We start from the raw sequence: 61,773 nt of genomic DNA on the forward strand, positions 1-61,773 counted from the left end.
ATTGATCAAAGCAAAATGCACCCAAGTATGTTTACAGCATAGGAAGTGTCCTTTCCATCTACAGGACAGCATCATATATAGTGAAAAAAAATCAATGATAATTATTGTATTGACTTAGAATATTTATACATTCTCTTTAAAAAGCTAGGATTGTATTATCTAAGCATAAAATTTGATTGTTCTTGATAGGAACATGTTATTTTTTTCAGCATTTTGTCATCTTGTGTGTGTGTGTGTGTGTGTGTGTGTGTGTGTGTGTGTGTGTGTGTGAAGTCCCTTCATAGTCTCTTTTTGAGAGTTTGCCTGTAGAAGACTCCCCCTAATGCCTACAGTGCCCCTGTCAGGACCAGCACAGAGGCTGGAAGCTGGAACTTAATCCCAGTCTCCAATATGGGTAGCAAGAATGCAGCCTTCATCACTGACTCTCACACTCAGCCCTGGCAGGTGGCCATCACTAGCCACCACTGGAAAGCAAAAGGTATGAGAGACAACATGTTAGCTCATATAGATGTTCCCTGCCATGTGGCAGCTAATCTAGAGCTCATAGAATGTGTAAGAATGAAATGGTCACCTTGGAAAAAGCGGGTTCTGTTTTTACCCTATTTTTATAGGCCCATGGATAAAAGGTTTGTCATTTTCTTGCATTCTTGCATTTCCCATGTTGAATATTATGATTAGTGGCAAATTAAGCCTGTGAATGTAGAGTGCATAAAAGTCAGGACTTCCTAAATGCTGTTGAAGGGAGGCAGGTGTTTTAAGGGAAGCAGGGTAGTGAGGAATGTGGGATTGTCTTGAACTATACCTATAGAATGAAAAAAAAATCCCTTTACTGAAAAATGTAGATAAGATTTAAAAATAGGGCCCGGTGGGATGGCACAGTGGTTAAGGTCCTTGCCTTGCATGCCCAGGATCCCATATGGGCGCCGGTTCTAATCCCAACAGCCCTGCTTCCCATTCAACTCCCTGCCTGTGGCCTGGGAAAGCAGTCCAGGACGGCCCAAAGCTTTGGGACCCTGCACCCACGTGGGAGACCCGGAAGAGGCTTCTCGCTCTGGATTGGCATAGCACCAACCATTGCGCTCACTTAGGGAGTGAATCATCGGACGGAAGATCTTCCTCTCTGTCTCTCCTCTCTGTATATCCGCCTTTCCAATAAAAATAAAATAAATCTTTAAAAAAAGAAGATTTAGAAATAAATCAATTTGCATATAATTTCTAACCTTCACAGCCCATCAAATCAAATAATATAAAACACACTTAAACAATTTCTTCATCTGTGAGTGAACAATAATTATGGACCTAAGAGAGGCTATTACAAGCAGTTTCTGTAAATTTTACATGATTTTAATCACTTTTCCATTTCTATTACAGAGGTAGAAAGAAATAGCCATTTTCTATCACTTAGTTCACTCCCTCAAATGCCCATAATACCTAACCATGGCAAGTCTAAATCTGAAGCCAGAAACTGCAGCCAAGTCTCCCATGTGATGACAGGAACTCATGTCTCGTATTAATATCTGGTATATGCCATGGTGCACAAGAATAGGAATGGATCAGGAGTGGAGTAATCATGCAGCCACAGGGACTGTGACATAGGATGCAGTCTTCCCAAGTGGCGCTCTAATCCACAGCAGCACAACACACACCACTTATGTCAGCACTGATTTCAGAGCACTGAAAGTTTTCTTTTTTTTTCACTGACAACACTATCATATATAGAGAAAACATTAGCAATTATACACACAGAATAAACAAATTCAGTATGTTTGTAGTAACATTTCTATAAACTAATATCAAGATGCTTTAAAAAGGAAATTAATAAAACAATTTTACTTACAGCACTATCAAAAATAAAATACTTAATAAATTATAATCAGTGACATGAATTATCTGTATACTGTAAGATACAAAACACAGAAGAATCAAAGAATACAAACAAATGTAAAGATATTCGGCATTCATGAAAATCTCCATAAAACACAAAGTAAATCCCTTTCAAAATTCCAATGGAATTTTCATAGAAACAGAAAAAAAAGTCCTTAGATTGATAATAAACCACAAAGCACAATAGCTAAAGTAATCTTGAGGGAAAAAAGCAGAGATATCATACATACTCATTTCAAAACATATCATAAACTGGTTGTAATCAGAATGGTTAGGTACTGCCAAAAAATAGAAATAGTATATCAAGCAATAAAACAATAAAAAAGCTCAAATACAAACACACAAGTAATCAACTGATTTTTCACATAATGTGAAAAGAATAGTTTCCTCAATTAAAAAAATAAAACTGTCTGGACACAGAATAATGGGTCGAGACTAAGGATAGTGATGGATAGAAAATTTTTAGGTAATGTATGCAATATCAGGGTCAGATCAACAAAAAGTTCTTGGTATTTCATGGCATAATTGAATGACTACAGTTCACAATATACCATTACATATTTTATGAAAAATTAGAGGAAGAGGAGTTCAGGCAGGGCTCCATTCATAACATAGGTCATAGCAGTACAGTTGCTGATTCCTATGATTCAACCAGTGACCATTGTGCACATGTATTAGAATATCCCCTGTAGCTTTAACCACACTCAATAATTATTAATTTAAAATTTTAATAAGTAAATGATGTTGGGAAAATAATATTAAAATATAGAATAATACAATTGGAATGTGATATGTAAAAAAGCAAGTCAAAGTCAATAAAGAGAAATATAAGATTTGAAACTATGAAACAACTGGAAGAAAATATAGCAGAAAAACTTCTTGATTTGGATCTGAACCATTTTTTAGAGGTAACTTCAAAAGAAAAAACAACAATACTACATCAGATTAGAAAGTTCTACACAGCAAAGGAAATATTAGACAATGCACAAAGTTACAAAAATAAATACAACATAAAGCTGATATGATGTTGATAACCAGAATATACAAGGAACTCAACTCAGTAGTATAAAAAGAGATGACCCAGCTGAAAAATGACCTAAGGACTATGGCAAGCATTCCTCAGAAGACTATGTACAACTGGCCAACAGGCAGCTGAAAAAATACCCAGCATCCCTAATCATTAGGAAAACACAAACTAAAATTATATTTACATCTGTTAGAATGGATTTTATCAAAATATGAAAGACAAAGTTTGAAGAGGATGTGGTAGATGTTATAGCCATATGTAAAATAATATTTCCAAAAACTAAAAATAGAACTATAAAATCATCCAGCAACTCTGTTTCTTGGTATATGCCCAAAATGAACAGACATCTGCACCCCCACATTCATTTCAGAATTGTTCAGAATAACCACAATACAAATCAGTCTAAGATCCTTTGATAAATGAATGGATAAATAAAGTTAATTGTACACATACAATGAAATATTACTTAGTCTTAAAAAAAACAAGGACATTTTGTCAGTGGCAACAACATTGATAAGTTAAGGGAACTTATTTGGCTAGGTGGTATTAGCTAAGCACAGAGAAACAAGTATTTCAAATTCTCACTTATGAAATGAATCTAAAATCAATCAGAAAAGTAGAAAATAGAATGTTGGCAGATTGGAAGGTACAGGCAACTGGGAGATGTTTGTCAACAAGTGAAAGGTTTTTTGTTCAGCAGAAGTAAGTTCTGAATAGCTGGTGTACAACGTGGTTATTGTACTAATGTATTACAGTCTTGAAATTTGCCATGAAAGTAAACCTTAAATGTTTCCACTACAAAGAAGTATGTCAGTTGATATATATTAATTAGCTTGATTACAGAATCATTTCACAACATATCATACACATGCACAAGTTTTTATCTGTTAATTTAGATACAATAAACTTAGAAATAAGTCATCTAAAATGGTAACTACATGAGGTTATGGAATTTTTAATTGGCTTGCCTGCATTAATCATTTCACAATATGTGCCTGCACCAAATTATCACATGAAACACCTTAGGTATATAATTTCTTAGTAAAATATGTAAAAATGGAGGAAAGGGTAATTAAAATCTAAGTTTAGAGGTCAACATCATGGCACAGTGAGTTAAGCCAACACTGGCATCCCACATTGGAGAGCCAGTTCAATCCAGCTCCTGTTAATGTGCCTGGAAGAGAGTGGAAGATGGCCCAAGTATTTGGGAGCCTGCCAACTATGTGGGAGACCAAGATGGAATCCCAGGCTCCTGCTTTGGCACAACTCAGTCCTGGCTGTTGTAGTTATCTGGGGTTTGAATCAGAAGATGCAAGATCTTTCTCGATTTCTCCTTCTCTAAATATAATTGTTCCTTTCAAATAAATAAATATTTGTACATATGCATATTTTTAGAAAGCTAAATCGTGATGCAAAGAGATTTTTGGATCAATGTATGAATTTTTCACAATATATATTTTCCATGAAATTTTGAGGACTTTTCATATCTCCAAGCTTAAGAATGAATTCTCAATTTTTTTTTTAATTTCTAAGAACAAAACATAAGAATGACTTTCTTTCTCCTGTAAAATGACTAAATTCTAATTTTTCAAAGTCAAATTATACTAACACTTTCAAAATTCAGTCAAATATATAAACACACACATATATGGAATTAAAGAAACGCTGAGAGCCACTGCCTTCAGAAATAACCTTTATTACTTGTATTGTGTGTTATCAACACACAAGCACTTAAGGCTCCACATGCACCAGGGTATTTCTGATGTGCAATGCTTCTAAGGACATGTTTCTCCAGTTTGCAAAGAAAAAGGGAAACTATGAGGAATCTTTGAAATTTTGAGGAATGTTATGAAAAAGCCACATAGACTTTGAAATCTTTCGCACCAAAACAAAAATCTCTTAAAATGAATTTCCCACAGCAATCTATTTGGAACTACAGTTCCAAAGAAGAGATGATTGGCAAACTTTTTTTTTAGAATACCATTTACAGATCATTTTCCCAATGCCATTTACCCATTAATAGACCCCTAAATCTTAGATTTTGAGTTGACAGGTTTATCAGTGACCTAGACTTTAGTGCCACTCAGTGTTCAGATGATAGACCTTCAGCAAATCAAACCAAATAAGTCATAGTTTGGTCTATCACAACCTCAAAATATTTCATGATTTTGAAGACATTAAACCAAGGTTTCTGATCCATTCTTATTTTAGTTTGCCTGATATGTATGAACAAGATGGGAAATTCACCATATACTAGATAGCTTATTGGGACTTTGCTCAGGGAAAAGTGAAGAGTTATTGCCAGAAATCTTTTTTTTGTTTTGTTCTTTCTCAGCTTGAATCATCTAGTACTGTGCCATGTCTCCAAATATAAACTGACTTACTGAAAGCAAGAGAGAGCTGGATTATTATACTCAGGACCAAAAAAAGTCCAACCTTTCAGAAATGAGACCTACCTAACATAATTTTCACATTGACAGAAAATTAAAATATTAGTAGACGTTTATAAATAAACACTAAAGTTAAAGCAATTATTCAGAATTTAGTTATATAATTTTGCTTCTGTTAAACAAAGATAAAACAGGAAAGCTGGCATCTTCCACTTCTCAGAACAAATTCATGCCAGTAGAATGCCAAAATTTTCACTGTGGGAAAAAAAGAAAAATTTGAAATATGAACACTGGACGGTTATAATATCCAAAAACTGAGTATAAAAGCAGAAGACATGTTTTTCCAAAGAAAAATAATTGTGAGATATATTTAGAAAGAACAAAAAATTGAAAGGTAAATATACATCTGGAAAAGTTAAAAGACCACAAATATTAAAATGTGGTCATCAAACGAGACAAAAAAATCCACTTGGAAATTATGTTTAAAACATTCCAAGGGGCCCGGCGCAGTGGCGCAAGTGGTTAAAGGTCCTCGCCTTGCACGCCCAGGATCCCATATGGGCGCCGGTTCTAATCCCGGCAGCCCCGCTTCCCTTCCAGCTCCCTGCCTGTGGCCCAGGAAAGCAGTGGAGGACAGCCCAAAGCTTTGGGACCCTGCACCCGCGTGGGAGATCTGGAGGAGGCTCCTGGCTTCGGATCGGCATGGTATCGGCCCGTTGCGCTCACTTGGGGAGTGAATCATCGGACGGAAGATCTTCCTCTCTGTCTCTCCTCTCTGTATATCCGCCTTTCCAATGAAAAAATAATAAAAATAAATCTTTAAAAAAAAAAAAAAACATTCCAAGGCAAATGTTTCATATAGTAGTGAGGACTCTGGGACACCCATATCTCATACCAGAGAGTCTTGATTCCAATCCTGGGTCCACTTCCCATTTCAACCTTTGGCGATAGCAAGTTATGGTTCAAATACTACGTGCTCCCTCGGAAACAACAGGTGATAATTCAAACATCTAGGAATCTGCCCCCAACATAGAAAAGCCGGATAGGGTATTGTGCCACTGGCCTCAGCCTCACCCAACCCAGTTATTGCAGATTTAGGGGGAGTGAACCAGCAAATCGAAGATCACTTTCTCTATCTTTGTCTCTCTCAAATAAACAAAACTACATAAACAACACCATTCAAATTTAGCTGGGAAAATATTACTGAAAACTATTTATTTAAAGAACTATTCATTCTTGGACTATTCCTTAGAAATTAAAGAGATACAGAGATAAAAATCTCTCTTTTGCAAATCTATGATAACAGTTCTTAAAATCTCACATGCAACAAAATAGAATTTAAAAAATTTTTATAATAAATTTTTTCTTCTTACAAAATATGAAATGTTGGCCTGACGCAGTAGCCTACTGGTTAAGTCTCTGCCTTGCTTGTGCAGGAATCTCAGATGATCGCCAGTTCATGTCCCAGCTGCTCCTCTTCCTGTCCAGCTCCCTGATTGTGGCCTGGGAAAGCAGCTGAGGACAGCCCAAAGCCTTAGGACCCTGCACCCATGTGGGAGATACAGAAGAAGCTCCTGGCTCCTGGTTTCTGATCAGCTCAACTCCAGTTGGAGTGACCACTTGGGAAGTGAACCAACGGATGGAATATCTTTCTGGCAATCTGATTTCCAAAAAAAAAAAAAATAAAATAAAAACAAATAAATATTTAAAGTGTGTATATGTATATGTTGTGTAGAATGTAGAATTTAAAAAATCAAAAATAAAGTATATGCAATTCTCAATAACTAGAGAACCTCACTGTTAACTTTTTAGTATAAACTTTCCAGTTTTTATAACTGCAAAACATTTCCATTCAATAAACAAAATATAAATGACTTAATGACCTAATTTGCTTTCTTTGTGCATCAAATGCCATTAAACTGTCCTTTCAAATGTTATTTAAAACTGACTAGGGCAGGCATTGCAGAAGACACCCATATCCAATGCCGGAGTGCTAGTTAGAATCCCAGCTACTGCACTTCCAATACAGCTCCTTGCTAATGTGCCTAGGATGATGGCTCAAGTATTTGAGTTCTTGCCATTCGCATGAGAGATGTTGATGACGTTTCTGCCTTACTATGGACTATTAGGGAAAGAACTTAATTTTTACTATGTTAAGCCTGTAGTTATGAATAATGTTTGATCTCTTTTTAAAGCCAATGACAACAATCCAACAAACCAGAGAACTTGACAGCGTTTGTTGAAAGTTTTATGTTTGGTGTCTTTGGAGTTGTGATTTATTTGCATTTCAATTTAAGGCTGAAGTTGTTTTAAAATGGTACATACTTAGTAGAGGTACACAAGAGGAATACTGCTTTTGATCTTATTCACAATACACATGCCAGATATATTTTGCTTTCCTGAAAAAGTTGTACTATCTTTACCTCTTCTTTAAATCTGTTACCCTTTCAAGCATGTTTCCAAAGGCAAATATCCTGATGAAAAGAGTGATGGATTTTACTATAACAAAGTTAAAGCTTCTTTCTGTCAAAATCCACTATAAACAAGACTGAAAGGCAATTGAGAACTGGGAACAGTGTGAAAGAGCACACAGTATGTGGTATGTCATCATTTCATCTGGAGATTAGATATTGTTTTTATCTTTAGTTCACAGATAAAAAAATTAAAATTTTGAAAGTTCTCACAGTTAGTGACAAAATAAAGTTTCCAACCCATAGTTTGTGCTCTGAACTAGTAAAATACAATGCCCTCCATTCCTATATATGATCAATTCACAAATGAAGCTATTCAAGTCAATAAAAAGGTAAAATTTATTTACTCTTTCTAAGAATTAAATAAGGAGCATTTCTCCTCATCAAATAAACAAGGATTTAAAAGATGTTTTGTTCATTAATGGCAAGATACAGAAAAACCAGAAAATTGGCAAATTCTTTCACTGGGAGCATTGTCTACAAAATCTTTTAGGACTCTGTATAGATTTAAACACTATAGTTTGATTTTTGGTCATTCATTATAAGAAAATAATTACATATATGTATTTACCTACAAGGATATTAAGATTTGTAATAGCTAAAAATCAAAGGCAGTAAAATTGCCCCAAATAGGGGACCTAATTAAATAAAAATCATCTATCTATAAAATTAAATTCTAGTAGTTTATTTAAAAATATTTATTTTTTTTAATTTATTTATTTAGTTAGTTAGCTAGTTAATTAGTTGAAAGGCAGAGTGACACATAGAGATACCTTCCCCTTACTAATGGTCTCAGCAGCTGGAGCTGAACCAGGCTAAAGTCTGAAAGTTTTCTTTACAAGCTGCAAGAAACCTGTTCATACTCCTTTTAAGAAGTGAGCTGCACATACTAATGCTAAATCCCAGAATGTGCACTGACATTTGATTTTCATTCTTTTTCTCGGGTACACACATCTCATTTAAGCAGTTGTTCTGTCCCATCACTGCCTGGGAGGACATCGTTTGCCTTCTCTATTACTATGATCACATTTGCATAATTTCTGCTCCTCTCTCCATTTCTCACATATGAAAATTTCTTAAAGATCATTCATGAAATTGCATTTCGTTGCAAAATGCAGTCTTGCTATACATCAGCTGTATTTGCTGTCCTGGGAAAAAATGATCACTGCCTTCTCTATCATTTAAGATGAACAATCATTATCTCGCAGTGGAATGTTTGGTAGCAGTCCTTTCATGAGAACTCACTTGAGAGGGGAATATTGATTTCATTCTGCCAAATGGTGGAACCAGTGTGGTGGGAAAGGTATAAGAATATCAGCATGCTACTCGGTTCAGTATGGAATACATAGTCCCTGGATGCCTTTTCTGTGTAAGCAACACCTGCAGGAGTGAGAGACAGACATTGTTCCCAAACACACAGAGTACACACTTGTGAGGGCATGCTCTGTGCTTTGGGAATGATGAAAGTGTGTTTCATTTAATAAAAAAAAAATTCTTGGTGTAACTATTTTTTGGTATAACTGTATGTGGAAAGTAAATATTACATAAAATTTGAATGCAGATTATTTTTAAAAATATTTTCCCAGAATTACCTAACAACTGCTCTTGTTTCCATGAACATTTGAACTTCTCTCAGACAGTGGCAGGAGTAACAAGTGCCAATACAGACATAGGAATGCATAGTGTTAACCAGGTTATATTTCAATTAATGTTATGAAGATTAACTTTAAAATCCTAATCATAATAGCTAAAGCATATTTTATCCATCTTTGAGTTATCTATTACAATGGGCAATCTTCCATGACCAGGTCATTCATTATTCAAAGTTGTGTTGCCACTGAGGCATCAGTTTTGCTAGCTGGCAGTGCCGACTCTCACAGATCCTGAGAACCCACCCCACAGAAGAAGAGAGGTCAGTTGAGTAGACCTGCTTCCAAATGATGTTGTCCCTGGGTCTGCTGTATTAGCAATCTCTGCTGGCCCCAATCATCAGAAAGTTTCTAGGAGAGTTCCAAATGGTCACAACAGGTACCTCTGAGCTCCTTTGTTAATCTCTCTATTTTCTGCAGTAGACTTGGATTCTAACACCTCAAATTTGTGTTACTTTATCACATGAAGTGGAGTGATTTCAGGAGGCGTGCAAACAGTTGAAGGCTGACGTGAAATCCTAGAGAGGGTAAAGAGAAGGCTGTCCCTGTATGACCCTGTGATTGCCATTTCTATAATGTTAGCTTTGAACTCGGTCATGATTTACTGGCTGCTGACCACCGCGGTCTAAAAGCAAACCACAAGAGAGGGCACAGTGAACAGCAGGTCTCTTCCCAGAGGAAAAAATCATTAAAAGTTTGCTTGGTATGTGAGAAGGGTAGGGTGGCCATGCTACAATTGCATCTGGAACCCAATTCCTGTTCAGAAGTGACTTTACCTGAACAGCTGATATGAGAAACCTACCCAAAAGTGCTGAAGTTCTTCTCTACACAAAGTAAAAGAATATGTGTTCTGTGCCCTGAGGCATTAAATGATAGAATGGGACAGTCTCATTCACAAACTGATTACTGGAAGCCTCATCATGACTATCACAATTATGTTTGGGAATTTGAAGGAAGTTTACACAGACTCAATTGCTACTGTCATGAAGGAGATGCCAGTGGGAAGGAAAGAAAAAAAAATCTCAGAGTGAGATCTTTGAGACACTGATGAGAACCAGGTTCATAAAATTTTACAACTTGAAAGCTAAAGCAATCCCTCAGGCCCTTTGTCCTTACAACTGGGATTTTTCTTCCTGTTGATGACAAAGCAATACTCTAGACATTCCACAGATCATCCAAATCCATCTGCTGTCTCCCTGAGAACTTACCAGCAAGCACATGGGGCGTAACCCTGTGAGGGCTCTGCTGCTCCTCTTCTTCCCTTCAAGCAGTGATGCCTCCCATCTTTGACTCTGGACTGAAGAAGAGACAGACTCACCACATGTCTTCCTCATACAGTTGCTCTCAGGGGTATTTATCAAAGAAAGAAGCTGCCAGATTTCCACCAGCAAAGTCAGGGTCTGAAAGCGCTAGCTCATTATTTACACTTGGAAGACCCTGGGAGCTTAGTGCCCAGAGCACCTAATTAGCCAGTAGGTCCAGAGTGTCCCAGTCTCTGAGGACTGGTGGATAATAGTGCTGGAAGAGGGAATGTGAAAAGCCATTGTCCCTGGGACATAGACACAAGGCATCTCACATGTGCTCCTTTGCTTGCAACTGCAGCATCTTGGTTTAAAGCTCAAACTTTGGATTTCAATTTCAACTCAATATGGGACGTGTCTCTCTCTCTCTCTTTCCGTGTGTATGTGTGTGTGAATGCATTGGATTAAACATGAAATCAAGAAAGAATTAGATGTTCTATTACAAGAACACAATACCATTTTCAATTTCACCAGACTCATCACACAGCTTTTTGTTTTGTTTTCAAAGTACTTCTTTGCATTAGAAATTTATGTCTGAGCCACATATGGCTTCTTAAAAATTTTAATGAATTTCCACTTCTAAGTTGTGTCTCTTAACAAACTGTTGACTTAAGTGTTTATCTTATACTTGACATCCATGCTATCATAGTAGTATGTGATTATTTGAGAAGTTTGTAGAAGGTGTAATAAAAGAAAATATTGTGATATGCATTTTCCATGATATATGAAAAACTCATGCACATAAAATCATTCAGTGTTCCTATTATAAAGTGTGTTGTAAATATTCTGACTTACTCTGCAATGAAGCAGAGTTAAAGGAATGAATTCTCTCCAGCACCTCTTGGTTTCCCCCATGAAACAAATGATCTCCACTATCCTGCTGACCTCTAATGCTTCCACTACCCTCCTTCAGTCTTGGGGTCCAACAAAACTCACTGGGATGGGTGCCCATAGGATGGGACCTCACTGGGAAAGGAGGATCCATTTTTGTGCATGATCTGTGATCAGTGAGAGCTGGAGCTTTCACACCAGGACTGTTGGGAAGACAGACAGGATGTCTGGGATGGCAAATTCCATGAGCTTGAGAATGAACACACAGTGGTGAAATTTTGCCAGAATGCAATAGCAAACTTCTCCTCTCCCTCCTCCTTCGTATTTTCTTCCAACAACTTGTTTACATAAAGAAACCAAATTTAGAAAATACATTTACAGGCATAGTGTTGGTTCCCACTGATCCTCCCTATGTCTATGTTCCCCATCCAATATCACCCTTCTTTTTTTTTTAAGATTTATTTTTATTATTTTTTTTATTGGAAAGGTGGATATACAGAGAGGAGAGACAGAGAGGAAGATCTTCCGTCCGATGAGTCACTCCCCAAGTGAGTGCAACGGGCCAATGCTATGCAGATCCGAAGCCAGGAGCCTCTTCCGGGTCTCCCACGTGGGTGCAGGGTCCCAAAGCTTTGGGCCGTCCTCAACTGCTTTCCTGGGCCACAGGCAGGGAGCTGGATGGGAAGCAGGGCTGTTGGGATAGAACCGGCACCCACATGGGATCCCGGGCGTGCAAGGCGACGACCTTAACCACTTGCGCCACCGTGCCGGGCCCCACCCTTCTTTTTAATTTAATTTTTATACTGCATATATTTGGTTTCCCTTCCCAATTGCAGGCTTAGCACTCCATTAAGCAAAGATTTTAACACACACCCTGCATTATTAGATTGCTTTATTTCACAAATCCAATTTGCTGGAGCACATACCAAAGTCACCAACAAGAGGTGATGGCGAGACCAGAACCAATGCTGAGAACAGAATCTGGGCCTTCAAACACAAATACTGCAGCCAACTTCAACTGCTTTCCAAGCTGGTTCTAATCCCGGTGGCCTCACTTCCCATCCAGCTCTCTGCTTGTATCCTTGGAAAGCAATGGAGAATGACCGAAAGCCTTGGGACCCCGCACCCAAGTGGGAGACCTGGAAGAAGCTCCTGGCTCCCGGGTCCATATGGAACAGCTCCAGAAATTATGGTTGCTTAGGGAGTGAATCACCAGGTGGAAAATCTTTTCCTCTGTCTCTCCTGCTCTCTGTATATCTGATTTTCCAATAAAAATAAAATAAATCTTTTAAAAAATTTGTAGAGAACAAGGCCATGACGGCTTCACATATGATGTGATCAGAGAGGTAAGGTTTTGAGACACAAATCATTTATCAATCTACAATCCAGGAGGAAGACAGAGATACTGAGGTTAGACTTCCTAGCTCAGCAGCCTCCCCATGGCCCTCTTGATGTTCCTGTTCCTCAGGCTATAGATAAAAGGGCTCAGCAGGGGGGTGACCACAGTGTACACCACTGAGGCTATGGCACACCTCCTGGGAGAAAGTGAAAACGCTGAACTGAGATACACACCAAGGCCTGCTCCATAAAATAATCAAACCACTGTCAGGTGAGAGCCACAGGTGGAGAAGGCTTTGTATTTTCCACCTGGAAATGGGACCCTCAGAATGGAGGAGACAATTTTATACTATGAAAAGAGGATTCCTGACATAGGGACAAAGCCATATATGATACTAACACTGTACATGACCATGTCATGGGTGAATACGTCAGAAGAAATTATGTTAGAAGTTGAGAAGGGTCATAGAAGAAATTGGAAACTTCCACTCCCTTGAAACATGCAACTGGTAATATTATCACATTGTGCAGCAAGGAATCAGAAAGGCTGACCACAAAGCACATGAAAATGAGGAAGCCACAGCGGTGGGAGATCATGATGACCTGGTAATGCAGTGGGTGACAGATGGCAAGAAATTGGTCATAGGCCATCACTGTCAGAAGGAAGTCATCCGTGCTGCCAAAAATGATGAAGAAAGACATCTGAGTCAGGCAGCCAGCATAGGAGATGAGTGTGCTATGGGTAAGGATGCCCACAATCATCTTGGGAATCGTGGTGGAGGTGAACCCCATGTCAGCCAAGGACAGGTTGCAGAGGAAGAAGTACATGGGTGTGTGCAGGTGGGAGTCTGAGGTGACAGCCAGGACAGTGCACAGGTTCCTGAGCATTGTAACCAGGTATATGGAGAGGAACAGTCTCAGGAGGTGGGGCTGCACATCTGGATCCTCTAACAAACTCAAGAGGTGGAATTCTGAGACAACACATGCGGGATTTTGGATTTCAGAACAACTTGGACTCTTTCTGGAACAGAAAATAAGGCTGTATACACTTTTAATTAAACAGTGGTGGCTATAATACAAGTATTCTTCAAAGGAATTATGGAATATGGAATTTAAAAATGAGTTTGTTTTAGTGCAATCTCATTTGAAGTCCATCCATTATGTTGTATGGGATATTCTGAAGACCCCTCTCGTGTTAACCATTTGGGGCCACAACTGTGTCTGCCATTTCCCTTAATGGTAATAACCTCAATCTTTTTAGAATTCTCATGAATGGTTTCTGTGTTTTTGCTTCAATCTGTCACACATGCTATGCAAACACTCCAATAAAACGTCTCCGAAGGCCAAGAACATTAGATCAAACAAATCCGTCCTTGGCAAATGCAAACAGCCTTTTGAAGAAGAAAGATAGCTCCTTTCTCTGTAAGAAATGCAGTGTTCTAATTAACAGATGGATCTACTTCGATTTTAAGAGGACACACATGGCTTTTACCTGGGCTATTTATAAAATCCCTGCTAAAATATTGTATTTTCTAAACACAGAATAAAAGCTGCAGGCTCACAATTAAGAAATATTTTGTCTGTTGTGATGAATAAAACGTACTCCTTCTTTGTTTCCTGATTTTCCTGCTACACAGATGCTCTCACTCAGATGCTCTCACTTACTGGTGCACTTCCCAAAAGCTGCCTTGTCTGAGGTTGGACTAAAACGGAACTGGGACTTGGCCTGCCATCCAGAAATGCCACAAATGTTGCAGAAATCCAAGAACCTGAGCCATCCCTGTGGCTTTACAGCATCTGCATTAGCAGGAACTTGGAGTCAGACCCAGACCTAGATATGAACCCAGGCACTTCTGTGTGGGGAAGGTGGGCATCTTAACCTATGCCTTTTAACAATCATTCAGTTTGTAACTAATATCCTTGTCTTTGAGGAACTTGCAATTTTCATTACAGTTGTTCAGTCAAACATGTATGAATCTCTCCACCCCTTTGTGTTCATGCTTGTATTCTCCACTGGCTATGAACAGACTAATGCTCATTTCAAAAACAGTACAACATCCAGGGAATGTTTAAAACCTAAATGTCTTGCCTCATTTTTGTATTGCATTTCATTCCATCCTGATGGAAATCACAAGGTTCGATTGAATAAATACCATGATCCAAAGACTGGAAGCTGCAGTGATGCCTAACTCTACACCATGTCTCATCACTGGCAAAACAATTCCCATCCCAGACTCTTTCTGTGTTTAGGCCATATCTAAAACAGTGCCTGTCTTTATAACCAAAACAAAAGTATTGTTGTAGATGTTAACTCTTACATGTTCTTCTTGAGACACAAGCTGATGTTATCCTATTGTCTCGAGTTGTTGTGCATTCCTGAGAAGGATGGAAGTAAAACTAGGAAACCATCAGGTGTACTGCAGCCACATACATCACAGTCAGTTATTATTCTGAGCCCGCAAAATGTTTGTTTAATATGGAACAGAGATTTGTAATGCCGCCTCTGTGCAAAACAACATCTGCACAATCAGAGAAAGAACGTCTTTGCTTGTCCTCCAATACAGAGTATATAGGTTTATAAGGGTATATTTATACTCTCCAAGGTTTTAGCATGAATAGATATTAAATTGTGAAGTCATTTCAACACAAAAAAAATAGTTGGGATCTATGATTTTGTAATTGTACAAAAGATATCTTATCAAAAGTTTGTGTGTGGATTGAAAACAAAAAGTTGGATCCAAAGCAATCTCACATTCTTTGGGTTGTGTCTCTGTCAGATTGGAAGCACCAAGTCCTGCTATAGAAATGGGAAAGTATAATATAGGGGCAGGGAATATTTTAGTTGAGTGATAAAAAAAAAAAGAATCAATTAATAATAACATTGCCCAAAATGTTTGTTGTCCACCTTGAATCCATTTGTTATTATTTATAGACCACATAAGCAGCTGCCATTTCCAATTCATTCCTCACTTGATGTGATTTCATCAATAAGTCAACATGGATGACAACAGCTAGTGTCAAGGATCCTAAGAAGACCTTCCACACCAACACAGCACAGAAATAAACAGTGCAGTGGGCAGAATGCAAAACAGTATATTTTCTCTGTGTCTGTTGCGTTAAGGATGTCCGTTCTTTCCCAGGCATCAGACAGCAGATCAAAATATCAGGTACATCTGAGATCCTTTGTCAAGATCTTTCCAGCTCCTGCAGTGAGAGTGGAGTCTGACACCTTCAACTAAGCTGTCAGATTTTGGGAGTGGCAGCAAGAGGAGATTCAGTGGGATGGTTACAGGAGTGTAGGAAATAGAAGGCTGAAGTGAAACCTTTCAGTAGGCATAAGAGAGAGAGATTGTCGCTGAAATGCCATATGCTTGTTCTGTGATCTTTGCCTTTCTGCCCCCACCGATGAGCACCATGAAGGACCAGGAAAGAGCATGGTGAACAGGGATACTCTTCCTTAAAAGAAGGAAGTCTGAAACAATTGCTTGGGTCCCTGGAGGGCAGGACTGGCTATGTGGACTGGAGTCTGATCCCCTGATCCACATGTGGCTTTGTTTCCTTCTGCCTAACACAAATGTTGAACTTGTCTTCTAGAAAATGATTATGTGTGCAAATACAACCTGACAGATGATGTAGTACAATGGAGCAAGCTATTGAAATCACAGAGTTCAGACACTGGCACTTAACAGAGCCTTATGTTTCATGATGCCTTGGTTCCTGGCATGCTCATCTTCATGATCATGCTTGTGTTTGCAAAGACAGTTTATACACACTCAGTTGCTACTGCCTTCCTCCCAATGGGAGGATTTGTGGATGAGAGAGGAAAGAAAGACTTTGAGATTATCCAGACCTGTTTGGAGAACCACGAACTGCCAAGATATTGTGTGTTGGTTGCTTTCCCTCTGGCTGTTCAACTACCATTTTCATCCTTACTATAGAGAAAACAATGCTGCTGACATTCCCAGATCTCTCTAACAGCCTCCCTCAGAGCCTACAGGCTGCAATTACTCTCAGCTGTGGCATGGCCCAGGGTGAGGACTCCATTACTCCTCTTCTTCCCCTCATGCAGTGGTGTCTCAACAATTCTTGGCTCAGGTCTTGAGATTAGACACACTCACTCCAGGTCCTTGTGCAGGTGCTCACTGTGGTATTTATCATAGAATGCAATGCCAGTCCAGGCAAAGGTGCTGGCTCATTATTTACATTTGGAGGATGTTTTGGGCTCAGTGCTCAGAGCTGCTCACTAGCCCAAAGGTCTAGAGTATCCCAGTCTCTAAGGACTGGCTGATAGTGGTGAAGGGGGAATGGAGGGAAAGTGTATCTGGAACCATTCCAGAGGAAAAACTCACCTGTGCTTCTTGCTATGAACTTTCATTCTCTTTGCTTCTGTGACCTTCCAAAAAGTTTTGCCTACTGCCTGTGTCTTGGCAGAAGCATACTTAATGTTTTCCTCTGGTTTGCCTTCTAGTATTTTTTTTTTCTTCTAGATGTTTCCTTCTAGTAATTTGATGGTATCGGACCCCAAATGATCAATTTTGAGTTCATTTTTGTATAAGATGTAGAGTAGGAATCTTGCTTCTTATTTTTTGTGTTGTTGAGAATTTTTGCATCTATGCTCCTCAAGGGTATTGATTTATGGTTCTCTTTGCTGTCCGTTTCTCTGGTTTTTGGTATTAAGATGATGATGGTCTCATAAACAGAATTTGGGGCAGGGGGATTTGCTACTTTTTCTTAAAAAAAAATTAAAAACTATTGGCATTAAGTTCTTCATTAAAAATCTGTTGGAATTTGTTAGCGAAGCCACACATTCCTGGGCTTTGGTTTTTAGCTGTGTTTGTCTTCCTGATTCAGTTTTCTCTTATGCATTGGTCTACTTAGGGTTCCTGTATCATCCTGACAGGTAAATCATGTATCCAGAAATCTACCTATTTTTTTCTTTGTTATTCATTTTGCAGTTATCTATTTGCTTGTAGTGAATGCCAATGAAACTTTGTTTATCTGTAGTGTCTGCTGCTGTATTTCCTTTCTTTATCTGATTTTACTGGTTTGGATTTTCTCCCCACCCCCCGCCTCTTTTTTACTTATTGGAGCCAATGATATATGTATTTTGTTTAGTTTTTACTACATCTCATCTTCAATGCACTGATTTTATGTATCATTTTTTAGATTTCAATTTTGATTTATCTACTTTTATTTCTTTCATGCTACTAACATTGGATTTGGTTTTCTAGGTCTTTGAGATACATTGATAGAATAGTGATTTGAAATTCACAAAACAAGAGAGCAAAAAAAGATGGCCGACCTCGAGGAGCTGGTATAAGGTGGAGAACAAAGAGAGAAGGACCGATCCAGCAGAGGAACAAACCAGGAGACACAGAATTGCAGGGAGAGGAGTGGGAAAGACACTAGACTGCACTGAAGTAACAATATCAACTCAGCCTGCAGGGACAGTCAGAAAAAGAAAGAAAGGAAAGACAGCACACCACGCAAGACTTGGTGAGTTGTGATCCCACACAGGGGGAAGGTTGGCTGCGCAGTCTTGGCCGACCCAGGGAAGACAAGGGCAACTGCAAAAACAAGCTCCCACACCAGCGGAAGCCACAGACTACTGGAGCACGGGAAACCCTAAGGGTGGCTACAGGTTTGAACATAGGGGCCATCAACCCCTGCAGAGGTTGAGGACAAGCAGGGGAGGGGGCCCCAGCAGAATGCCCACCAACAGCTCAGCACCATTGAGAGAGTGAAGAGGGGGCTGGAGCCACTCTCAGGGATTGGGTCATAGAAACTCAGCTCCAAACTGTGGATTAGCTGCCAGGTTTCCTGCTGTGCTAGGCCTGAGCCCCAGAAGGGGAGCAGTGCACCTCAGTCAGCCAATCCAGACGGAGGTGAGGACTAGAAGGGACACAGCTGCTCACCTTACAGCTAGGGAACACATCTGAGTGAGTTCAGCGGAAATCCTCACTAGGCCTTGACATTCCAAGCTTTTCTGAACCAGCTCCGTGCTGCAGATTCCAAGCTGCAGGCAAATGGAAACTCCAGCGGAGACCAGCTCTCCTAACCCAGCTTGGGGCTGCAAATTCCAAGCCTCAAGCTGGCAGCAGGAGGCTTGGGCGGACCCCCCTGCCAGGCTCAGGTCTTAGCCCAGAGGTGGGGGACTGATTCACGGGCTAGCAGGACCACAGCAGTGTGTTTCACAGTGCTACAGCACCTTTCAGAAAGCGCAATGGGGCCCTCAATAGACCAGGGGACGCCAAGTTGTCCCAAACCAGCTCAGGACTGCGAATTCCAAGCCACAGGCAGCTGGAAGCTCCCCTGTAACTCCCTGCCATGCTCAGCCCCAACTCCATAGGTGGGCAGCACTGCACCACACAGCTAGCTGAGCCAGGCAGGGTCGCAGGCTGGCAGGCTTGGAGGGAGATGACAGTTTGCCTCACAGTGAGACAGCGCCTTTGAGTGAGGATAACAGGTAGAGCAGCCTCGCACTAGGGCCAGGCCCAAAGTACCTTCGACACAACTCAGGGTCAGAAAGAGCAGCAGGTGGCTGGAGACTGGAGCAGAATACCCTGTTGTCCTGGACTCAGCTTCAACTCCAGAGGCGGGTCACTGCTGAATAGAGTCTGCGGACCTGGGCGAAGGCGCAGGCAAGTGTTAAACAGAATCGTGTCTCCCAACAGGGGAGTACATTTGTGAGAGTGTAGAGGGTGTGGAACCGCACACTCTATATCAACCCAGAGCAAAGACAAGAAACCCAAGGCTAAAAAGTCTCTCATACACACTCTATCCCTGTTGGCACACACAAGACAATACCTAACCGAGGAAATAGAAGGAGGCTGATCAAGAAGGGCAGACATAGAGGAGGACGAGGTAAAAGAGGGACGAAAGATAGCTGAGGGAAGAGCAGCAGACCAGAAACGTGCAGAGAAGAGTGCATGAAGCATCCCTGAACAAGGAACAACCAAGAAGAATCACGCAAATTAGGAATCCAGAGAAAGTAAGCAGGAAACACAACAACCCGCCCGGAGCGTGGAAGAAAATAGCACAATGAGAAAAAGCATCAGAGAAAGCAATGACTCAGTTGAGAGAGCCAGCACCCTACCAAACGAGGGCCAAAAGCCATTACCAACATCAGAGATGCGAGATGAAGACAAGGAAGATGTACCAGACAAGGAATTTAAACAAATAATGCTAAAATTCGTCCGAGACAATGAGAAGAAGTGGGAAGACTTCAAGAACAAAATAGTCACAAAAATACAACAAGACAAAACCAAAATGACTAACATGGAATTTATTTTTTTTAAAGATTTACTTTTATTATTTTTTCATTGGAAAGGTGGATATACAGAGAGGAGAGACAGAGAGGAAGATCTTCCGTCCGATGATTCACTCCCCAAGTGAGCACAACGGGTCGATACTATGCGGGTCCGAAGCCAGGAGCCTCTTCTGGGTCTCCCACGCGGGTGCAGGTTCCCAAAGCCTTGGGCCGTCCTCGACTGCTTTCCCAGGCCACAGGCAGGGAGCTGGATGGGAAGCGGGGCTGCCGGGATTAGAACCGGCGCCCATATGGGATCCCGGGCGTGCAAGGCGAGGACCTTTAACCACTTGCGCCACCGCGCCGGGCCACTAACATGGAATTTAAAATGGCAAGTTTGACCAACAGAATAAATACAGCAGAAGAGAGGATCTCCGAAACTGAAGACACACGTAATGAAAATACCCAGCTCGTTAAACAGCTGGAGACAAGCCTCAACAAAACTGATAAAATGATACAAGAAATGAAAGATCACCTCAGAAAATCGAATATTTGGATTATGGGTCTTCCTGAAGGAGTGGAAAGAGAGTCAGGAATGCAAGGGGTACTCAACGAAATTATACAGGAAAACTTCCAAAACATTGGGAACATGAATCCAACCCACATGCAAGATGGACAGAGAACTCCCAACAGACATGACCCAAAGAGATCTTCACCCAGACACATGGTACTCAAGTTGTACTCCAATGAAGTCAAAGAAAGAATCCTGAGACAAGTACGAAGCAGAGAAAAGATCACATACAGGGGAAAACCCATCAGAATCACTGCTGACCTCTCTGAAGTGACCCTACAAGCAAGGAGAGAATGGACAAAGATCTTCCAAATCCTGAAGCAAAACAACTGTCAACCAAGAATAATCTACCCAGCAAAGATCTCATTTATATATGAGAATGAAATCAGATACTTCCATAGCAAGGGAAAACTAGAAGAATATGTCAACACAAAACCTGTTCTACAAAACCTCCTTAGAAATGTGCTAAATCCAGAAAAAAGGGAGGCAAACCATAAACAAAGATGGCATTCAGGAAGATCCCCAAACTAAAGCCCACACAAGGAAGGGCAATTACACAGACAACAACACACACAAAACACAATCACATGGCAGGGCAAAATCACACCCTGTCAATCTTAACTCTCAACACAAATGGTCTAAACTCACCAATCAAAAGACAAAGATTAATGGAATGGAACATCAAACAAGACCCAACTATATGTTGCCTACAAGAAACACATCTAACGAAAAAAGATGAAAAGAAACTGAAAGTGAAGGAATGGAAAAAGATATTTCATTCCAATGGACAAGAAAAAAAAGCTGGGGTAGCTGTCCTAATTTCAGACGAGATAGATTTCAATCTAACTAACATCAAAAGAGACAGGGAAGGCCATTTTATACTGGTGAAAGGAATGATCCATCAAGAAGCAATCACCATCATTAATGTTTATGCACCAAACCTCAATGCGCCTAGTTACGTAAAGCAATTACTTACAGACTTAAGGGAAGACATAGATACTCACACAATTCTTGTAGGTGATCTCAACACACCTTTAACATCAATGGACCGGTCTACGAAACAAAAACTCAACAAAGAAACAACAGAGCTCACACAAACAATAGAACAACTGGACTTAGTAGACATATATAGAACTTTTTATCCTAAAGCCACAGACTACATTCTTCTCAGCAGTGCATGGCACCTTCTCCAGAATCGACCACATGATAGGACATAAAGCGAATCTAAATAACTTCCAAAACATTAGAATCATACCATGTACCCTCTCAGACCACCATGGGATGAAACTGGAAATCAACAACTCAAAACTCCCCAGGAAATATAGACACTCTTGGAAGTTGAACAATATGCTATTAAACGAGCAATGGGTAAGGGAAGAAATTGAAGATGAGATCAAAAAATTTATGGAAACCAATGAAAACTCTGATACAACATTTCAAAACTTGTGGGACACCGCCAAAGCGGTGCTATGGGGTAAACTCATCACAATCGAAGACCATGTCAAGACCCAAGAAAGATGCCAAATACAGGAACTAACCACACACCTCCAGGAGCTGGAAAAACAGCAACAGAAGAGCCCCACGCACAATAGAAAGCAAGAAATCATCAAAACAACGGAGGAGATAAACCAAATAGAAATAAAAAAAAAAAACTATACATAAAATCCACAAATCAAAAAGTTGGTTTTTTGAGAAAATAAACAAAATAGACACTCCACTGGCCCGATTGACCAAAAAACAACAAGAGAAAGTGAGAATGAATAGCATTAAAGATGAAAAAGGCAACATAACAACAGACACTGCATCCATTAAGAAAATAATTAGAAATTACTACAAAGAACGGTACTCCAATAAATTAGAGGACCACCAAGAAATGGAAATGTTCTTACACCCCCACCACTTACCAAAACTTAATCCAGAGGCAACAGAAGAATTAAATAAACCCATAACTGAGACAGAGATTGAAGCATTCATCAAGGATCTCCCAACAAAGAAAAGGCAAGGCCCAGACGGTTTCACTACAGAATTGTACAAAACATTCTGAACAGAACTAACCCCAATCCTCTACAAACTCTTCAAAACAATAGAAAACGAAACAACCCTTCCAAAATTATTCTATGAAGCCAACATTACCTTAATCTCAAAACCAGAGAGAGAACCATCAGAGAAGGAAAACTACAGACCTATCTCTCTGATGAACATTGCTGCTAAAATTCTCAACAAAATCCTAGCCAGTAAAATTCAAAAAATCATCAGACAGATAATTCATCCGCATCAAGTAGGATTCATCCCTGAAATGCAGGGATGGTTCAACATTCGGAAATCCATAGATGTGATACACCACATCCAAAAACTAAAAAACAAGAACCACATGATAGTATCAATAGATGCAGAAAAAGCTTTCGACAAAATCCAACACCTCTTCATGCTAAAAATTCTAACCAAGGTAGGCATAAATGGAAAAATCCACAACATAATCAAAGCAATCTATGAAAAACACAACGCCAGCATCATACTGAATGGAGAAAAGCTAGAACCCTTCCCACTGAGATCTGGAACAAGACAAGAATGCCCACTATCTCCACTGCTATTCAACATATTCGTAGAGGTACTTGCAGAGGCCATAAGACAAGAAAAAGAAATCAAAGGCATACGTATAAGAAACGAAGAAATCAAGCTTTCACTATATGCAGATGACATGATCCTGTACATAGAAAAGCCAGGAGACTCAATACCGAAACTGCTAGAACTTATACGAGAGTTTGGCAGAGTGGCACGGTACAAAATTAATGAACGAAAATCAACAGCCATAGTGTACGCAAATAATACCAAGATGGAAGAAGATCTAACCAGCAAGATACCATTCAAAACAGTGGAGAAAAGTAGGAAGTATCTGGGAATAAATCTAACCAAAAGTGTAGGAGATCTATTCGAAGAAAACTACAAAATACTCAAAAAAGAAATTGAACAAGACCTCAAAAACATTCCTCAAAATAGCATTCTATGCTCCTGGATAGGTAAAACCAACATCATTAAAATGTCTATACTACCAAAAGCAATTTACACATTCAATGCAATGCCAATCAAATTGCCCAAAACATTCTTCATGGAACTAGACATAATGATTAAAAAATTCATCTGGAAAAACAAAAAAACACGAATAGTTAGAACCATCCTTAAGAACAAGAATTTAGCAGGTGGAATCACAATTCTGGACCTCTGGACATACTATAGAGCAGTGGATATCAAAACAGCCTGGTACTGGCACAAAGATAGAGAGGAAGATCAATGGAATAGGATAGAAGCACCAAAAGGGAACCCACACTGATACAGCCAATTAATCTTTGACAAAAAGACCAACAACAGGCCAAGCAAATGGGAAGGCCTCTTCAGTAAATGTTGTTGGGACAACTGGCTGATAGCCTGCAGAAACAAAAGGATAGACCCGCCTCTATCACCATACACTAAGATCCAATCTACATGGATAAAAGACCTAAACCTACATCCAGAAACCTTCAAACTCTTGCAAGAAAATGTTGGAAATACCTTGCAAGACCTAGGAGTAGGTCCTGACTTTCTAAGATGGACGCCAAAAGCAATAGCAGTTAAAAACAGAATAAACAAATGGGACCTCGTCAAACTAAGAAGCTTCTGTACTGCAAGGGAAAAAATCAATAAAGTAAAAAAGCAACCCACAGAATGGGAGAAGATCTTCGTGCACTGTGTAGGAGATAGTGAGCTAATCTCCAGAATATACAAAGAACTCCAAAACAACCAAAAAACCAAAACAAACAAGCCACTCAAGAAATGGGCACGGGAAATGGGCAAACATTTCACAAAGGAACAAGTCCAAATGGCAAACAAACATATGAAAAAATGCTCCAGTTCCCTGGCAATAAGGGAAATCCAAATTAAGACATTGATGAGGTACCACCTAACACCAGTAAGATTGGCCCACATAAAAAAGAATACCAACGACATTTGTTGGTGAGGATGCGGGGAAAAGGGAACCCTACTCCACTGCTGGTGGAGCTGCAAGTTGGTACAGCCTTTATGGAAATAAATGTGGAGAACACTCAAACACCTGAAAATCTGCATACCATATGATCCAGCAATAGCACTCCTAGGAATATATCCAAAACACCTGTTTCACGACAAACCAACATGCACCCCTATGTTCATTGCAGCACAATCAGTAATCCTGGCTCTTGGCTTCTGGCTTCAGATGGGTACAGCTCTGGCCATTGAGGCTGCTTTGGGAGTAAACCATTGGACAGAAACTCTTCCTCTCTGTTTCTCTTCCTCTCTCTATGTCTGACTTTGAAATAAAAATGGATACATCTTTGAAAAAATATTCAAGAAATATAGAAAGAAGGAAAAAAAGGAAGAAATGAGAAGAAGGAAAGAATGAAAGGTAAAAAAAAAAAAAAATCATCCTAGTGGAAGTACAAATGAAACCAAAAGCAAACATGGAAATTGTGATGGTAAAATTGCAGGGCCATATTGTTAGCTTTAAATACTAACCCTGAATGAAATGCCATAAATTCTCTAATCAAAAACTACCGATTGGATGACTGGATTAAGTTAAGTATTTTAAAGCATTGAAAAAGAGATTCTATCTCAACCGAAAGGAAAAACAAGCAGGTGTAGCTATTCTTCTTTTTTTTTGTTTTTAGATTTATTTTCTTTTTGTTGGAAAGTCAGATATAGTGAGACGTGGAGAGCCACAGAGGAAGATCTTCCATCTGATGATTCATTCCCCAAGCAGCCTCAACAGCTGGAGCTATGCCAATCCAAAGCCATGTGCCAAGAGCCTCTTTCAGGTCTCCCATGCAGATGCAGGGTCCCAAGGCGTTGGGCTGTCCTCCACTTCTTTCCCAGGCCACAAGCAGGTTCTGGATGGGAAGTGGGGCTGCTGGGACTAGAACTGGTGCCCAAATGGGTTCCTGGTGCCTTCAAGGTGAGGACTTTGGCTGCTAGTCTACTCACCAGGCCCAAGTATAGCATTCTTATATCCCAAAAAGGTTGAGAGTCTCTCACAGTTTCCAATGAGTTTATTGGTGAGGGCTTTTCCCTTGGTGAGGGTCTTTCCCTGTGTGAAATCTACCTAGAAAACTGAAAGTTTTTTTTTTTTCTTGCCTAAGCAGAGGATACAAAGACTATATAGAAATTTGGGAATAAACCAAGTTGAAGGAATCAGTTGCATCACCAGAAATAAAGTACTTACCTCACTTTAAATATTTAGAGATACTTTATTTTCCAAAACCACCAGACTCAAAACAATCATCTTACATATGGTCAGTAAGTCTGGGCAGAGGTGCTGGTGTCTGAATCTCCCAGCCACTGCTGCTCCTAAGAACAAAAGTAGATGTAGGATTGGCTGGGCTAGGTCTCTGTCCCTGCTGAACCATGTGTGAGCTGTGTCTGGATGTAGACCAGGCTTGGTTGGGCTGTAGCACTCCATAGTAAAAACCAGAATGGGTAAAGGCCAGTCAGGATAGGCCAATGTTCCTGCTAGGACAGGAGGTAGACACTAAGTAGGTAGGACTGGCCTGTGGGCCCACAAATGGGCATGCGATCTGACATTGGGAGAGCTTCTGATGGAGGAACTTCAAGAACTCCTCCATTGGGACATAATCCCTGAGGGTGAGTACAAGAAACCCAATAGGGAGAAACCCTGACCAGACCAGGTAATGGTACCCACGGGCATATATTTGGTGCACATTGAGGGCAGAGCAGGCCCGAGCAGAGCTACAGCACCTGTTGGCCTCATGTGAGCTGGATCAGTGGAAAGTCAGGCTGTATTGACTTTTCCACTGGTGCATGCATAATTCAGAGTGGATGTGGATTTTCTGGGCTTTGTCGCAGCATCAACTGGCAGATACTGGCATGAGGGGCAAATTCTGTCAAGTCAAACTGCAGAACCACCTAGAAAGTGCAAGATACGGGAGTAGGGGAGGGCCCAGGAGGGATACAGTGGACACTTCACTCTTGGTTTGCCACTGCAACTGGTGAGCATGAGAACCAAGACTGGGGCAAGTATGGATAGACAGAGAGTGGTACCCAATGGCAGATGTGTATGTGCTGGATAGTGGGGCTAACTGGGTTGAACTAGACTTCAATGCCCATTGACATGTATGAGAGCTGAATGGGATGAGACCGACAGGACCAGTCTGCTATATGTAGTGGCAAGCATGGGATCCAGGACAGGGAGCCTGGTGGGGGTTAACGCAGGTTGCTCTGATTTATTTGCATGAGAGCCAAAATTGTGGTGGGCAGGATCTGGTTGGCCTTCAAAACCTATTGGTTTGTATGAAAGACAGGATAGAGATAGAACTGACCCAGCAATTGCAACCACCATTGCGTACATAAGCCAATTTTGGTGATGTACTGTGCCCGACCCTGTCTTGGCAAGCACACACAATAATCAGCTCTGGGATCAATTAAGGTGAATTTTCTATGCAGATTCCCCCAACCGAATTGATGGACTCAGAACCCCAACCATGGACGAAATAGTAGTTTTTATGATCTAGCCATGGAATGCATGTGTCAGAGCTGGGCCTGCTCAGTGGCTTAGATGGAGCACGGGACAGCATATCCAGGTGCACATGGAGGACATGGCAGTATATTGAAGACTGCAGAGAACACATTGTGCCACAGCAGAGGACAGAGCAAATTGATCAACTATCATAGTAAAATGTTGGCAGTGACTATCTGGGCCAATGGAAGCTCTAAGTTGAAATATGTCAACTGGTGGATTCTGAATAGATTTCATTGTGCTTGGAGTGGTGAGATCTACAGTAATTTAACTATCAAAACCTCTTGAGTAGGAACCTCAGAGAGTGCCCCACATTGGGGACCTTTGGGCAATATCTGGTGATGTCTGCCATTCCAGTTTACAGAGGCATTTGGGAGACTGGGTGTGTCTTCTCTCCTTGTCTCTCCCCATCCCCTACATAAAAAGAAAGAAATAAAAGAGAATGTGGAAAATGTCTCATCAACTTCTTGTAGCCCTTAACCCTTATCACCCTAATCAATTATGTAAAAACCATCAAAAACATTTTTTTAAAAAATGGTCAAGAAGCTTAAAGATGGCACAATCTAACTGTGCAATCAGGAAAAATGCAGGAACAAATAGAGAATAGAGAAAGATAGCATAAACTATACATAGAAACATTTTTGGCAAAAAAGAATATAACTAAATTAGAACTTTTCAGATAATTCAATAGCAAGCTATATAGGTAAAATAGAGAGTCAGCCAATTTTTGGCTTTTCAAATAACATTCACTAGCATTTATACATTTATTTTTAACACATTGTTTCAGGGTAGTTTTAAATTTGCAGCAAAAATGTGAAGCAATCGTTGCAGGGTAGAGGGGATTGGGGAGGGAGTGACCTTGGGTCTGGGGTTGAAACTTCCAGTGCCTCCTGGCTGCTGGTGGGTGCCAGGCTGGGCATAGAGCCATCTGGAAGTCACAAAGTGAAATTCAAAACCTTCAGAATTTGAATGAGGAAGCAGACATATACACTCAAAAATCCCAACAAACTTCAATTAAAGTAAGTGCAAATAAATGTTTATCACCAAAGCAAGTGATAATCAGATTGTTCTAAGTCAGAGGGAAAAAGAGTCCTGGCAGCAGTGAAGGAAAAGTGACTCATCACATGAGGTAAAACTCCTGAAAAACTGTCGTAGTTTCCAGCAAATCCTCGAAGTTCCTGAAAAAGTGCTCATCTCAGTCTTCAAAAAGTTTGAAGAAACCAAAATCTTTTGGGATGAGCCCCATGCCTGATATTTGTTAAATAACCAATGGTGATTCTCAGAAAGGCACACTGTTAATGGTTCCATCTTAAAGCATGTACAATTTAAGTTAAATAGATTCAATATGTGTGTAGAACATACCTATGAATTACAGAGAGGTAAAAGATCTAAAATATAAGTTGATCACGTGTCCAACAGGATGCCTGCTTGAGAAACAAAGCACAGAGACGTCTGTAGGTAAACAAGTCTCAGGAGATCAGTGGTAGAGACATATTAAAAAACAAAACATAATATTCTACATTAAGAAGTACCAAAAGAAGAAATATTCAGACACAAATATGGGGAAAACAAGGGCCTCACATATCAAGAGTTTAAGGAGATTGATTCGTGAAGAACTAATGATTAGGTCTGCTGCTTGTCCCCATCAAGTCCAAATGTTTAGGTAGGCTACAAGTCCTCATCAACTCCAAAAACGACTGAGTCAAGGCTGTTTTTTTTTTTTTAAGAGTGTGCACATGGCTCTCTTAATTTCCTTGTTCCTCAGGCTGTAGATAAAGGGATTGAGCATGGGGGTGACCACCGTGTACACCAATGAGGCTAAGGCACCCTTTCCAGCAGAAAGTGAGAGAGATGAACTGAGATACACACCAAGGCCTGCTCCATAAAATAAGCAAACCACTGTCAGGTGAGAGCCACAGGTGGAGAATGTTTTATACCTGCCACCTGGAGATGGGACCCTCAGAATGGAGGACACAATTTTATAGTAAGAGAAGAGGATGCCTGACATAGAGAGAAAACCATACACAATGCTTACAATATATGTGACTATGTCTTTGCTGAGGGTTTCAGAGCAAGTAAGGTTGAGAAGCTGAGATGGGTCACAGAAGAAATGAGCAATTTCCACTTCTTTGAAACAGGAGCTTTGTAAGACAATTAAATTATGGAGCAGGGAATTGGAAAGGCTGCCCACAATGGACAGCAAAAGTAGAAAGCCACAGCGACGGGAGTTCATGATGACCTGGTAATGTAGTGGGTGACAGATGGCAACAAATCGGTCATAGGCCATCACTGTCAGAAGAAAATCATCCATGCATCCAAAGAGGAGATATACAAACATCTGAGTCAGGCAGCCAGCATAGGAGATGACTGTGCTCTGGGTGAGGATGTCCACAATCATCTTGGGAACCGTGGTGGAGGTGAGACCCACATCAGCCAAGGACAGGTTGCAGAGGAAGAAGCACATGGGTGTATGCAGGTGGGAGTCAGAGGTGACAGCCAGGATGATGAGAATGTTCCCGAGCACCGTGACCAGGTACATGGAGAAGAACAGTCCACAGAGGAGGGACTGTCTGAGATCAGCGCTGTCTGTGAGGCCAATGAGATGGAATTCTGAGACACGTGTGACATTTTGGCTATCAGCATAACTTGGGCACCTTGTGTAAAAGAAAATATTGTTAGTTTCAGGAAAAGCAGGCACAGGGGAATACAGTGACAGATCACACTGGACAAAAGTGTAGGATGAGTCTTTATTATCCAAGCTTTTCAGTGGCAGCTGCTGCCACACTCCAGGAACTAAAGCACCCAATGACCTAAGCCAGGGGTTTCAGTTTCTCATTAACACGCGCCAGCCAAGGATTTCAAAACACTTCAGGTGTCACAATCACAATCTATCAATTTGCATCTTATCCCTGGAATTACCTTGGGATGCTGTTAGCCAGCTGACCCGCACTAACAGTTGTACGGAAATTGTACACAATTTCAGTTTGGGACATCATGGATCTAACACATGGATTGATAGAATAAATTTCATTAAAAAAACTTTTTGGTGTGTGTTATTTTGAAATTCTCAATTTCTGGAGATATGTGTTATTCCCACATTTTCAGGAACCCAACCTCAGTTCCAAGGTTGGTGACCATATAACTTCTGCCATCTGTCTCAACAATGCAAATCAATCATCTGCTTCTCTTACACAACTGGTTTCTACAACATCAACCTCTCTCGATACACCTTCTATATACCCCTGCTTTAGTGACACTCAGCTGAACAATATTAAATGTCCAAAAACATTAATTCAAACATGCCATCGAACACGCTCAAATGCACCCAACGCTGTCAATAAAACAGTAAAAAGTGACCTTTCTGTCTTTAAAGTTAGCAGCATTCTACTTCAAAACAATGGAGAGCAATACAATTTATTTTATTTTTTTCTAAGCAATGATAATGGTTTGCTTGATTCAGAATATTTGTTACTCTTACAAAAGCTAGGGTTGTATTATTGCAAAATTAATGTTGATTGTTTTGGACAGGAAAATACCGTGGTTTCGGTTTTTAGTTGTTTCTTTGTTTTGTTTGTTTGTTTTTGTTAGGATTTTGTCATTATTCATTTCCTTTGAGAGTCAGAGAAGAGGAGACCTCCCCTCCACCCCAAATGCCCATATTTTTGTTGTCATGACAAACACAGAGGCTGGTAGCTGCAACTTAATTGAGGTCTCCAACATGGGTAGCATGAAGCAAACTGTATGTGCCATCATCCCTGCATTACACAGTCTGCACTAGCAGTAGGTTGGTTCACAAACTAGAGCTAGAAAGCAAAACATGTAGGAGGAGGCGTTTTATTCTGTCATGTGGCAGTTAACGTAGAGCATGCAAAAAAGTGCAGGAAAGAAATGGTCACTTTAGGATAGAATGATCATTTTGAGCCTATGTTTGTACCCAGTGGAAATGTGATCTGGCCATCTTCTTGAGTCTTACTTGTTGAATATTATGATTAGTGTCCAATGCAGCTTTGAATACAGTGGATTAAGGTCATGCCTTGCAAATACTGTTGAAGGGAGGCAGGGTGTGTTAGGGGAAGCAGGTGAGTGAGGTAAGTCGGATTGTGTTCTTGAAATGTACCTATAGGATTCAGAAATCCTGTTCTGACACCAATAAAAAGATTTAAAAATAAATCATTTCATATATAATTCCTCTCCTTCAGAGCCTGTCAAATTGTGTTCTATATGGTTTTGTTAGCTGCAGATAACCACATGAAAACACAGACCACAAATGTTACCTTAGTACATTCTGTACCTCAATTATTTAGAAATAGTGGCCTGATAAGAAGTGTCTGGATTTTTAGTTGTGAATGAACATTTTTAAGCACTCTGCATGATCTTCACATATTATCTGTGATGTAAGAGCCATATTTTCCAATTTTCTTAGCTATTTCATCTTTTCATCTCTTTTATGGAGAAGCAGTTTTTATGATTAACCCCCTTATATATACATAAATTAGCGAAGGTACAAAGCCAGCCTGGAGCTCCAAATGCTCTGTGCACTATTAAAATAGATTCATGTCATCCCTCCTGATTCATGGATTGCAGTTCTCTAACTTTGGCAGCCCAAAGGCAACTCTAGTTTGTCATATTAATAGTTCAGATTATGATGGAGTAAAAGAAAAATTGCAAAACAAAGAATCTCAGAAAATAATATGAACACAGCAAGCAGTTTCTTCAACTGTAAGGAAACAGTAATTATATACCTTAGGGAGTTACTGTAGGATGGAGCTGCAAATTTTTATTATTTTCATAGCTTTCTCATTTTTTCTTCACAGCTAACGAGAAAGAGCCATCCTCTTTGCGTTGGTTAACTCCCTACACTGTTCACACACCTAGGGGCTGTGGCAGGCTGGAAGCAAAAGCCAAAACATGGTGTCTTCCCCGGTGTGTGTGAAGAGGAATTGGATCAAAAACGGAGCAGTTGAAACTTGAATCAGACAGTGGGACATGTGATGCTGCCTTCTGAAACTAAGGGTGAACCCATGGCAGCAAAATACACACCACTTATGTCAGTATTGATCTAAGAGCACTGAGATAGTTTTTTTTACAAGTTGCATGAAATGTGTTCCTAGTGCTTTTAAAAGGTGCACTACCCTCACTGCTGCTCACCCCATGAGTGTGCGTTGACCTTTGAAGTCTTTCTGTCAGTGCACACTCTGCCTTTAAGTGCTTAATCAGTTCCATCATTAACTGAGAGACCCTAATTGGACTAATCTGTTACTGTGATCAAAACTTCTGTTTCTCTCCATGTCTCACAAATGAAGATTTCTGAAAGATATAAAAATCAAATTGTTTTTAGTGGCAAAAATTCTTGACACATACTCTTGCTATTTACCAGCCATCTTTGCTGTCCTAAGAAAGAAGCAATCACTGTTTGCTCTATGATTTTATTTCATTTGATAGACCATCAAATATCTTGTAGCATAGTAACTGGTGGCCATCCTTTCATGAAAACTCACTAGACAATCTTATTTTGTGAGGGGACTGTTCATTTCCTTAGGCTTCCTGGAGGAGCCACTGTGGTGAGAAGTATGTCAAATCAACATTCTACTCCTGGATCATTTACCGAGAATACATGCACACATACATGCAAATTCCTACCTCTCTGTGATCGCATTATCTTCTGGATAGAAGGAATAACAGCCCCTATCTATGACAGGCTTAGAATCAAGGGAAAATTAGAACTTGAACAACTTGTTGCTCTAAGGTTTTAAAAACATAGATTTTTGTCAAAGAGCATGTTTCTCATGGATGCTGTTGTCAAAGAGGATTGGAAGTGGCAATGATGCCCAACTTTATAATGAGTCTCAGCTCAGGGGAATCATCTGCCTCTTCTGTCTCTGTGAGTATCTCTGCCATCATTTGTCAATCCTCATCAGAAAGGAGTCGCATGCTGTAGACTCCCCCATACAGTGAAGTTACAGGACCCTAAGTCCTTCTCAGAGACCCCAGCCCATGCTAGTCCCATATGCCCTGGCATCTCTGATTCTAGGCCAAGTTCCAGAAAAGAATTAAGGACCACGAAGACAGAACCCAGTGTGTGGAAGCCACAGTGGACATGGCCAGTTTCCGTGAGCCAACAGCTCTCTTCAGTATGTGACACAGAGTCCTTAGATTCCTCCTCTGTGTAAGAAACACATGCAGTTCAGGAACTCTGCAGAGGGGATCATTCTTGCTCAAACTATGCATTTATGAAGAAATGATTTTACTCTAAAAATTGTTTTGGAAGAATGAAGGTGTAAGTTTATTTAATACCAAAAATAGTTTGGTATGAAATTTACCTAAATGGAAAATATGTAGGATAAAAAAAGACTGTACTTGGATTAAAAAAAAAAAATGTTTGCATCAGAATGAACTCAAAATGTTCATTCTGTTTTCCACGAACGTTTGGAAGTTTTCTCATACACTGGCAGGGACAACAAGTGCTGTTAGAGCAACAAGAATACAGTGTTATGTAGGTTGCCTATCAATGAATTGTGTGCAGATTTGGTTTAAATATAAAGAAGAAAATCCCAATTTTATAATATTCCTTTTTTATTCATTTGTTTTTTACCAGTAAGAATTTTCTAAAAAAGGTGTGTTGATGACCAAAAGCTGTTGTGTCACTACAGAATTAATATTCATACCTGAGACTGCATACTCTCAGATCCTAAGAATACTGCACTGAATGGATGTGGCCCATACAGCAGACCTCGTTCAAAATGACATTGTCTCTGTCTGTGTTGCATCAGAGGTCTTCACTTTCCCCAAATCATCCAAAAGTCTCCAGCAAAGCTTCATAGGTCACAGCATCAGTACATCTGGGTTGGTTGTTAATATCACTGAATTTTCTGCAGCAGAATTGGAATCTAACACCTGATATTCATATTTTTCACATGAAGTGATTACAAGAGGTGTGCAAAAAGTTAAAAGCTGGGCCCGGTGTGGTTGCCTAGCAGCTAAAGTCCTCACCTTACATACACCCAGATCCCACATGGGGCCTGGTTTTAATCGGGGCAAGCCCACCTCCCATCCAGCTCCCTGCTTGTGGCCTGGGAAAGCAGTGGAAGATGACCCAAAGGCTTGGGACCCTGCGCCTCTGTGGGAGACTTGGAAGAGGCTCCTGGCTTCTGGCTTCAGATCAGCTCAGCTCCAGCAATTGCAGTCCCTTGGGGAGTGAATCATCGGACAGAGGATCTTCCTCTTTATCCCTCTCCCTCTCTCTATATCTGACTTTCCAATAAAAGTAAATAAATCCTAAAAAAAAAAAAAAAGTTGAAAGCTGAAGTGACATTAAGAAGGAGCTCAACTCTGTGTGACCTTGTGCCTCCTTTCTCAGTGATAGCCACTTTAAACTCTGGCTGGTGCCCACTGTGGTCTACAGAGAAACCAGAGGGCACAGTGAGCAGGAGGTCTCTCCATAGAGGAAAGGAATGATAAATGATTGCTTAAGGTGAGGTGTAGGTGATGGGCAGGTGACCATGCTCCAACAGTGTCTGCTGCCCAACTCGTCCTCCACCCTACTACCTCATACAAGAATGCTCCTGGAAGTATTAGGTAGAAGGATGAAGCACTTTAGAGACTGCTCATAAAGGTTTTTGGTTCCTGGCATCCTCCTCACCACCATCATGATTATGTTTGGGAATGTGAAGAAAGTTCACACAGGCTCAGTTGCTACTGTCCTGAGAGAGGCGTCAGTGGGAAGATTTTGATGTCAAGGAAAGAACAAGACAGAGTCAGATCATTGAGACAGCCATGAGACCCACGTTGATAAAATTTCACAACTTCATAAGCTAAAACATTCCCTCTCCCTTTGTACCTCACAACTGTCAGTTTCTTCCTGATAATAAGCAAAGATGCTCCTGACATCCCAACGGTGTCTCCCGACTTTCTGGACTGCAGAGTAGATCCACTGACCAGCAGGTGCTCACAGGAGCATTTATCTTAGCACAGAGCTACCAGATTTCCGCCAGCAAAATCAAGGTCTGAAGGTGCTGACTCATTATTTACACTTGGAAGACCCTAGAGGCTCAGTGCCCAGGGCTCCTCAATAGCCAGTGGATCCAGAGTGTCCCAGTCTCTGAGGACTGGCTGACACTGACAGAGGAGGGAATGGGGAACTGTGCTCCCTTGTTGCTGACTTTCAAACACATGATCTTGGCTTAAAACTCACTTTGGATTTCAGCTTCAACTCAGTGTGTAACTTTTATGTGAGACGATGCATTGGATTGATCCTAAAATCAAGAGATTAGATTTTTTATCCAAAATCGCTTTCAGTCTTTCTCATCTCATTAGTCTCTAAACACAGCTTTCTATTTTTTATCAAAAGCACTTATGGCATTTTACTGATTTGAGTGAATATTCACTTACACATTTAGTCTCTTAACAAAGTAAAATAACATTAAAATTATTGACACTTTCTTCCTTTTAAAAAATATTAATGGTGTCTACATTGTTGATTAGGGTCAAGGATTGAGGATTAGGAGACAATGGGTGTGATCACTTTTTCCATTGCTTCTTCCTATTATCTGGGGGAAGGGAGGCGATAAGGGGTGAAGCCATGCCCCACCTCCCAATTGCCCCAATACCCGGGGTTGGGGACCAGCCACTCAGTGTCACCCAGTGTCCCAATGTGGCACACGGTCCAAGATTTCTGCCCAAGTGTTTTTGATAGCCATTAGAAGGATGAGGGAACTCTCAATGTCCATTGGTTGACCCAATTGATCTTAGGATCTCCATTCACCCAAATTCTTGCATCATAATTTGGCTGGGGCAGATGTCCATTTTGCTCTGTTGTGCTTCTTCTGCTATGGCACCAGTGTCCTCCACAGACTCCAAGGACTGCCATATCCTCCACTGAGGAGATTATGCTTTAATACACAGGCTCAAAAGCCCAGGCCAAGAGAGATGGGCCTGGGCATCCCACACTCAGGGCTCCTAGACTAGGCATCTACCTTGCAGGAAGGCTCAAATACCTGGGCCAGGTGACCTGGGCACTGAAGGACCCCAAACACCCAGGGCTCATGAAACCAGCACCCACTGCACAGGCAGGCTCAAGGACCAGGGCCAGGAACCTGGAACTCACTGGATATACCCTCCCCTGCCCACAGGACTCATGGCCCTAGCACCCATCACATAGGTGGGTTCAAGGATCAGGGCCAACAGTCCATTCCAATACTCACCATCCCCAGGGATCACAAATCTGGCACCCACCATGCAGGAAGGCCTAACAACCCAGGCTAGGCAACCTAAACCTCACCAGATTGCCAAACCCCAGGTCTCACAGATCCAGCACCCACTGCATAGGCAGGCCTAAGAACCCAGGCCAAGAGACCCAGGTCCACCAGAACCCTGAATTCTGAGGTTCATACCCCACCACCAAGACGCAGGAGGACTCAAGGACTTGGGCCAGGTATCCTAGTTTTTGCTTGACCCCTCACCCCCGTGGCTCACAGACCCAGTACCTATTACAGAGGTAGGCTCAGGACCCAGGCCAGGTGTTCCAGGCTCCACTAGAACCCCAACCCCCTGATGTTCACTAATCCAGCACCTACCACAGAGGTGGGATCAGGGACCCAGGCCAGGTGATCCAGGCCCCCCCGCACCCTGACCCATTTGGCTCACAGCATCAGCATCCTCCATGCAGGTGGGCTTAAAGATGCAGGCCATGTCGCATGGGTCCCATCAAACACCCTTATCACCAGGGTTCATGGACCCAGTACCAATCAAAGTCAGATTGTCATGGCTTGCCTCTATTCAGTATCCACCACCAGATGCTTCACCTGGCTCTGTCCAGTCCACCCCCAGTGCCAGTTCCTGCTGGTGGGTGCTACAACCTAGTCCAGTTCAACCCAACTTCCAGTCCTGGCCCTAATGTGGATTGGTTGGTATTGTGTCCCAACCAGGCCTGTCGGATACCCCATCGCAGTTCTCACATCTTCCAGTGAATGTTATGAACTGGCCAGGGTTGGCCCACCCTAAGACCTGATCCACATATATGCCATAATGTATTATAACCTGGCGTGGTCTGGGCTACTTCTTGCCTTGTTTCTTGCCCTCACCTGCAGGGACTGCAAACTGACAAAGGAGTTTCTCAAGCTTCTCTATCTGATCTCTTCACAGTGGCAGATCTTGCCTACACCAGTGGGTCCTTGTTGGCCCAGGTTCACTTTGTCCATCAGATGTTGTGGCAAGTACAGTACCCTTACCTAACCAGCCAATACCCTTGCAGATCCTTAGTGTTGGGTATTACAACCCAGTCATACTTGGTCCATGCTTAAACAGAGCTCTCTCATGGTTCAGTGGGAGCCAAGATCTAGCCAAGACCATTCTACCCCCCCCCCAAACTCATGATTACCAGTGGGTGCTTGAATTTACCCCAGTCTGGCACTCTGCAAAACCAGTCCACATCCATGCTGAGGGAGACTACAGCAATGTCCAGCCCAGTCTGCTGCCTCCTTTCCAGCTGTCATATTCACTGTTCGGACCCCAACCCAGCTGGGGCATCACCTTAGCTCCCCAGCTACAGATCTTGCATGTGCCAGCAAAGACTGCTGTTGTACTGCACTAAGCCCATATACCCCCCCAACATATCTGTCCGTCAGACCTGGTTCTCTCATTTGTTGGTTTGTGTCATTACCTAACATTACCTATCTCCTGTTCAGACTCTCACTGGTGGTTACTATGATCTAGTCCTGCCAGGTAGGTCTCCAGCTCTAGCTTTAATGTGTGCCAGTGAGTGTATTTATGTGATTGACACTGCTAACTACCCCAGCTTGGGTCTCCCACTTGTGCTGGTGCTTTGGACTGACCTTTAAAAGCCTTCCTCTTACCTCCTCCAAACCACTTGATTTAAGCACCCTGGCTTATCTAAAAGTATAGTGGCCTTGTCCATGCATGTCCCTCAGGAATCATTCCTCACATGTACATGAACCCTGAGGTCCCTGCTCAGCTTCCCCTGTGCCATGGCCCATATGCCATGGAAGCTGACATACACAAATCTTTAGACCATATTGCTGCTGGGTGGCCCAAGGACTTTATCTGGCACCATTGGCTCCAGGTCACCCAATTTGGAGTTAACTCTGCCACCACTGGGTGAGCAGAGGCAAGAGGACCCTGCACAGGCCCCTTGAAGTTGTCCAATGCCCCTACTGGGCAAGCAGGCTCAAGGTGCCTCCAGGCATGCCCAATCTGGAGTCACCCCAACTTATGTGTTTATTCTTTATTTTATACTTGATATCCACACTACAATAGTAGTATGAGAGATTATTTTTTAAAGTTTGTAGAAAATAAAACAAATTGAAAGATTTATAATATGCATTTTTGAAAGACTACATGTATGTAAAATGATTCAGTTATTCCTACTACATAGTGTGATGTACATGTCTTGACTTGCTCTACAACAAACCAGCATGAAAAGGATGAATTGTTTCTACTACCTCTTGGTTTCCCACATGGAACAACTGATCTCCACTATCCTGCTGACCTGCAATGCTTCCACTCACCCTCCTTCTGCCTCAGGGTCCAACAAAACTCACTGGGATGGATGTCCGTAGCAAGAGGTCTCACTGGGAAATGAGTCCATCCCCATGCATGCCTTGGGGCTCTCACACCAGGACTGTTGGGAAGACAGACAGGCCTGAGCCTTCCAAATTTCATAGGTTTGAGAATGGACAGTTACAGATTTTACCAGAATGGAATAACATTTTTAAACAACTTGTTTGTATAAAAAAAGCAATTTTCACAAAACACATTTATATGTATATTGTTGCTTCTCACTGACCCTGCCTATGCTCACATTCCCCATCCACTATCATCCTTCCTTTTGTTTTTAATTAATTTTTATTATGCATATGTTTGTTTCAGTTTCCCTATCACAGGCTTAGCACTCCATTAAACAAAGATTTTAACACATATCCAGCCTTCTTAGATTGTTTTATTTCACAAATCCCATCTGCTGGTCCGCACACCGAAGTCCCCAACAAGAGCTAATGGTGAGGCTAGAGCCATACTGAGAACAGAACCTGGATCTTCCACACAGAGTGAGGAGGCCCAAATGCTGTAGCCATCCTCTGCTGCTTTATAAGGAGTATATTAGCTTACAGTGGGTATTATAACCAGGGCTGGAAAAGACACCCAGAAACCTGCACACACTTGTCAAACATCCCAAGAGGCATGGTAATCATGATGCTAAATGCCTAGTGTTGAAAGCAGCATTGTGAAAGCACTTATATACAGGGTGTTACTTTTAAACATTTTTCTATTTGTGTGAAAGTCAAAATGAAGTTACAGAGAGAGAGCGGTGAGAGGGGCACATGAAAGACACAGAGAAATCTTACATCCACTGTTCACTCCCCAAATGGCTGCACCAGGCAGGAGCTTTTTCCGAATCTTCCATGTGGATCAAGTGGCAAAAATCCTTTAATTGCAGTAGATCAGCTGAAACTCAAAGCTATGACATAAGGGTTGCCAGAGCCACAGGTGGTGGATTTACATACAATGCCACAGAGCATCAGCCTGCATGGAATGATCCTGATTCATGTGTACTCTGTTTTATCTTTTCTACTTGTTATTGTTTTAATCACTTATTATTATTTTGTGATATAGTTCCATAGGCTCTGGAATTTCCCTTCCACTTTCCTCAAATCCCCTCCCCTCATAAATTCCCCCCACCATATTATTACATCAATATATACTATAATCATTTTCTGTTGCCTCCCAGGCAGTCCAAAGGCACAACAGGGAGATTAGAAGCAGAGCTGGAAATACAACCCAAAAATCTCTACGTCTTAATCATGACATTAAATGCCTACCCAGAAGCATTCTGAAAATCCAGATACACAAGCTACTGGTTTGTGTTCTGGCTTCACTTCTGATCCATTTCCTTGCTAACATGCCTGGGAAAGCAGCAAAAAGTGACCCAAGTATTGGGCCCTTGCCCACACAGGAGACCTGGAGGAATCTCCTGGAACCTATCTTTGGAGCGCTCTTATGTGAAACAATGGATGCTGCAGCCTAGCATAATCCTGCCCAATACACACACTACCCTCATGTATACCACCAGCAACTATACCATAGTTGTAACAACCTCCAGTAGCCCTCACTAGGAACGCCCCAAGCCATGAAACCTATGCATGCCTATATGTGAAACATACTTGTGAAATCTGTCCCACATCCAACTGAACTCTCATACACACCAATGGGCATTGGAGCCTAGCTCAACCCAACTAATCCATTAGCCATACTCATGCCAGCAGGTGCCACTGGCTACCTAGCCATGTCTGCCCCCATTCCTGGTTCTCATGCTCATCAGTGGGAGTTGCAGCCTATTGGAGTGGTGCCCAGAGTTTTCCTTACTGGACCCACTCCTAGGACCTGTATCTTGCACTTTCTAAGTGGTAATGTGGTCTAGACTGACAAGATTTGCTCTCTGTCACAACACATCTCAGGTAATGCTGCAGCAAAGCCTTCACTTACTCTGGGTACATGCGTGCAACAGCAGACATGGTTGCTTAGCCCAGCCTGGCTGTCCCCCAAACCCAGCTCATATGCAGGCCAATGGGTGTTGTAGCCCTGCCCAGCCTGGTCTGCCCCTGATCTTACCTCTGATGTTCACCAACAGGAGCATTAGCAGAGGAGCCCTCTAGCTCCCCAGGTGGGCTCATCCCCCATCTGGAGTCTTAGGTGTGTAATGGGAGCTGCAGTGATGAGCCTCCTGTACTCTAAGCAAAGATGCTTCCTGGAGAAAGGTGTGAGGATCCCCTTATTCTCTAACATGTCTACTACTAAAGGTAGCAGCTAACCTAGGACACTGGAGAATAATTTCCACCCCTTCCTCAATTCTTCAAGCACAACAGAAAACAGAAGAATCGTCCATAAAAGTCAAGTAACACACCCGATAAAAGGAATACATCGCATCTCCAGAAATAGTTGATCTTTTCAAGACTATAGATGTATTCAACTCTCTATCAACAAATTCAAAATAATCATTCTAGAGATGCTCAATAAGGTAAAAAAGAAATGACACACATTGAAAACTTGCACCATCACAAAAAAAAAAGCATAACCAGAATGACAGCAAAAATAGAAATACATAACATGTGGAAACGAAACAGAGATACTGAAGAAGAAAAATATAACACAATCACTCACATTCCATACAGGGTGCAACAACAGACTTGTCAATCAGAATAAAGTTATCAGTCAATATTTTCACTATTGTAATACCTTATTTACTAACATGTACATCTATTTTTAAGACTTTTTTGCAAAATCTTTTTAAGTTTACAAAGAAACTATTTTTAAAAAGCAATAGAGTCCCCATATACTTTTCATCTGATTTCCTCTACTACATTTTATAGAACAATTAATGAACCACATACACCCTCCATTAATTAAACACAAGAAACGTTTATCTTTCCATTCCTCCCAGCATCACATCATCAGCATTATATGTTCAGATTCACTTTTGAATTCTTGATTATCTTTTTTAAATTTTTGAGATTTTCTTTATGTTTTCATGATACCGTTTCATAGGTTCAGGGATATCCACTACCACCTTCCGCCAACTGCTTGCCCACACTCTTTTCCCTTATGCTGTAACAATAATTTAGTCCCTCAACAGCAGTCACAAGTCTGTTACTTTGCTATTTAGGTGATCATTTGTAATGACCAATTAATAGGAATAATGGAAAAATAATGAAGAGAAGTAAAGAGTACCAAAGGAATGTAACAGAGACCCTACAAACAATATACACTGTAATTTCAACAAGAAGAGATAGTGTGACAAACACCGATTTTTAAAACAGCAAGTAAAATTTGGACATTGCCAAAATGGAGGAAAGAAGGACAACTACAAATTCAAGAAGTTCAATACAATGTAAGTGTACAATTTGCACCTAAAGTATAACAGCAACACACAGGTTAATGAAAGCATTCAAAGCCTCGAAGAATCCTGAGAGTGGCAAGGAAAAATGGATTTGTCACACACACACCACAAAGGGAAAAAGAAAACTGTGCATAGACCTTCAGCATATCCTTAGAGCGCCCTCAAATTTCTCCATCATCTTCTTACAAGTTCAGAAACCGAGCATCTCGAGTGAAAATTGCGAAAGTTCCCTGGTGCATCCTTAAAAGGAACAGTGACACATATCCTCACAGACACCTGCCCAGACAAGGGAGACAGATGCACAATGTGTATGGGAAGTAAATTCTGCATAAGAAGTGATATTTAAAAGCTTGAATAAAGAATGATTCACTGTTCCAGCATGCTTGAATTCCTGAAAACTCCAAGAATATAATAGAATTCAAACATGGAAGAGATAATATATTGAAATGATCTAAATCATCTAAGACCCAAAGAAGCAGCATTCAGAGGCAAAAAGGGAGAAGTCAGAGATGCCACTGTCCTGTAATGTGGAGGTGAGATTGAGAGGTCTACAGGTTTAGTTGGGTGCTTTCCCCCACGTGAAGTGAAAAAGCTGAGGTGAAGTTGCTTTGCTCAGGAGCCTCCTCATGGCTTTTTTGTTGTCCCTGTTCCTCTGGCTGTAGATAAAGGGGTTCAGCGTGGGGGTGACCACCATGTACACCAATGAGGCCACTGCATAGCTCTGGCAAACAAGTGAAAAAGATGAACTGAGATACACTCCAAAGGTTGTTCCGTACAATAAGCAAACCACTGTCAGGTGAGAGCCACAGGTGGAGAATGTTTTATACCTGCCACCTGGAGATGGAACCATCAAAGTCGTGGAGACGATTTTAGAGTAAGAGAAGAGGATGCCTGATACAGGAAAAACATAAAAAATGATGCCAATCAAATAAATGATCACATCATAGCTGAATGTGCCACGGCAATTAAGGCTGAGAGGGGTCACAGAAGAAATTGGAAATTTCCACTCCCTTTGAAGCAGGTAATCCCGAAGACCATAAAATTCAGCAGCAGGTAATCTAAAAGGCTAAAAACGAAACACATCAAAAGTAAGAAACCACAACTACGGGGTTCATGATGAGTTGGTAATGCAGGGGGTGACAGATGACAACAAACCAGTCATAGGCCATCACTGTACACAGCAAATCATCCATTCATCCAAAGAGGAGAAAGAGAGACATCTGAGTCAGGCAACGTGCATAGGAGATAGCTGAGCTGTGGGTGAGGACGGCCACAATCAACTTGGGAACCATACTGGAGGTGAACCCCATGTCAGCCAAGGACAGGTAGCAGAGAAAGAAGCACATGGGTGTGTGCAGGTGGGAGTCAGAGGTGACATCCAGGATAATGAGCAGGTTCCCGAGCACCGTGACCAGGTACCTGGAGAGGAACAGTCCCAAGAGGAGGTGCTGTAGCTCTGGATTCTTGGAGAAGTCAATGAGATGGAATTCTGAGACCTGTATGTGGTTTTGAGCTTCTACATAACCTAGACTCCTTCGGGAAAAGAAAACAGTGTTGATAAAGAGAAACGAAGTACTTTTTCATATATATAAATAATTCAACAATTATTTTCAATTCAACATAGGTATAACATATGAGTATCTGTAATGTTTTAGAATAAAGGAGTTAAAAGTAAAGCTGCTTGGCCCGGCTGCATGGCCTAGCTGCTAAAGTCCTTGCCTTGAAAGCCCCAGGATCCCATATGGGCACCGGTTGTAATCCCGGCCGGTCCACTTCCCCTCCAGCTGCCTGCTTGTGACCTGGGAAAGCAGTCAAGGACGGCCCAAAGCCTTGGGACCCTGCACCCACGTGGGAGACCCGGAAGAGTTTCCTGGTTCCCAGCTTCAGATTGGCTATTGCGGTCACTTCCGGAATGAATCATCGGACAGAAGATCTTCCTCTCTGTCTCTCCTCCTCTCTGTATATCTGACTTTGTAATATAAATAAATAAAGACTTTTTTAAAAAAAGTAAAAGGGCTTGGTGCACACATCATTTTAAATTTTTTGATGATGTTTATACAGGCTATTTTGATGATGTTTTCACAGTTTATCACAGTGGGAAGGATCGAGGGTTAGGAAAAAGTGGGCATAATCATTGTTTCCAAATTTTCTTTTTCTTCTTCTTGTATCTGTGGGAAATGGGAAGATAAGGAGAGAAGCAATATCCAGCCTTTCAACCGCCCCAATTCCTGTGTATGGGTAACGGTCTCCTGGTAACAGCCCAGGATCCCAATGTGGTTGCATTCTCTGAGGGTTCTGCCCAAGTGGTTTGGAGGGATTTGAAATGCTGTCCTATCTCTTATCCAAGGGTGTTGAAACAAAACCAAACCAAACACCACGAAGGGAAAAAAATAAAGCACAAAGACAGGAACACAGAACTCCTCTTTATAAATACCAATTATTTTCTATTTAAGTTAGAGTTAACAAATAAGTATCTCTAAGGTATTTAGAATAAATGGAATTAAAACTAAAGGGATTTCAGCCTACACATAATGTTTTACAGTCTGCAATTTAATAGGACATTCCTGGAAGGGATGAAGGCAGTCACACAGGAGGACCAGGTGTGTGGAAGCCATAATGACTGTATCCAATTATTGTAAGGGAAGGCTCGTGCAATAGTAACAGATTTTTGTATGTCTGTTTTAATCAAGTAAAAATGAGGCTGATGAATTAGAAATGAAATACTGTCATTCTTGCTTAAACACACAGCTTGTGCATTTGTGAAGGTATGGGTATACTCAAATTTTTTGGGAATAATGGAACTAAAAGAATAGGTTTATTCTTACAAAAAGCTTCTGGTATAAAAATATTGTAATCATTTGTGGAATATTATATTCAGAAGCACTGGTGCTTGGAAATTAAAGATTTATTTTTATTATTATTTTTATTGGAAAGGCAGATATACAGAGAGGAGAGACAGAGAGGAAGATCTTCCGTCCAATGAGTCACTCCCCAAGTGAGCGCAACGGCCGGTGCTATGCCGATCCGAAGCCAGGAGCCTCTTCCGGGTCTCCCACGCGGGTGCAGGGTCCCAAAGCTTTGGGCCGTCCTCGACTGCTTTCCCGGGCCACAGGCAGGGAGCTGGAAGGGAAGCGGGGCTGCCGGGATTAGAACCGGCGCCCATATGGGATCCCGGGCGTGCAAGGCGAGGACCTTAACCACTGTGCCACCGCGCCGGGCCCGGTGCTTGGAAATTAAATTGGATGAAAACCAAATTGAACTTTTTATCCCATTACTTTCTCTCCATGATGTTTGGAGGACAAGGAGAAAAAGTCCTCTTACTGAGGTAGAATGTATTAAGTAAGTTGCATTTAATGGATGATTTTAAAAATCAATATTAAAAGAGCAGTATCAATATCTAGTTTATTTTGTCACTTTTGCTTCACATTTACCATTAGATTGCACAAGAAGCTTCTAATCCAAGCCCATTTCTTCCTCAATGAAGTGTCAACTCAAATGAAAATATTGAGTATCATAGACCATGGCTCCTCCCTAAAGGCACAGAACCAATCTCCAGAGTGGACAACATTCCAAACTACATCTCTTCCACGCTTCCCCGGTTGTCAGCAAATTTCAGCAGAGTTCAAGCGATCACTACATCAGGGACCTGTGAAGTCTGTTGCTATTCCACTGCAGTGTGTCATAGAAATGGGCTCTCGGGCCCGGCGCGGTGGCGCAAGTGGTTAAAGGTCCTCGCCTTGCACCCCCGGGATCCCATATGGGCGCCGGTTCTAATCCCGGCAGCCCCGCTTCCCTTCCAGCTCCCTGCTTGTGGCCTGGGAAAGCAGTCGAGGACGGCCCAAAGCTTTGGGAACCTGCACCCGCGTGGGAGACCCGGAAGAGGCTCCTGGCTTCGGATCGGCATAGTATCGGCCCGTTGCGCTCACTTGGGGAGTGAATCATCGGACGGAAGATCTTCCTCTCTGTCTCTCCTCTCTGTATATCCGCCTTTCCAATGAAAAAATAATAAAAATAAATCTTAAAAAAAAAAAAGAAATGGGCTCTCATATCTCAGCTGAGTGTCTCATTTTCAGATGGAGGAAGATGATTAAAAGTGCAGGGGAGGAAGTTTGAAGGTTTAAGTGAAATCCTGGAGTGGGGCCAAGAGGAAGATCTTGCCTGAATGACCCTGTGCGTGCTCTCGCTGTGATCTTTGGCTTTGAGCTCAGACACCCTTCCTTGGCTCCTGGTCACCATGATGTGCAAAGAAGCCCCAAAGAAAGAGGACAGAGAGGCAGGTGGTCTCTTCCTGGAGAGATGGAAAAGTGAAGTGCCTGGATCATCATAGGGGAACACTGGCCATGCTCCTTGTGTGTGAAATCAGAACACATGGTACAGAGTTAGAACTTGTTTCATCTTCTTGTACTTAACAGGCCCTGATACACATGACAGAATTTCTGAGCTTCTATCCTCTTAAACAAAGTAGAAGACATGTACAGTGCACCTTGAGGCACTATGTAGTGAGGTGAAACAATGTACTTAGGACACAGAGTTCAGACCCTGCCACTTTACGACAGCTCTCAAAAAAAACGAAAAATTCTGTCATGCCTTGATTCCTTCCATGCTCATCCTCACATTCATGATTATATTGGCTGCTCAGGGTGAGTTAATAGTAATTCATCTGCTGTTACAATGAAGAGGCCACCAGTAAGTAGAATCAATGAGAAGGCAAGGAAAACTCTGCATGAGATCCTTGAGACCCCTTCCAAAACCACAAACATAAACTCCACAACTTCCCTAGCTGAGACATTGTTGGTGCCTTCCCCTCCATCAAAATCAAATTTATCCTAATGCTGACAAAACAGTGCTCCTGACATCCCCGGATCCTGCTACCATCTCCCACAGCACTTACCAGGATAGGCTGAGCCTCAGTTGAGGCATGAACAAGGTGAATGCTCCACTGTTTCTCCTCTGTTGCCATGTAGTGAAGCCAGATGTGCTTGAGTCAGGACTGGAGAGGCGACAGAGTCAGACCATGCAGGTGTTAATGTTGCTATGGGATACAGCACAGAGCTAATGGATTTCCACTGGCAAAGTCAAGGTGTAAAGGTTCTGGCTCATATTTTATGCTTGTAGAACCCTCAGGGACCCATGTGCAGAGCTTCTAATTAAAACAGTAGGTTCAGGATGCCCCAATCTCTGGGGACTGGCTGATACTAATGAAAAAGGGACTGGGGAAAGGTAAGTGTACCTTGCACCTTGACACAAGGAAGCTCAATTGTGTTCTTTTGCAGTTGCTTCCAAGCACAGATTTTATTTTTTCATGAAATTCAGTTTTGTCTCAATTTTCACAACTCCTTGTGTAGTTTCTACATTCTCCCAGTGCTCTGCATTGATCATCAAATCTAGGAAAATCAGATTTTCTATGTCTAGGGTGTGGTTTCTTATTTCCCATCAGTCCCCAAAGACAGTTTCCAAGTTCATTTTTTAGGCTCTTGCTTTGGCTTACTATTTCATAACATGAGACCTTGCGTTTTTCCTGGTTTGAATGATTGTCATTTCTAAAATTGTGTCTCATGGAATTATGCCAAAATATGACAAAGTGTTGAGTTTCACATCTTTATTGGGTACATTTTCCTTGACATCAATTTTTTTGGAGCAGTTGAACAAAGAAGCCACATCACTAAACTTATGGGAAAATGAAATTAATAGTTCATAATAGAAAATATTCATGAAAATTTTAAAAATGCATTATTTATTTTTATTGCAAATTCACATATACAGAGAGGAGGAGAGACAGAGAGGAAGATCTTCTATCCATTGACTCACTCCCCAAGTGACCGCAATGACCAGTGCTATGCCAATCTGGAGCCAGGAACCGTCCCCAGGTCCCCCATGCAGGTGCAGAAACTCAAGGCTTTGGACCATCCTCAACTGTTTTCCAAGGCCACAAGCAGAGAGCTGGATGGGAAGTGGGGTCTGCGGAATTAGAGCCAGCACCCATAGGGGATACCATCACATTCAAAGCAAGGACTTTAGTAGCTAGGCTACCACTCCAGGCCCTCATGAAAAATTTTTTAAAACCTCACATATGCCAAAATGTTCTCAATTGTTTTAGGAGCAGAATAAGTGTGGGAATTTACTGATTCTATTAGGAGCCATAGTGAAAGTAAAGCAGAATTTGTACCACTGTTCTTGACTCCCTCCAGCCTTTCCCTCAGAACCTGGATTATAATATCCATGCCTGCTACACCGTTGTGCTAGCTCCTACAAGGACTTTTAGCTCTGTCTGCTAAAACTGACAGAACTAACGGGTCTGTCTCTGCATCATGTACACACTCAGATTCCACCAGACTGCTCTGTAGTGGATCCATAGCCATGCAGTCCAAAGGAGTAACCCAGACTTTCATGCCAAAAGCAGAATCTCTGCATGATATTCTTCCAGCTGCAGCCATGCTGAGTCCAATGTTGACAGATGTTCCCCCGTGGCTTCTGATTTTTGTTCACCACTGTGTTCATTTCACTCCTGAATGTAGTTTCCTTTGATAGTGCCGCCAGCTCATGAAGTCTTTAATGAAAGATACTTGGGGCCAGTCACAGCTGTAAGGGGATGGACTAGGAAGACTCAGGACATCATGTTCCCTGTATACTCATTCCTTAGCAACATACATGGACCAAATTGTGTTTATGAGACCACCACAGTCTATTAACTTATCTATACATTCAGTGTCATGATACACTTAAATAACACATAATGAATGTAATTGTTGTTTAAACACTATACTATCATAATACAGGGGGAAACTGTCAGAAGAATGTGAAGGATGGAAGAGGAAATCCCTGGACCCATGGAACTGTATCATGAATCATAAAATAAAAGAGATATTGCATCACTACAGGGAGCACAAACCCCAGAGGAGTGTAACCCCGTAGCTAAGAGCCGACCAAGACCCTCTCATCCAAACTTCTGTCTGTTTAGAATTGCCTGAAGAACTGGTCAATGGCTTTCCCGATTTCTGATAGTACAATAAATGTGAATGAAATTCTTGTCCAGTGTACACCCTACTCTTGACCTGTCAGCATTTAGATTTTGATAAATATGTCCTAACCAAACACATAAAATTATACATTACCACTAATGCCTTAGATGGCAGTAGCACATGATTCAAATGGAATCATTACACAATAACTAGCTTTTAAAAATCTTTATTTTATTCTTATTTGAAAGGCAAATTCACAGAGCTAAGGAGAAACAAAGAGATAAAGATCTCCCATGGACTTATTCACTTCCCAAACGGACACAGCAGCAAGCTTAGCTGCTCAGGAGCTAAGAGTTTTTTCCAGAGTTCCCACGTGTGTGATGGGGTCCAACTCCTTAAGATCATCCTCTATTGATTTCCCAGGAGAAAGGCAATCTCTGATTGGGAAACAGAGCAGGACATGAACTGGTGCCCATGTGGTGGCATGCTGGCACCTGCAGGTGTAGGATTCGCATGCTGAGCAACCATGCAAACCCTAATAACTGCATTTTATGAAGTGTTTTCTTTTTCTTCATGATAAATCTTATCAGCCTTATACAATCTCAAGGGTATATCTGGAATTTCCCCGTGCTCTTTCATGTGTGTATATTGATCTCCATTTATACATGTTTCACAGAACTCCATAGATGTACTTATTTTACTGACCAATTTGAGTCTACTGTATGTACAGTAGAGTGACTTGAAATCCTAAAATGTGTTTCAGCTCATTTATTACTTATAATAAAATAGGCTTGCCCCTTCCCAATCTGCTTCTTTTTCAGATTAAAAAAAAATCTTTGCAGTCACTTATGAATAATTGAGTGGTGCAGAAGCTTTGGCATGGAAAATGAGAGGACCCATAGAAACTTCATGCATTCAAAACTATGCTGTCTTTCCCTTTGTGCTACAGGACACAGCATGAACGCATAAACAGGATAGCTCTGTTTAGTGCACAACATCCTGACCACATTCTCTTTTCTGTGTGTGAATTCAGTGTTTAAATGATGTTGGAAATTCCATACAGAGTGTATCACTGCCAGCCAGAAATAATAAAACTTGGTAATTTTCCTCCAAGTACTCAGTGGGTACTTGCATGAGGACAAAAATAAGATAGTTTTTGCTGAGATATGTTGGGACCATAGCTAAAGATCCTAGCAATTTAAAGCAAACTTTACAAAAATTAGTTTTATCACTATTAACACTAAAGGATGACAGGGCAAACCATGTTAAGACCTTATTCAAATATCTGCATCCCACTTCAGAGTAACAGCTGGTATCACAACTCCTGTGTTCCAATTCACAATAAAAATAGAGAGTAAGTGACAGACAGCTATCTTGATACAGCAAAGTATGCAAATCAATATTTTCCAAATTGGAGGAAGAATCTGAAATTCAAAAAGTTCAGCAAACTTCAATGAAAAGGATGCTTAGTGTTGGAATACAACCCATAGGAAAGCTGGGACAGCAGAGGCCTGTGGGACCCTGTTGTGAAGAGGCTCCAGGAAAGAGAAGCTGGAAGGCTTCTCAACCACAGTGTGGTCCTGCCCCCAGTGACCCCTTGGATGTGTTTTCATGCTCTCCCTGAAGATAGGCAGACATCTGTGCTCTGTCTAGTCAATCAAGGATGGATAGTATTCTCTATTCCCTGTTTCAATAACTCTAAGTTTCTTTGATAGCTTCTTTGTTTTCTCTGTGTTCTTAGACCTGATCTAATTCTGAGTTATGTCTGAATCATTGTTTCATGAACTGTATAAAAACAGACCCTGGAAATAAACTTTGTCAGTTTCCAAAAGAGCATTGTCCCCATATTTCTTCAGGTCACATCTCCCCTCCCCTCCCCACACCAGGAACCTGCAAGGTAAACTTGCATTTCATATAGCAAAATCATCTGGCAAAATACGGTAAAGATACATTTAAACAGATGCAGAATCATTAGCCAGAATGAAGCAAAGAGGGCACATTCCAGGAAATAGGAAAGGCCAAGCAAACAACATTCAGGCACTTGGAGACTGATTGACATAGGAAAGCAGCAGAGACAACAGTGTGGTGTTGCAGTAAGCAAACAATTTGCAAATTGTTTGCAAATTACTGCAAATTGCAGTAAGTAGCAATCAACAATCAGTGAACTGAGCTCCACTAGCAGCCAGGTGGGAAGGGGAGGAACTCAAGAGGTGAACCCTGAAAAAGAACTATGCATCCTGCTGATTTCTCTCAACCAGGAATAGAGACAAAACAGAAGATCCAATCCTGTGGCGTGGAAACAGCGTGCATCTCATAGACCAGATTCCTACCCAGAACTGCATAGGGTACCACTTTATGTAGGGAGATAAATGTTGTAGGACAGGACTGAGGCATGCAATGAGCTTGAAGCAAACACATTTCTGGATCAGTGCATTGCACTGAAGTGGCTTCCCACCCAAAATAGGTTCAGGTAGTTCCAGCACTAATAACCAGCAGATCCAGAACTCCTCCAGTGGCACATCAGGCACCATTTTGTGCAGTGAGACAAATGCTATGCATATGTGCTGAGCTGGTAGCAAGCTCACTTCCAGTTCTGAGCTCGGAGCATTGTACTGGTCCCACAGGGAAAACAATACCAAATGTGGCATCCTACGTGTCAAAATAGGTCTGAACCAGCAGGTTCCAGCAATATCAGCACCACCAGTAACCTAGCTATTTAGGACACCTGATATCTCCTTAATGCCAAGATATTGCTCTAACCAGAGGGGGACAAAGGTTGTACAGACAATGGTGCACCCACAGCACAAGATCACAAATGGGGAAAGTGATGAATCAGGACCTAGGATTCAGAGACCATGGTAGAAATCTAACATAAGAACCCAAACCTGAAATTCACTGCAGGGAAAGGCATAAGTAACTGTGAACAAAGAACTGGGTACCAAGCACAATAAATAAAATCTAGTTGTAGATCTGTGGGTGATGTATCTTATAACCTGGCACTAAGGGTGGTAATCTGCCAACCAGAAGCACAATGACCAAGAGCAAAAGAAGAAACTAAGGCATAATAAATATTACTGCAGGCTCCCCAGCAAAGCCTTTGTCAATCTCAGAGTTAGCTGAAGAATACATCAAGAAAATGGGGGATACAGAATTCAAAATCTGATTATAAAGCTTCTTAACAACAAGAAGCACATACGGGAGTTCAAGTAATTTAAGGAATAAGTCATTCACAAAATAGCAATACTGAAACAAAATAAAACAAGTATTGGAAATGAGGATACAATAGTACAAACTAAAATGTATCAATAATATGAAAACTCTCAATAATAGAATGAAACAAGCAAAAAAAAAAAAAAAGTTTCAGAATTTGGAAGATATTTCTTGTCACAATGAGGAAGCAAACCAAAAGCTGAAAACAGAGCTGGATCAAGCTTGATACAAGGCATGAAAAGAAAATCTGGGTTTGAGGCTGCATTTGAGATAGGCAAGATGGCGGCAAAGGGTACAGACAGGTTTGATAAGATGGAGAATCTTTAGACAGGGTGGAGTACAATAAGCAGCTTACAGCAAAAAAAAAAAAAAATAAATAAATAAATAAATAAAATAAAATAGGGTGCAGACAGTAAACAGGGAGTACCTGGAGACCACCTGGACACATGAAAGCTGCAACAATAGGACAGCAGTGTTGCAATAGACAGAAATACCCACCAGGTGTCATCGAGCAGCAGCTCAGACCCTGGAGATCCAGACTCTGGTGATCCAGGCTCCAGCAATCCATTTCCAGCACCAGCCAGACATCCAGCAGTGGCCTCTACTCAGCTCTGCAAGGTGGGAACCTGGGTCCATGCGGGGAGCTCGGGAGGTAAGCTGACAATCGAGCTGGGTGATTGGGACCAACCACAGGCAAAGAAAGAATAGGAGATTCGGGGCACCAACTTGTGTGGAGAGGCAGAATCTGGAGTTGACGGAGTGGCACAGAGGAGACTCATTTCTGGCTGATCACACAGAACTGATCCAAGTAGGGAGGGTAGCACCAGCTTCGCCTCCTACAGGGTAGGTGTGGTCCCTGGAGCTGAATTCCAGCAGCCCCAATTCTCTAGCAGTGGCCCGCCTGGTGCCATCTCAGGCAGCAGGACAGCAAGTGTTGACCTCAAGTGAAGGTCCAGACTGGGCTTGTTACTAGCTAATTGCAGTGAGCTGAGCCCACAGCAACAACCTTGCAGCCTGCAGGGTCTGTGTGGTCCCTGGAGCTGACAGCTGACAGCCCCCTGATCTTTGTTTGTGCCCCCATGAGCGCCATCGTGGACACTGAGGCAAGTGCTCCAAACACTGACAAACTGCAAGAGGAGGAGAGATAAACTGCACATGCGCTAATTCAGCAGCTCTCAGCTAACACTGTCATGGGACCAGGAACTGGTACACTGAAGTGAGGACAGCTGAGCTGCCCAAAAACTGAGCTGGGGACAAAATCACCACCATCTTAGAGCACTGCACAGTCTCCACAGAAAAAACAGACCTGACAAGGCTCGCCACCAACTCCACCCAAAATAACTCCAGGAGGCACTCAGTCTTATCAGCCAACAGGGGACGACAAGATCAGTGCTGCCTACAAAATCAGTGCCGCAGACAAAGCATATTTTCCAAATCCAGGACACTGATTGAACATAAAAAATCTACTTGTAGACCTGTAACTAATACACTTTAGAGATGATTTGGTCAAACAGATTGGCAAATACAAAAGGTAAAAGAAAAGAAAAAGGAGTTTTAAGATGGCCGACGTAGGAGGAAGGCTGTGAGGGAGCGTTCAGCGAGATAGGGATAAAACGCTACAGAAGCAGCAAAGAGGAACAGCAGGGAACCGCAGGGAGAGGTCTGTGAAGCTCCCTGGGACAGTGTGGAGCCAAAAAGATCCACACAACTCGGAAGAACAACGAGAACGGAGCAGGACAAAGGTAGAGAAACCGACATCCCACTCCAGACCTGCAGAGTCACTTTTGAAAACGGCCTGACGGGAGACGCGGCCAGCTCGGAGGCAGGGAGATCCGGTGGATCGTCGCCGGCGGGAAGCCTTTGACAGGGGCGGAGGCAGACTGCAGCAGCCGGACGTTTGGTGAGGGGGGGGGGTTGACGTGGCAGCCTCCGCATTCCTCGCCCCCTACTGAGGTTCCAGCCTCTGAGAAGGCGGGGCAGGCAGCCTGAAACGGTTAGATCTGTGCCTTGGGAACTACGCGCAGTGGTGTTGGTGGTGAGGGAAGGCGCCTCGGATGTTCCAGCGCTGAGGGGGGCCAGTGCGTCTCGGTGCGCAGAGGCTGCTGGCGAGGATCTGGAGTCCCCCACATCCTGCCTGGTGGAGGATTCTGATCGCTGCCTGCAGCAGCCGCCTCCGCAGCACAGGTGTCAGGTGTCAGGTGTCAGGAGAGCTCCCAGTTTTGGGAAGTGTAGCGCTGTGTGTCCCTGGCACGCAGGTACCACTCCCATAGGGTGAACTGCTCACTCCTAGCCTCCCACCCCGCAGTTCTGAGCGTGGGCGACCCACCAGGAGAGCTCTGAAAACTCCTGCATCACACTGACACGGTGAGAACCTGCCGTGAAGTCATTATAACAGGGCGCCTGGGTCACTCCTCCGCTAAGGGCCTGTGTGGGGGAGCCACACGGGAGCAGGGGCTCTGAACACCCACACACCACGAGTGGTGGATTCACTGCACAAGAGCCATGCCTGGAAAGTGCCTCACCCGCAGTCCCGTGTGTGGGAGACGCAACAGGTGGGCCCTGAAAAACCCTGCAGTCCCTGACACGGAGAACGCAGGGAGAAAGCACATAAAACCTTCTAAGCCCTGGGGATTCCCGCACAGGGGGCACACCCAGAGAGCGCCTCCATCCCTCCACGCCCTGGGGTGTCACACCTGTAGAAGAGGTGCCCAGAGTGTGCCCGGAATCCACTGGGCCCCCAAGGTGGTGCTCTACAGCCCCGGGCCCTGAGAACGCACCAACGGTGCCTTGAAAATTACCACGCCCGGCAACACCACGCCTGCAGGCTCCAATCTCTACAGGAAAGCACCTGACAGCCCCTCAACACACGGGTCCATTTGCCCCACCAGAATACACCAACGCAATGGGAAAAACCACCAGAAAGAGTTGTGCTCCAGATGAAAGAGCCAGCACCCCACCAAACAAGGGCCAAAAGCCATTATCAATATCGGCGATGCGAGATGAAGACATGGAAGTGTTACCAACAAAGGAATTGATGAAAATAATGCTAAAATCTCTCAGAGACGTGGACACAAAGCTGGAAGACCTCCAGAACCGCATAATCACCGAAATACAACAAATCAAAACCAAACTGGATGCCCAAGAGAATAAAATTGAAAGCCTCATCAACAGAATAAATGCGGCAGAGGAAAGGATCTCTGAAACAGAAGACACATAAAAGAAAAGAAAAAGGCACTACCCAGGTTTTTAAATCCAGTCAGTCAGTAGGCATTTTGGCTTTGTGTTCCCCTGGGGTGATACACTCCCTGAAGCAAAATCATGCTTCAACACTATAAATTGCTAAATACTAAAATGGAAATAGACACGCGACAGCTGAATAGTACCCTATAGCCATGTAAGGTATATAGAATCAGTCGCATATAAACTAAAATCAAACTGTCATTGAAGTAGTCACAGGATGTGGTTAAGAACTTGCATTTTTTAACATATTGGTTACTCAATACCATGTCGATGAATTCCATAATGTTGTAAATTGTCACTGAAGCTATGTTGTGGCTTTTAACTGACCGTGATGATATTCTGCCAGCTCTGCCTTCAGACCGGAGATGGTCTCCCCAAGAAACTGTTAAATTTATCTGGAAAATAAGATGCTGGACTCTATGCTTGGTATATGCTTGCAATGAAAGACTCTTGACTGAATTTGAACTGTAATACTGCAACAAGTTGGAGAAATCCACCATGGGGGGAGGGGTATGAGGAGGGATTTGGGGAATCCCAGAGCCTATGAAACTGTGTAACATAATGCGATGTAATTAATAAACTACATATATACACATATACATACACACACCCACATACATACATACATAAAAGAAAACCTCCTCAGGTTTAGGAAGCATGACAAAAAAAGATTATCCATTTCTCAAGGACTTCTTCAATTTTCTTTTAAAATGATTTAAAGCTTTCATCATAAATGTCTTTCACATATTTAGTTAACTTAATCTCTAGATATTTAGGATTCCTCTACACTCCTCTATTTTAAATGGCACTGTGCTTATAATTTCTTTCTCATCCATGGAATTATTTGCGTACACTAGTGCCATTGATTGATTTGTGTTCATTAACTTTGTATCCTGCTACTCTGCCAAAGTCTATTATGAGTTCCAATACTGTTTTGACTGAGCCTTTTGGTTCTCCTATGTAGAGAATCATGTCATCTGCAAATAGCAATGATTTCAATTCCTCATTTCCAATTTGATTTCCTTTAATTGCTTTTTCTTGCCTAATAGCACTAGCAAGGACAAAAAAATACATTGAAGAGTAGTGGTGATAGTGGACATCTATTTCTAGTTCTGTATATCTGACTTTGCAATAAAAATAAATAAGTATTTAAGAAAAATGGTTGGTAAGCTTAGAGATGACACAGAGAATCCACTCTGACAACAGGAAAAATATTCAGGAACAAATGGAAACAAAGATAATGTAAAAAAATTGACAATAAAGAATATAACTAAAGTGAAACTTTTCATAAACTGCTCAATGGCTTACTCAAATGGGCAAAATAATCAGCAAAATTTTGACTTTTCAAATAATTTATTTACCAGCAATTGTATTTTTATTTTAACACTTTATATTACAGTAGTTTTAAATTCACAAAAAAAAAAAAAATGAAATAGTGGTACACAGTGTCGCCATGCCGCAGCGATGGGCTTGGTGCATGGAGCCGATAATAACACGCATGTACCCTGATTGATGTTCAAAAGCCGAAGTTTATTAGTGGCATCAGACTTTATACACTGAGGGTTATGTGGGATAAGGGAGGAAGTAATGAGTTCATTAACAAAACCCAGTAACAGTTTCTATGCTTTTGTTTGGCACTCCTTTTTTTCTTGTATATTCTTCTATATTTGTTCTATACAAAAGGTAGCCATTTGGTTGTTCTCATGCAAATACCGTCCAATGAACTATAATCCTGTGCTTGCTGACCTTCTAGGGTCACAATGTCCTCCTACACACAGTCCTTCTATAACATTTGGGTATGCCTATGTCTCCACGGTGTCACACTGTAACTGTAAAAGAAAACTCTACTACTGTAATGAGGAGGGAGTAAATAGGGATTGAGGAATGAAAGGAAAAGGGGGACTCCCTAGTCCTACAGATTGCATCATGGAGAATTGGGATTGCAATTGTCTTTTCCAGAATTTAGGATGCCCTAAAGGGCAGTGGTCACTCCAAAATTCTGATCATGCTACATAAATGGAGAAAGGATCATGTGAAATGAAAGGAAAGTCCAGAGCTGAGCCCACACATGGAAAGCCAATGAATCTCAGCTAAGAGAACTGAAATATCAGAGGTGATAAGCATACAGATGGATGACTGAGTCTTGATTCAGACTCAAATTTGATGAACAGCAGAAACTTGTAAAATGAACATCACATAGGCATGAGGAAGGAGAGCTTGAAACAAGATGTAGCTTACCTATTAGCAAGAAAGGGCAGTCCACCAGGAAATAAGTGTTCAGCTACAAATCACCTGTTTTTGATCTGTTAACCAAAAGAAAAACTTGGATGCACATCCATACCTACTGCTGAATGACATTGGCTCTGAGTGGCCTGAGCTTGCTGGCTGGATGACAGATGCTGCTGCTGATGGACCTGCAAGGCTTTTCATCAACTTTACTCTCTTCCCACAGAGGGTGGAATTCCTGAGCTTATGCAAAATAGCATGATAAACTAACAAACAAATGAAAGAATTCCCGCAATTAGACACAAAATATATTCAAAGGTTACAAATATCATAACTTGTTTCATCTCATTCAGATAGTCAAAGATAAGCCTATAAATTATGTCCCGGGCCCGGCGCGGTGGCGCAAGTGGTTAAGTCCTCACCTTACACCCAGGATCCCATATGGGCGCTGGTTCTAATCCCGGCAGCCCTGCTTCCCTTCCAACTCCCTGCCTGTGGTCCGGGAAAGCAGTTGAGGACGGCCCAAAGCTTTGGGACGCTGCACCTGCGTGGGAGACCCAGAAGAGGCTCCTGGCTTCGGACCGGCATAGCATCGGCCGTTGCGCTCACTTGGGGAGTGAATCATCGGATGGAAGATCTTCCTCTCTGTCTCTCCTCTCTGTATATCCGCCTTTCCAATAAAAAAATAATAAAAATAAATCTAAAAAAAAATTATGTCCCAAGTAACAAAGGCTTATTGAGAATGTTCCCCTGGACTTGATTGCCTATTGGGTTGCCTCTTCTCAGGACCAGACTCCAGGTTACAGTGAAAATGTAGTCATGGAAATCATCAACCAACAGAAAACACAAAACCAGACATCCAGCTTTGAAGCAACAAGAGATAAAACAATCAATTCATTCATCAATCAACCAACAAGGCAGAGTACATTACAAATCCAAACCCATCTTCCATAATTGGCCAGAGAATCATCAAACAAATTCAAAACAACAGCCTGAGAATCTCTTTTGAGACAAAAACAAAGAAACCATAACTCCTTGAATCCATTCCCACAGCCACAGAGAAAATACATTTAATAGAATAAAAATTTTAAAGTGTAGCTTTCTTAATCTCAACCAGGTTGTCACAAATAAGCCTACTACATACAAAACAGTGACATAGCATTACTGAAAAGGGTTTCCCCCAATTGGACTCAAACAAGGTTGCATTTTTCTCCTGACCTACAAAAGAGGATGTATGTATGTTAGGTCTGTAAACATTCCTTACAATGAGCTAATAAAAAACATCTATGGCATGATGTACCAAAAGGGTGGAGAGTATGAAGAAAAGTTGCAAAAGAATGCCATGGGACAGGGAGCATTCTGATTGGCTGTCCCTCTGTGACCTCACCAGCTGTTCAATCAGCAGCTGCCTCGTCATAACAGCCCAGATTGTTACAGCCTCAGCATTCCAGAAAAGCCTTGGGGACAACCAGGTTGTTCAGCCTGGTGGAGAAAACGGATGAGTGGCTCAAGCTCTGCTTTCTGTGGTCTTTCTCCCCACAAACCCTACCAGAGATGAGGTTTGGCCTCCATGGAAGGCAGCTGATCGTGAGTGTATGGCACTGGGTGTCTATTGAGTGGGAGTGTGCCAATATGTTGAAAATGTAGTGAAGCCTAGGGCTTTTTCAAAACTGTTACTATGAAAGCATTTCTGTTTTCCATCTATGAGAATACTTTATATCTCTAAGGAGACAAATTCATTCTGGTTCTCCATTATAGATGGTGTTGTGAAGGACACATGTCATGGAGACAGCAAAGGCGAGGTGCTTTGAATAGCCAGAGCACATCTCGTTTCCTATCGTATCTTTCAGTGAGTTTTCCTTAATACAACACAATGTCATGAAAAAGAGTCACCATGTTGGAAAAGAATATGCTTCCCTATTGTAGATTGTGCTGCTGCAAACATAGGATTACAGATCCCTGCTCACATGCAGATTTCACCTCTATTGAGTACATTCCTAGGAGTGGGATAGCTGGGTCCTATGGCATGTTTATTTAAAATTTTCCAAGCACTCTCCATGCTGATTTCCACAGTGATTGTACTAGCCTACACTCCCACCAGCAATGAAGGACGGTGCCTTTTCCCCCGCATCCAAGCCAGCAGATGTTGTTAGTTGAGTTCTGAATGTTGGCCAGTCTCACTGGAGTTAGGTGGTACCACAACATGGTTTTCATTTGTATCTCTCTTATGGCTAGGACGACTGAGCATCTTTTTCTATGTCTGTTAGCCATTTGAATCTGTTCTTTTGAGAAATGTTTGTTCATTTCGCTTGCCCATTTTGTTGCAGGTTATTTTTTTTTCTTTCCCTAGGTTTCTGAATCTCTTTGTAAATCCTGGATATTAGTCCCCTATCACTTGTGTAGTATGCAAAAAATTTCCCCCATTCAATTTGTTGCTTCTTCACTTTATGGAAACAATCCAGATGAATGTGTGGCCATGTTTAACTGTTGCTATGGAATTCATGTCCAAGATTTTCTTTTGTTTAGAAAATTTTTGGAGAATCTTAATGATTTGATTTTTCTCCTGTTCTTGCCACTTCCTCACGCAAATCTGTTTCTATGCTATGCACCCCTATTCACTGCAACATGTCAGGTAAGGTGGCTGGCTGCTCACTTAGCCCTTGCAGCAGTAAAGGGAAGACACTGCATAATTAAAGAAATGCCTGAAACATAATGTCTCAAAGGACACATCCAAAGAAATATGTTAGTTCATGTGTGCAGAGAAGAGACTGTGTAAGCTGGGCAAAGATCAGAAATAGGACCAGAGAGTGCTCAACGGATTGATGATACAAGAGACAAAACCTTAAAATAACAGAATAACAAATATGACATCCCTGAAAAGGACAATAAAGGCCTTCCTTCAGCAGCCATCAGACCTCATAGAGACCAACTGCTCCAATAGTAAGCACTGGACACAGAGAAATAATTCTGGTTGACACAACAAGTTCCAAGTCAAATATGGCTGTACTTTGGGTGCTGCCTTTGGGGAATTTTGGGTTTATTTTCTTTGCTCAACTTTTCCTATTGTATTTGTTCTTATTGTACTCGGAATGTTTCTCATTGCTGCAAGGATATCACCACTTTGGTCTTTAGATTTTTTTTTTTTTTTGTGGGCTGGGCATCATGGAGCTTGATTGGAACAGGCACATTTCCAGGACCAGTGCAAATTATGATTTCTCGATAGGCTCCTATTCTTGTTGAATCATTCCTGAAGACATTTCTATTTATTGGGCACATAAAAAATTCTTCCAGCAGGTAGTGGACATGTGGAAATGTAGCCTGCAGGAAAGTCACAAGCTGAAGTTGTGGGTAGCATCTGCATTTCATAGGGACAGTTAGTGTGACGGTGACAACTGCTTCAGAGCTCCTCTCCAATGATCTAACTGGAATGGGTAGAGTGTAGTGCCACATGAAGGAGAGCATGGCATTCACTACATGTTTCAGGGGCTTGAAGGAGATGGTAGAAAGATGGCACTAAGAGAAAGTGTGCATCTCCACTAACTTTCTGACGCTCCCATATGCCTTGTGTGTACATGTATATTATTGTGCGTGTACACACATCTGTGGGGGTGATTAGCAAAGACAGTAACAGAAAAAAGGCACCTAGGTTCATCACACAGTATCTAGCTTGCAATGGTTCTAGGTCATGATTACTGAATTTCTCATGCTGAAATACCCAAATTGTGCTTTGAATACCAACTGTTTCACAAGGTTATGATTTCTCTCACTTGTGGGCAGTGGGCAGTGGGCAGTGAGCCATGGATCCCATGGGGCTGTGCAATCCCCAACTACCAATACAAGCAGCTAAAGCTGTGTTCAGAAGCTCATCTCTTATCAGTGTATTTATTATTTCATGATATTTTTGGGTAAGATTGGTATATTGTAAGTCAAGAGCACATTGTCCTCAAATATCATACATAATACAGTAGCAAAAACACAAGCGCA

At 41.8% G+C, this 61,773-nt stretch overlaps 1 protein-coding gene and 2 pseudogenes across 1 annotated transcript; all 3 read right to left on the reverse strand.

Moving 5' to 3' along the window:
- Positions 1-12,973: 12,973 nt before the first annotated feature.
- On the reverse strand, positions 12,974-13,719 carry LOC121149996 (annotated as a pseudogene).
- Positions 13,720-28,951: 15,232 nt separating this feature from the next.
- On the reverse strand, positions 28,952-30,242 carry LOC121149997 (olfactory receptor 18-like). The gene is made up of 2 exons (XM_040970618.1): positions 30,169-30,242; positions 28,952-30,059 (listed from the first exon to the last, which is right to left on the reverse strand). Exons 1-2 carry the CDS (start codon positions 30,240-30,242, stop codon positions 28,952-28,954), a joined length of 1,182 nt encoding a protein of 393 aa, XP_040826552.1.
- A 12,468-nt stretch (positions 30,243-42,710) lies between these two features.
- LOC121149998 lies at positions 42,711-43,323 on the reverse strand (annotated as a pseudogene).
- Positions 43,324-61,773: the final 18,450 nt, after the last annotated feature.

This window comes from Ochotona curzoniae, unplaced genomic scaffold (assembly GCF_017591425.1).
Source record: "Ochotona curzoniae isolate NIBS_2020 unplaced genomic scaffold, NIBS_Ocur_1.0 scaffold_4921, whole genome shotgun sequence".
NCBI classification, from domain to species: Eukaryota; Metazoa; Chordata; class Mammalia; order Lagomorpha; family Ochotonidae; genus Ochotona; species Ochotona curzoniae.

Excerpts from the sequence above, each read along its gene's own strand:
- LOC121149997 (XM_040970618.1), bottom strand. The coding sequence starts at position 30,242 with ATGTCCCAAACTGAAATTGTGTACAATTTCCGTACAACTGTTAGTGCG. Across the intron at positions 30,060-30,168 it reads CTGGCTAACAGCATCCCAAG|GTCATTGGGTGCTTTAGTTC; the intron begins GTAATTCCAGGG and ends CCCCTGGCTTAG.